General features: G+C 42.2%; 2 protein-coding genes across 2 annotated transcripts in view; both read right to left on the reverse strand.

The window, feature by feature from the left end:
* Nucleotides 1-1,553: 1,553 nt before the first annotated feature.
* Nucleotides 1,554-32,358, reverse strand: tbx4 (T-box transcription factor 4). Its single transcript, XM_086260593.1, has 9 exons — nucleotides 32,200-32,358; nucleotides 28,414-28,559; nucleotides 28,160-28,254; nucleotides 18,584-18,703; nucleotides 17,069-17,216; nucleotides 9,097-9,249; nucleotides 4,250-4,338; nucleotides 3,877-4,112; nucleotides 1,554-3,788 (listed from the first exon to the last, which is right to left on the reverse strand). The coding sequence occupies exons 2-9, from the start codon at nucleotides 28,555-28,557 to the stop codon at nucleotides 3,133-3,135; spliced, it is 1,641 nt and encodes a 546-aa protein (XP_086116719.1). The 5' UTR covers nucleotides 28,558-28,559; nucleotides 32,200-32,358; the 3' UTR covers nucleotides 1,554-3,132.
* Nucleotides 32,359-63,425: 31,067 nt separating this feature from the next.
* Nucleotides 63,426-72,089, reverse strand: part of tbx2b (T-box transcription factor 2b) — a 9,158-nt gene continuing 494 nt past the window's right edge. The window contains exons 1-8 of the mRNA XM_086260598.1: nucleotides 71,689-72,089; nucleotides 70,623-71,443; nucleotides 69,520-69,787; nucleotides 67,875-68,021; nucleotides 66,621-66,697; nucleotides 66,214-66,383; nucleotides 64,727-65,310; nucleotides 63,426-64,305 (exon numbers count right to left, since the gene is read on the reverse strand). The exon at nucleotides 71,689-72,089 is cut by the window's right edge and continues 494 nt beyond it. Of these exons, the coding sequence (XP_086116724.1) occupies nucleotides 63,856-64,305; nucleotides 64,727-65,310; nucleotides 66,214-66,383; nucleotides 66,621-66,697; nucleotides 67,875-68,021; nucleotides 69,520-69,787; nucleotides 70,623-70,981 (2,055 nt within the window). The 5' untranslated portion in view covers nucleotides 70,982-71,443; nucleotides 71,689-72,089 and the 3' untranslated portion in view covers nucleotides 63,426-63,855. The remainder of the gene's footprint in view (nucleotides 64,306-64,726; nucleotides 65,311-66,213; nucleotides 66,384-66,620; nucleotides 66,698-67,874; nucleotides 68,022-69,519; nucleotides 69,788-70,622; nucleotides 71,444-71,688) is intronic.

Raw genomic sequence — 72,089 nt, forward strand, 5'->3', positions numbered from 1 at the left:
GCACTATTAAAGCCTCTACTAAAAAACTATTAAGTGGAGTCACTGATCTTTGGTGTGACCCTCCATCGCTTTGTTGTTTTTGTTAAATGTAATTGACTTTAAGGGTTTGTAGGCCGAGATACAGTCATTAACTATTGCTTCTGCTCAATGTTATAGAAGCTCAAGTCGGTCAAGACTAGAATTGTTTTGTCTACTTACTTCAATGGGAAAAACTGTATAAGTGAAAATAATAGGGCCAGAAATTATATTTCACCAATACTTGTGAAAATAACAGATGAATAAGCATCAATTACAACTGAAAATCTGAAGCTGTGCTGCAAACAGATAAAGCAAAGTGCATACATAATCTATAGTAGTCACAATTAGTAAAAACACTGGTACGGCCCTCTGGGATCACCCTGGCTGAATGAAGTTTGCTCTGAGAGCTACAGGAATGTCGGATTACTATTATCAGACAACTTACAGCTCAACATTTCAAGATAGCTGGCTGATGATTTGTTGATTGGAGTGTGAGCGCTCTATGATGAGAACATCCTTCATGTGAACTACATCAGCAGCTGAGAAAGAGATCGAGAAAGAGGTGCTGACAAGAACCAGGACCTGGCCATCAGCATAACTCATGATCTAACGAGAGCTGCATGTGAGGCAAAGCAGTGCCCTCCACGCTGATACACGCATCCTGCTGTCTCTACATTCCTTTCAACAGATTGACTTTTGATTGCAGGACACTTTGACATTTACTGATTATTACCCAAGTGGACACTTGTACTATAAGTACATATTTTGGTTTCGGTTAGACAATGCCGCAAGTGTCAAGTAGTGGTCTTTATGTTTTATAAATCAGTGGCGTTCAGTGTCAAACCAGTGAGAATTTTCTGGCCCAAAAGGTATAAAAACACTTTTGAGGTTCTTAAAATGAAATCAAGCTGAAGCTGCTCAAAAGCCTTTTAGCAACAAGCTTGTGTACAGAGGAGGGTTTCACTTAAACACCAAGCTTGACATGTTATACCGCAGCCATAGAGTATAGTGCATATTGTGAAAGGGTTTTTTGCAACATCAAAATCTCTAAACTGCAACCAAGATTATCAAACTACTTTGATTTAATGTCTCTTTAAAAATCTCAATGATGTTGAGCAGAATGAGTATTTAAAAGTTTTCAAATCTTTGCTATTTTTCTTTGAGCTCTGCATGTTTGCATGTGAGGAGTGAAAAAGGCCAATAACAGTAAAACTTGGACACTCTGCATCAGTCAAACCACAACCAACACAATGAATTATGCCCAACGCCAACATTTTTCAAATGTCAAATATTTGCTCAGTGAAATTTTGATTGACTCATCGTCATAGACCATAAACTGTCGTTAGGCAGCAAAATCATCTGGAATGCTATTTATGGGACTTGGCATTATTTATCATCAGCTTTTAATAGCTTTAAATATAAATTCTGAACATTTTTCCTCATAATAATAAGGAAATTGTAATGAAATGTCATTTAGTGTCTTTAAGTAATTATGTCAGACAGTTAGATTCATGAAAATGTTTATTTATCACATGTGCAAAAATGTCCAAATATTCAAAAATGTTATATTGAATTTACATGAAATAAAAGGACAATGTACAAACCTATATCATTTCGTACAAAGAAGCTTTCGTTGGCAATACAAGTTCCGATTTTTACTGAATGCAGTTCTACTGAGGACGTCCTGTTCCTTGTCCGCTCAGGCTGTTTTATGTTGTGCAGGGATTTTTTTCCTAGTAAGTAATCTGGGAGTCGGACTGGCGAGGCGCTGTCTTTTCTAGTACTCGTGCTGGCTTAACAACAGCTCTTTAAGCTCCCATCTGGTTCCTCCTGAGCACTCTTTGCTGTTCAGTGTGATTTCGAGTCTTCACTTTGGAGCCAAACGTTGACGACCCACCACAGTGCCGTGGCTGAATCTTATACTCGCAACATTTTTTCTTAAGTGCCAGTATCACACGACAAACAAGCTGTAGAAACGTACATATTAACAATTGCCATCATGGTGGATTGTGGTACAGCTTTCACTTCATTTATGTATGTACAACAACATGGGGAAAGATTGTCTTGCTAGCTTTCTAATGCCAGTGCACATGAGTTTATGACGTGAACTTGGATTTATCTTCCTTATATTTTGATCAGTCTTATTTTACACTGGGTTTAATGCATTCTTGCTCTGCAGATAAAAGTGTAACAACTCTATTTTTGGCACATGTGCATAATTAAAACTCAAAACTAAAGAATAAAATTGCCCATTGTCATTTTTTTTGGTGAGCCAATCCCATGTACACCAATCTGCTGCTATAAGAAATACCGATCGACTCATCGTCACCCAACATGGAATGGACTGTTTGTCAAAATGAGAACAAAGTGCATGTTGGTGTAGTTCAAGTGTTCAACACACTGAAATCTCCACGATGAAGCAAAAAGCCAGAGGTGTACTCGAGATGACAGCACAGCTTTGACTCGATCGAGGTCACACACTTGAAGTTGTGCTACAATATGTACTTCTGTCTATCTAGCATTTGATTGGCTCGTGGTATACACAAAGACATACCACAGAAGTCATTAAAAAGACAGATTTGGGACATGACCAGATTGTTTCTGGGGTCTTTTTATGCATTTTATTGACATTAATTTTAAAAAAGCAATTACCAGCGACCGTTCTTTATTTTGGGACTGAAAAGCACTCGTGTCTCTCAGACTAAACAGGGCAGCTGTTAACTTCTGTTTATTTAATTTTCTTTGTCCTCCTGCTAAGTGTTTTTCTGCTAATGCTACCTTGATAGGACAAGACACTGACAACCGTAACACTTTTTGTACCCGTAGCGATGCCTCTGACATACCTCAAGTGTCATTGAAACCAATGATTTGCATTTGAGTGTGACCGAACCGCCCCACTCCACCTGATCACTGGCTTATAGCACATCTGACTAAGTAAAGAGCAGGTCTGTCACTGTTTGCCACCTACAGCATTGGATGGAATATTGATTCAGTATGAACACGTGGGTGTAAAGCAACATGACTGTAGTTCATTAGCATTGCTTGGCACTGACACCCCACAGTGGGATTCTGGAAACCTTCATATGAGAAAACTGATGTCTCCAGTGACTGACATTAGCTGTCAGTCCAGTTACTCCCTGTGCTACTCAGCCCAACTTGGTACTGATAAGCCTGCTCCCGGATGGATATTGTACCCTGTGCTGAATAGCTGGAGAAATCTCGGTGAGGTAGGAGTGGCGATCCTGGTTTCCTGTGGTACAGAGGTGGATGACCTGAACTATCTCTGGATCCCGGGAAAGATGGAGAGCTTGATGAAGAAGAGGTTGAAGGTGGTATCACAGGCAGACCTCGCTGGACTGCGGCCGAGTTGTAGACGCCCAAGTCAGCTTGTGGTCGTGACACCACCGATGATGCCGGGTGTGGCACCACAGGCGCGACCGTGGCTGAGTTGGTAAAGTGAGCAGTAAAAGGCTGGTAGGGTACGCCTTCCATGCCGTAGCGAGGGTACGGCTGCACTGTAGCCCACATATTACAATTAATTGAAGGAGAGTTGGTTAGGTCATCTGCGTCTGCCGCCCCGGATCCAGACTCTGTTTCCATACCGCCATACATACACGCCTCTCTAGAAGTGATTGCCTCAGTGCGATATGGATGAGAGAGTAAGGGTGATTCGTAAGAAGGAGGCGACCGAAAGTAATGCTCATCTGAGACTGCAGTTGATGTCTCCAGGTATGACCGTTTACATCCGAGCTCCAAGTGTCGCCCGTTATCTGCAACGTTGTTACAAAGAAAACTGCAGTTAATGGCAATTGCAGCCAATGGCGTCTGTGATGTTGCACACTTATCAGCAGAACATACCTCTGTGTTTGAAGCAGTGATAAAGAAGATTGGGATCTCTGCTTTGTGGGAAGTGAGTAGAAATGGGATCTTGGGAGTCTGGGTTAGACAAAGGAACCCCAGTATCATACTGGTAAGAGGACAGTACTTGAGGATGCCCCGCGAGAACTCCTGCTCCAAGTTTCCCCGCTAGGTGACTGTGCGTTGAAATGAGCCTTTGGCGAACCATGTTCTTTGAAATCACGGGATACTCTTTCCTGTAGGTGAGTAGAAGTGATAGAGTAGAAGTATATTTAGTTTGCCGTGTATACATACCCTCACTGACAGTTATAGTGTCCTAAATGGATTTATGAGATCAGCTTTACTTTCCTGGTTCCTTTTTCTGTAAACATACCCTTGAAGTCTTGAGACACGCAGATCTCCTTCTTCACTGCCTCGGAATCCTTTAGCAAATGGATTGTTTTCTATTTTCAGCTGAGTGATCTAGGAAAATGAGACCTTAATAAAGCTGTTATTCTGAAAAAGTCCCTGCTGATACTGGGCAAGAGCTTTTATAGTTACATTTCCATTTCATCAGTCTATAACTGTGAGCTCTGACCAAAACGGTCTGACTCTACCCTTTAAAAGCAAAAAGACTTCACATTATGTCTTCATACTTTAATTAGAATTAATTAATTGATAAAATGATTAATAATTCTAATCAATTTGTCTTAAAAACTCCCTGGAAAGCAAAATGCTGAAGCAAGAGTAGTGACAGGCAGGGCTGGACTGGCCATCGGGCATTTGCCCGGTGGGCCGCTCGTGATTTTTCATTTTTATGGGCCGATGGGGTTTTATTTCTTTTCTTTTTTTAACAGTATAAATGAATGGTGGTGGATTGGCCAGTTGGTCATGATCGACTCTGGGCTGGACAATTACAGCCGAGGAGGTCAAAGGAAAACAAAGGAACGCGATTTGTCCCGTACTACTTCAGCTAGAAAGTTGATCGGCTGATCGGCTTTTTTCTCTGCGCCGGAAAGAGGAAACCAGCACAGGTCACGCTAAACAACAGCAGCACGTTTAAGCTTGATCAGCTGTTGTTAGAATTTATTTAATATTAATTTCTAGCAACAGCTGATGTTTGCTGGAGCCACAGCTGTAAAAGCTGCTGGTCATGATGTCGGTTTGTATATCTGGTGAGAGGGAAACATGAAGATGAAACCAGGAGATGTCCTTACTGAATCATCAGAGCTGTGATGGAGAAACAGGTTTACCTTTTAGGTGACATGAATGAGTTGAAGGGAAGTTATGAACTGTTTCTGAGAGACAAATAACACCAGGATCCTTTTCTAAGTAGCTGACAGCTGGTAACTGTGCAGGGGCGGGTCTAGCAAAGTGTTGCCAGGGGGCCATGTAGGGCATTAACAGGGAGAGGGGGGCACAAAGACATACTTTTCTTTCTTATTCTCATTTAAAATATCTCGCTTTTATTAAATAATCATCTGAATCTTACAACCAAAGTTTTCATCTGATGTAAAATGTATAGAAATCAATTATTGTGTTCAGTAAATATTAAGTCTAATATACCCTAGTAAGTTATAGTATTCTTCCCTTTGGGAAGGTACCATCTGTGCAGTTTGCAATTCTGTTGAAGAAAGATGTTGAATCTATTTAATTACTGTAGAAAAATAATAGATTTCTGTGCATTTGTTTGATACGTGCATTAAGGCAAGGCAAGGCAAATTTATTTGTATAGCACAATTCAACAACAAGGTGATTCAAAGTGCTTTACAGAGACATTAGAAACAAAAGAAAATAAAAAGCATGATTTAAAATTGATTAAAACAAGCAAACAAACAAACTAACTAAACACACACATTTCACACCTGTTCGCGCGATCTGAACCCTTATCGTAAGGGGAGCTACCAGTCCTTCTGTGGACGAGCTACTTTCTATTTTAAATTCCCTGAATTTAAAATACTCTCTAGACCCAGTCTAGACCCAGCTGGGGAGCTACCCAGAGCTCTAAACCCACTTAACAAACAAACAAACAAACAAAACAGTATATAAAATCAAAACAGATAAAATCAAAACAGATAAAATCAGTAGTTAAATGTAAGTTTTGAAATTTAAGCTTAAAAGTGTGGATTTGGTGCTTTATTCAAATGCAGCTGAGAACAGGTGAGTCTTCAACCTGGATTTAAATAAACTGAGTGTTTCAGCTGATCTGAGGCTTTCTGGGAGTTTGTTCCAGATATAAGGAGCATAAAAGCTGAATGCAGCTTCTCCGTGTCTGGTTCTGACTCTGGGAACTGATAAAAGACCGGATCCAGATGACCTGAGGGATCTGGAAGGTTCATACTGGGTCAGGAGGTCACTGATGTATTTTGGTCCTAAACCATTCAGAGCTTTATAGGCCAGCATCAGAACTTTAAAGTCTATCCTCTGACGGACAGGCAGCCAGTGTAAAGACCTCAGAGCTGGACTGATGTGGTCCACTTTTTTGGTCTTAGTGAGGACTCGAGCAGCAGAGTTCTGAATGAGCTGTAGTTGTCTGACTGATTTTTTAGGTAGACCTGTAAAGATGCTGTTACAGTAATCAAGCCTACTAAAGATGAATGCATGGACTAGTTTTTCCAGGTCCTGTTGAGACATCAGATCTTTTATCCTTGATATATTCTTGAGGTGATAGTAAGCTGACTTTGTTATTGTCTTAATGTGTTTTTCTAAGTTTAGGTCTGCATCCATCACTACACCCACATTTCTCGCCTGGTTTGTGGTTTTTAGATGTATAGATTGAAGTTCTCTGGTGACCTGTAATCGTTTTTCTTTGGCGCCAAAGACTATTACCTCAGTTTGTTTTTGTTTAGTTGGAGAAAATTGTGGCACAACCAGTCATTAATTTCCTCAATGCATTTACCAAGAGCCTGTACAGGGCCTCGGTCTCCTGGTGACATTGTGATATATATTTGTGTGTCATCTGCATAGCTGTGGTAGTTTATTTTGTTGTTCTTTATAATTAAAATCGGTTTTGTCAATTAAGCATCTTGAGGCAGAGGGTGGGGGAGTGGTTCCCTACTTTTCTTTCTTTTCTTTTTTTGCTGGGAGTATTAGTGAGGTATATGTAATTATAAATTAGGTTGTTTTTTATTTTTGCTAAGTACTGTTTAGAATACCAGAATAGGGAGGATGGTGTAGGTTTAAGTTTATTATAAAGGCTTTATGGCTTTTCCTATAATACCTGGTGGGCCGGTCACTAGTCAAAATGCCCGGGCTGATTTTTTGTCCCAGGTGACAGGGACTAGACAGAGATAACATATTTCTCCCATATTGGCTTCTCTTCACTGGCTAAATTCTTCTCATCACGTATAAGGTCTTGAATGATCAGGTCTCATCTTATCTAAAAACCTCATAGTATCTTATAACTATAATAGTCAGAGCACTCTCAGACTGCTGATTTACTCGTGGTTGCTGGTGCATTTAGAATGTAGAATAGGAGGCAGGTAGGTGTGTTCACACCTTGCTCCATACTCTACACCCCTCTGGTACTGTAGCTGTAAACAAACATTGCTTAGCACAGCAACTATCTGGCATTTTGGCTAAATTAAACTCAAAGAAGTTCAGGGGAAAGCTGGATGGCAGTGCTGTTTTGCCCTCCAGGTGGGTGTGTCCCCACAGATAGGTCTAGGCCGTTGGGAGTCCCCCCCCCCCAGTCTGATTTTACAGACGACTCACTGTCACCAAAAGAGTTTTAAAAATATGATCTTCTCAAACTATAAAGAAAAGGAAAATATTTAAATTAAGTGTCTTTATTTAAAAAAAAAATCATGATGTGATATTATAGTATATAGTATACAAGAAATTTGTTCACTATTTTTATTACAAATTATATCAGTAAGGAAGCTGACTAAATATTAACTGATAATTTGTGGCAAAGGGGTGGGATTAAATAAGTGTGTACAGAACGGCAGCTACATTGAAATGTATTGATTTTTTTGTATAGTATTTTATTTCTCTCTTATTTCCTTTCTAAATGTATATTGTTTACATGTCTGAACTAAAAATGACCAAAAATGACCAAAGTGCTTAAAGGAGGTTGATAATTGTCGGGGTTATCTCTGTAGTGTTGTTGTTCTTTGCCTTCCAACATAAAGTGCCTTGAGGCAATGTCTGTGGTGATTTGGTGTTATCTAAATACAGCTGATAAATGGAAAATTCAGTCACTATTCCTGTCAAGGTTATTCCTAGTGCTTCTGCAGTACTTCCATACTTCCTTCCTCTTGAAAATCACTTCCCGGGAATCCTGTTCTGACCACTTGCACCAATGTACAGTGAACATGTGCTACAGTTAAGGCTGGTGGTCCTGCTGATGTACTGCATTGAGACTCTTGATGTTTGCTCTTAGGGTTTTAGAAAGAGAACAGCAGTGAAGACCTTCAACATGAAAGTCAGCTCAGTTTGTCACAGAAGTCGTTTGGTGTGTTAACCAATTTTATCTCTTTAGTCCCTGCCCTTTGTACACACCGCCCGTCGCTACTACCGATTGGATGGTTTAGTGAGGTCCTCGGATCGGCCCCGCCGGGGTCGGTCACGGCCCTGGCGGAGCGCCGAGAAGACGATCAAACTTGACTATCTAGAGGAAGTAAAAGTCGTAACTTGAATCATATCTGTTATTAACCTCTGTCTCTCTTCCACAGCATGTCTTTATCCTGTCTTCCTTCTCTCACCCCAACCGGTCGCAGCAGATGGCCCCGCCCCTCCCTGAGCCTGGTTCTGCCGGAGGTTTCTTCCTGTTAAAAGGGAGTTTTTCCTTCCCACTGTCGCCAAAGTGCTTGCTCATAGGGGGTCATATGATTGTTGGGTTTTTCTCTGTATCTATGAAGCGCCTTGAGGCGACTTTTGTTGTGATTTGGCGCTATATAAATAAAATTGAATTGAATTGAATTGAATCTCCACAGAGAAACTGGAAGTTGCCTGAACAAGATTTGGGGAGTGATCAAAAATAGGAGGAAGCATGAAAACAGCTTTAATTATTTATTATTGGTATTACCTTTATTTAACCAGGAAGTCCCACTGAGATAGACATAGAAACTAAAAACATGAAGTTGCGTGGTTATGGTTGTTTTTTGTTTGATTTTTGCTTTATGTGGTCAGGGTTATGGTGCTTTTCTTCACATTTAGATAAAACACTTAATACCCTTTGAGCACTTAAGACTATTCTAAACCAAATGCTAATTATTATAGCATACATCCGAGACATACCTTGTGGTTTTGATAAGAGGTTACGGAGATGAAGGCTGTCTCGTGAAAGACATGGGTGCAGTAAGCAGTGTTCTTTGATCCAAAGGCATTGTTCTCATCAGCTTTGACTATGTGTAGCCTGGGCTGGTACTTGTGCATGGAGTTCAAGATGATCTAGCAAGAAAAAGAAGGCATTTATTTTCAAAATTACTGAGCATACCTGATGTGAATGGTGACTAGAGGACACACACATCAATCAGCTACAGTACAGCATTAAAACCACAGACTCCACATCATACCACAGAAACGTCTCAAAACAGTTCAACACAACTAAGCCAGTGACCCAGCTTTCAAACTTCCTAGATGATCCAGTCGAGCATTTGTGAAGTATGGACAACAAACTGGATTCATGGAGATCCCACTCTGCAACTCACAAGACAAAACGATGCAATATCCCTGTGCACAGTGCTTTTGGAGGGCTAAAGGATGAATCCATGTAGATCAACTCAGCTTGTTTGGAAAGGCTGAACTTAAAGAATGAATCAACATAAAAATGTTTTTAGTCTGTGATAACCAGGCTTTAAAATCAGCCATGTAGAATCTTCAGTTAATGAGCAATTAAAGGTGATAAATGCAAATTAATGCATATTACTCTTGAACAATTAATAATTTCCAGTGACAGCATGACAGCTTCCACTGCCCACCCTCAACACATCAACTTGTCCTTATCCCTGTGTGCGTAAAATAAAGTGGTGTTTGCTGTATTTCATCATCTTGCTAGCGCTGCATAAGAGAAAGAAGCAGAAGTTATTTCATTTTAAAAGCAGAAACTTATAAAAGAGGGCAGTAATTTCAAATAATTATCAGCAAATATACAAAGCGTTCCTCTGCAGTTTGTCACAAATATGGCTGTTAGCTAATGTGTGGTTGCTATATTTCCCAGAAAGATAAAAAATGTTACTGTCATAATAAGAGATGGAGAAAGAAATACCAAAGAGAGGACAGGAGGAAGCTTAGAGAGTAACGTTTAAATCTTAAATATAATTTCCTTATTAATTTTAGAGTTTATAAATCAGATGTTTTGCTTAATTATGTTTTGGTGAAACAAAATGAAAAACAAACACACTGATTTGTGTTGCTGAAAATAAGAAAACATAACACTGTACCCGGGGTTTAGTTAAAGTTTAGTGGAGGCTAAAACGGTGGGTTTGCAGTACTGTGGGGAAAATCTGCAGTAATGCAGTATGTTGAAGTGATACAGAGCAGGTTGTGGTATTCATGGTCGATGATTAGATTCTGAATTCTTCCTTTTATATTAGCTTCATAGTGTCAGAGGTTGAAAATCTGAGGTAATCCAGAGCAGCAGCACATGTCAACTGATTTTGGAGCTCAGAAAAAGTTATTATGTGACTTGTTTTTGAGCAATGGAAAATAATAAAATTGATAATAGATATCATTTATGATTAACCACATTTTTTAAGTTCAGTGAAGTTTAGTTTCACTGGCCACAATCAGGCTCGATTACTGCCAGACCTGTTAAACCAGTAGATAGACGAGTCTGACAAAGCGAAGGAGGCTTGTGCCTCAATCTAAGGGAACAGCTGAGAAGACAAGGTCACTGACATCTGTCAGCCTGAACAGAGTCACAGAGTCATTTCCAAGGCTTTGGGATTCCAGCAAATCACAGTGAGAATCATTTCTCCACACATGGAGAAAACTGGAAGTGCTGGTGAACCTTCCCATGAGTGGCTGGCCTGCCATGGGCACATCTAAAGAACTGCAAGCCTCACTCGCCTCAGTTATGGTCAGAGTTTATGATTCAACAGTAAGAAAGAGACTGGACAGAAAGGGTGTCCATGGTAGAGTTCAAAGGAGAAAACCACTGCTGACCAAAAAGAACATCAAAGCTCATCTCACATCTGCCAAAAAACATCTTGATGATCCCCGAAAATATTCTGTGGACTTAAATCCATTTGAGATACTTTGGTATAATCTTAAACACACTGTTCATGCTTGAAACGCTACAAGTGTAGTTGAATTAAAACAATTCTGCAAAGCAGAACCACACATTCATCTGAAAGACTCATTGCAGTTCTTGCTGCCAAGGGTGGCACAACCAGTTATTAGGTTTTTCAAAATGGGCCAGGAAGGTTTGACTAACTCGTTTCCCTTTATACATTAAATCATCACAACTGCATTTTGTATTTGCTCAGCTCCCCCTATTAAAAAACGTTTGATGATTTGAAACATTTAAATGTGACAAATATGCAAAAAAGTAAGAAATCGAGCAGGGGAAAATACTTTATCACTGCACTGGAAGATTACCAATAATCTTAGTGTTATGGTAAATGAACTGGAATGTATGCAGCGCCTTTCTAATCAAGTTAATCTAGTTTTAACAACAGGTAGAACTTATCTCACAGCATGAACACTGACACCAAATAATCATAATTACTGTTTTTGCTGCAGATGGTCTCCGTGCCACTGACACTGTGTGTCTGTGTGTGTGTGGGGGGGTGCTGTGTTCACTAAAAAATATGAAATCATTTTGAATTAGACGGCTGGAAAAGTAAGTGCTGTAGGGACATTTTGCAAATAAACAGTTTACCTGTGACACGACTGGCTATAAAAATGGGAAGCAGTTCGTCGCCATCTCCAAAAAACGTCAAATTGTGGAACAATTTTGTAACAATTTCTGTTTTTAGCGTAAGATATAGTTCCATTCAGACACTGTCCTTTTCAGAAGAGGCTTTGCATATTTCAGCAAGACAATTCTAAACTGCATACTCCATCTATTACAACAGAAATAGATGAAAACAATTGGATCAACCCAAAATGAAAAATATCACAGAGGAAATCAGAGACTGTTGAGCAGTCACAATCCTCTCTCCTCTTTTCCCAGATGATTTTTTGGACTCTTGTTCAGAGGTTATGCTACACAGTTGTAAATATTGCCCTGTTACTTGCATTAAAATGACCTTATTTCTTTCTTAAAATGGTAATTTTTTTCATTTTGGACATTTATTATGTTTTTGTGCAAATCAATGCAACTCTCACTTATGTCTTCCTGTAAATATGAAACAATGAATTCCAGACTGTGTGATGTCAGTGTGTAGCAGTTTTAAAACAGACCTTTTTAAAATGTTAACAACCTTTCTGGCTGAATGCCCTGCAGGCCAACGTCTCCCATGTGCACACTATGCTCGTTAAAGTACCAAACATTTCCCTCTGAATCTCATCTTAAACTGAACCCTTTAGTTGTAACATGATTAACGCGTTGAGTGAGATCTTGATGTTTCATTTCCATCACAGGTGAGTGTTGCTATGTGCCAGTATATAGCAGGTGGCATGTGTGTAGTGTTTACATTGTTAGGTATCTGCAGGTCAGCTCAATAGCATCACTCTTCTCCCAGTGCTGTGCCCAGTGAAGCGTTAGCAACAGTAGGGCAGGGTCAGCGCTAGTCCAGCTCTGTCAGGGCTGATAATCGTCAAGCTATGCACCTCGACTCCCTCCTTCTTTTGCCAGACACTCTCCTGAGGAGTCTTCACCTCCAGGGAACTCCCAAAGAGAATCAAAGGTTGAAGAGGGCATGGGGAGCTAGGCACAGGTTCAACAGTGACCAGCCCCTCGCTCACTTGCTTCTGTTGCTGAGGCAGGGTGGAGACAGAGATAAAGCTATTGGCTGGTTCAATGGAGGCTCTCTGTTGACCTTTGTCTGCTCTGCTGTCTGGCTGCTGTTTGGGGGTGATACTGGAGACTCTTGGGTGACTGAAAGCACCGATCAGGGAAGCCCTCTTAGATCAGTGAAGAGTTAAAGAAATTGCTTTCATCTCAGCTGATTAAAAATGGGGATTACTGACTTTGATTGAGATGAGTCCTGAAAAGGCAGTGAGTTATTTTCTGTAGTAAAGTAAATGATTTCATTGGCCATATTACAGCCAGTGAAATCATTTTAAAATGTTTCTTTCCATTATTACAACAATGGGTCGGATGGTGTTTGGTGAGATCTGGATTCCTACGAAACTCAGAGTTAACCCTTAAATATATCATTTACTATTATTGTTAACACATCTATATATTTTTAAATGAACTGTTGAAAAGCACTTGGGCTAGTTATAGATGCACCACAGTTTTGTTGTTGTTGAGGTTTTAAAGGTGCATAAGTGACAGATTAATGTCTGTACACATAACACAATGATAAACGGACTTGTCCTTTTATAATACTTTCCTACACATATACATATTTTTCTTCATGAGTGTTTTCTATCCAACATTTACACACGTTCATACTCTGATGGATACACTGAAGAGCAACTTATTCATTTCTTAAAAGCATCTTTTGGCTAACAGCAGCTAATCCTGAGTAGCTAGCGTCTGTTTGCTGGCAAGAACGAGCAGATAGTTTCTTCTGGTGATGTAGAACAGGTTGCATTGCCAAAAGCGAATAGCAGTTGAATTAACGTCTGTAACTGACTGTGATGTCACCAAGTATTTAGTTTTTTAGGCATGAATTACAAAAAGAGAAGCTGTGACCTGTGTTGACACCTGACTCGTGATGAATTATAACTGGTTAAAGCACTTTGACTGAATCAGAAGCAAAGTGGGGCCAGAGCCACTGAGTTAGCAGCTTTTTCCTTTGTGCTATTTTTATTTTAAGTTAAGGAATATTTCCGTTTTACCTTAAATGCTTCTCTGTGCACACATGCTCCTGCAAAAGGTGGAAGATGTACAAAATCAAGCCCATCCCTGTTTTAAAAACATTCTAGGACCTCTTTAGCCTTTTCCACAGGTCACTGGAGCACAGGTGCTACATCTTCAGTGTGATACCTTATTTCTAAACTCTGGTTCCAGCCCTGGATAAAACACAACATAAAATATTGAGAATATCAAACATTTAGATGCTGTTTTTGACCACTAAATAGACTCTAATTACATTATTATATTATCTCATGAATTTCCAATGTGAGAATTTTTCTATCACAATTCATTTACTACTACTAAACTTATTGATGCCACACTAAACAGCCTATGAACAGTGAGAGCTATGGTCAAAAGTATTATTTTCACATTATACAAAGAGCATAATCAGGAGTTCTGTCGCTCTACTTCAAGAGGCACTGTTTCACTGCACACCTCCTGGTCTGCGCGTCATTTGGGCCCTGCCTGGCCTCTAACTTGCTGTCCTCATTACTCGCCCTTATCACTAGCAAGGCACTCAACTCAATCTGACAGCAGGCCCCGCCACTGATCTGAGAGGTTATGAACCTAATGAGCCCGCACATTGATGGGATGGCTTCAGACAAGCTATCCCAGGATCCCCCTGGGGAGTGCTGCCACAGTCACACTCTTCACCTCCCTCTGCAGTTCTCTCTCTTACACACTTCATCTCTTCATTCCATCTTTCCATCATGAATCAGCCTGTGAAAAACAGCACGATGATATTGCTGCTCACATATCTATCAGTCCGATATTCAGTTCAATTCAGCTTTATTTACACAGCGCCAAATCACAACAACAGTCGCCTCAAGGTGCTTTATACTGTAAGGCAGACCCTACAATAATACATACAGAGAAAACCCCAACAATTATATGGCCCCTATGAGCAAGGACTTTGGCGACAGTGGGAAGGAAGAACTCCCTTTTAACAGGAAGAAACCTCAGCATAAACACAAACATTTTCTAAACATAACCAGGTTTTGGTGCATAAATCTCACCGAGATCTGGGCTTGACATCAGCCCACGTTTGTTAAAATCCAGCTTTCAGCTGCTTATCCAGGTCCAGGTTGCCATTGTTGGAATTTAAGCAATGATGCTCAGGCCTCCCTCTCCCCTACACCTCCCCAACAGCTCTTCTGGCAGGGCACCAAGGTGCTCATTGGCTCAGTGATATTATCTCTCCAGAGTGCCCTGGGCCTAACCCTGGACTTCCTCCCATATCAACAATCCTGAAACACCCAGGAGCCATACAGGATGTTGACCCCGTTTGACATGGAGGAATATTAGCAACAGAACCACATCATCAGCAAAATACAGAGAGGGGATTCTGAGACCACTTAAACTGACACGCCATAGTTGCACCTATAGTTTATAATAGCTATCCAAATAATGTTTACAGATACATTAAATAGAGGTAGAATGAATAATGAGAGGCAGAGCCTTCAGTTTTCAGGCCCCTCTTCTGTGGAACCAGCTTCCAGCTTGGATTCGGGAAACAGACACTATCTCTACTTTTAAGATTAGGCTTCAAACTTTCCTTTTTGCTGAAGCATATAGTTAGGGCTGGACCAGGTGACCCTGAATCCTCCCTTAGTTATGCTGCAATAGGTGTAGGCTGCCGGAGGCTTCACATGGCGCACTGCGCGTTTGTCCTTCTCGCACCTCTTTTCACTCACCATATATTTATACACGAGTACTTCCACAGTGTGTCTTTTGTCGCGGCAGATGGCCCCGCCCCGCCCCTCCCTGAGCCTGGTTCTGCCGGAGGTTTCTTCCTGTTAAAAGGGAGTTTTTCCTTCCCACTTTCACCAAAGTGCTTGCCCATCGGGGGTTGTTTGACTGTTGGGGATTTACTTTGAATTATAAAGCCTCTTGAGGCAGCTGTTGTTGTGGTTTAGCACTAGGGATGCACCGATACTGATACTGGTATCGGGTATCGGTGCATCCCTATTTAGCACTATATAAATATAGCTGAATTTAATTAATAGAATAGAATAGAATAGAATTCAACTTTATTGTCATTGCACATGCACAGGTACAGGGCAACGAAATGCAGTTTGCATCCATCCAGAAGTGCTTTAGTGATATAGATATATTACAATATATATTAGCAATAATATAGATATGTGAGTATATTACAGAAATGGGTCTATTATGGTATGTTATAATGTACACGGTATGAAGTATGTTGTGAATATTCTATAACTATAAGTATGTACAGGCTGTAGTGATTAAATTAAATAGTACTCATTAATAATTTTTTAGTATAATCAGTTACAACTTTACAATAAAGTTCATAAATTTGTTTGGAAACAATTGTTTATTATCTTTTATCATTAGCATGTTTCATTATAACTTCATGTTTAGTTAACAGTAAAGCACTGTTGACTAAATTGTAACTGACAGTCAGTGATTTAAGCACAGTGGTCATTTTAAAGTATGAATCTTTCTCTCGTGTAGTGTGTTTCACCCTGTTGGCACCGACACTTTGGATTACTGAGCTGGCTCTGTGACTGGCTGTGAAATTGACACATCTGAAGCTGTGGCAGAGACGAGGCCATTGAACAAACAGGTAATGGAGCACCTGCTTTTACAGGATGATGATCTTTCGTACCACATGCAGTAACGCTCAGCAGTCGAACACATCTGTCTAGGAGAGAATCATCTCTTATGTTAACAGTTTAGTTCAACTCTGCACCGTCACAGACTTTATTGCACTGCACTGCTGGTTTCACTTCCTTTAATAAATCCTGTTGTTTTCTGGAGTTTTAAATATTTTATGTTCGTATTAATTTTGTTTTTATTACTTAAAAATTTGTTCAAATTCATACGTGTTTTAATGTATTGTATTTATTTGATCATTTTTAAAGATATGAAGATATATGCCTTTCTACTTATTTGACCTATTTTATAAATGCTGTAATGAAGGAGTTTCTCAACTTTGGGATAAATAAGTATATCTTAGCTTTTAGCTTAGCTTATATTCGGTTCTAGGGTTGCTATGTTAGCAAGCCTGTTTTTTATTTTTTGTAACTTATATTGGAAGTATTGAGCCATCCATCAATGTTATCTTATTCTTTTATCCATTTTTAACCTATTGTGAATATTAGTCACCAAGTGTTTTCTAAAGATGGATGGACACAGCATCTCATTCCAAACATGAGATTAACATTTAATTCACATCGCAGTGTTAGACAGCAAGCATCACAAAGCGCTACAGCCTCTAAAATCACTAAATGCTTATTTAAATAACTAACATCCTCCATAGCTACTCACATGCCCAAAAGGGTCCAGGTGGTTGTTTGTTAGCTTCAGCTTCTGAAATGACACCAGCTGCCGCATCCAGTGAGCTCCAGTGGCAGGGGAATCAGGGTGCACATAGAGCCTGCCTGGCATCGCCGGCTCAGCCTTCCCAGCCACCATCCTAAAAACAGATTACAAATGGAACAAAGTGCATAGTTGCTTTCAAGAGCCAGGGCTGTTTTTCAGGGACTATGCCAGGTTCTTTAAGTTTAACATTGGACATACAAGGCTCTCCACCCTCACAGCATTACGTCCTTTATACTGAAAAGCAGTGATCCCTGCTAAAACTTCATTCCTAATTATACTGCTGCAAGGTGTTACTGAGAAACACCAGAACCCACCAACTGCATGCCGTGCCACAAGATCAGAAACAAATGGCTGTAAAACAACTCTGCTTGAAGGTCTGCTTGAATTCTTTTTTTAAGCTTTTCCTGGCAAAACTATTTTGTCTGTCCTCAGTATGAAGGCAGGGCAGCTATTTTGTTGTGCTAACGCATGGAGGACTATAATGTCATCAACTCCAGACACAAAATCAGCTGGAGCAACAGTCAAACTTGGGTAGTTTTTCTCTTTCTTTTTAAATGTTTTGTAATTGCCCCGCAGTAAGGAGGTGCTGCTGGCGAGGAGCCACAGTAACAGTTACCTGCTTAGGTCACTCTAAAGGTTCTGCTCTTTTAGAATATTTGAAACAAACCAGCAGCAGTTCCTCTTTACGTTTCTTCTTTTCTGGGTTAAATAAGGAATTAGAAGAATTGTAGTGGATGCATTTTTGTGAATGGACAGACTCCTGAGGAGTGCTTCTTCTGGAGGGGTACTATTTACGGGGGCGACCGTGGCTCAGGGGGTTGGGAATCGCATCTGTAACCGGAAGGTCGCCGGTTCGATCCCCGGGCTCTCTGTCCTGGTCGTTGTGTCCCTGGACAAGACACTTTACCCTACTTGCCTACTGGTGATGGCCAGAGGGGCCGATGGCGCGATATGGCAGCCTCGCTTCTGTCAGTCTGCCCCAGGGCAGCTGTGGCTACAACTGTAGCTTGCTTCCACCAGTGTATGAATGTGAGAGTGAATGAATAGTGGCATTGTAAAGCGCTTTGGGTGCCTTGAAAAGCGCTATATAAATCCAATCCATTATTATTATTATTATTATTTATATACAGATTATTACTCTGGTACTCCTCTGTTTAATGAAGAAAGCCAAGCTCAGATAATAGAATGTATTCCACATTATTTGTAATTTTTTAAAAGGAAATGTAGTAGTATAATGATGACAGTAACAAAGTAGGGATATTAATCCCAAACACACACACACACACATACACACACACACACACACACACACACACACACAGTGAGATGAACTGAGGCCGATCAAACGCTGCTCGTGAAGCGACATGGTTGTTTGCTAAGTAACTGTAATGTGATTACTTAACACACACATGCATATACACACTCACACACACACCTCTTCTTGTGTCCTTTGAAACTCACCACTTGTTGTCACAGAATTTGTAGCGGTGGTCGTCAGCTGGGACAACGTCAATAAGTAGGATGTATTTGGTTTTGGGATTCATCCCAGTCATTTTGACCTTGTAGCTAGGAAACATCCTCCTGTTGAAAAACACAAAGCAAAACTGTTGGACACACACTCTATGTTTCTGCAACAACATGAAATATTCCCAGAAAAGCTGATCTCAGCTACTGCCACACAAATTAGTTCTTAATTGGCCTCAATATGGACAGAGATGTCCACCCTCAGCTTTAAAATGAATGAGCTTAAGCCCTGTCTGCACAGTGCGGTAAACATATCACGTCTGTGATTAGGAGTTCTTTCAAAGGACACAAGTTTGGACGATTATGTTATCTGTACATGATGTCACACTCCAGAGAAGGCAACAAATTTCAGTGGTAGCGCTCTGCACTGGTTTTCTTCATAAGAAAGGATCTTGTAGGCCATTAAAAAAAATTTCAGCTTGTAGGAAGAGACCAGTATTGGCGCTGGTGCAGTTGAAGATCTGATTTGCTCCATGGCAGCAGGAGCTGGCAGAGCCAGGACCCACAGAGATCACAGGATTCGACAGACAGACAGAAAGTTGCCATCTTGGACATTTGAAATAAACCCTACCTGAATGTTACGTTAATGAAACCTTCCTGTCAGCAGAAAACTACATCAAACGCATTACAAATCCAGCATTTATTTAACAAACCTCTGCTTAAGATAGTCCTGTCTGTGAAAGAAAAAGAAAAATCTCACATTTCTTGGCCTGGTAACAATTTGTGAGATGTCACTGAAAGCATGGGAACATGCTTGATCTTTTAAATGTCTCAAATATGTTAATATAGCAGCCAAGGCTATAAAGCACATGAGGGGAGCTACCTTTTGTGACCTCTTCTGGGAAACCAAAAACTTTTTCATCCCATCTGTGCCAAAGGAAATTTTGCAAAAGCCTCTGCAGTCTCTTATAAAGCCTTAAGTGGTTTTTAATGGCACCCCGGATTGGACAGAAGATTAGACAGCTGGCTTGTCACTGGCAATGGTCAAAAAGGCCTGGAGTTTATCTGCTGGTGTTGCCCATGGTGACATAGTCAAACACTGTAATGGACAACCTCACGTGTTGTTCTGGGAGGACTGCAAGGCATCAAAACCCCTGTCTGCGTACTGGCTGCTCCAAATGGTGCAAATGCCCATCTTCAAAAGTTCATAGTGCTGATCGTGTTACTGTAAATACTCCATCAAGTAAGATGAAGGGGGCGGCGGGGGATTGAGAGCAGGTAATTTAAATCTCTTTCCCAGGCTTCAAATCCAATCAGTAGGAGGGATCAGTCCTGCTATCATCTTCACTGAAAGACGGGTTAATCTTAGAAGAACATTCAAAACAGACCTCTGCTCATCTCTGACTCCGCTCGCAACACACAGTCGGAGCAGTTGGAGGCCTGTGTCAACACATGTGGCCCTCGGATTTGTATAATATGACCATAACTATCTCACGGCTCACTCTGCTGGGGGATCTTTATCCAATCTTGAGCAAGTAAATGTAATGAATAGCTGAGTGACATCACACTCTGTGTTTACATTGGTTCCCTACAAGCATCGCTTTCACTATGCAATTGTGTCCTGTGAGCAGGTACTAAATTATCCAGGAAAATTAGGCTCAACTGAATAACCAAATAATAATCCCCCACATAAGAAGCGAGCTACCGGTAGCTTTCCCCCAGGGAGCTGACATGACATCTAGTGGGAGAACCAGATTCACTGGAAGGAAAAGAGAGAACAATGAATATAAAACCATTGTTTGGCAAGGTATGTATATGTTCACCTCTTTAATGAGTTTCCTCATTGTTCAGATTGTTCAGAGTTGAGCTTTAGGGTTGTATATATACATAAATATATTACCTGGGGGCACTGGGACTTGAATATTTAATAACCTACTTCACTTAAAGGACATATGGATTTGTAGTTGAGAAATTTAAAAAAAAATACATTTTTAATAAGAATTAAAATGTGAATAATTACAGAATAAATTAACAGCAGTATGTGGTTAAAAACATATAGCAGTAAAAAGTGGCAGACTTAAATGAACTGGGAAGTTTGTATATATGTGAAATCAGCAAAATCACAATCAACGAGTGAAAGATCGCAAATTCAATTTACTAGCTAGGGTGGGAACCCAACAGCAACACTAATGCTAATCGCACTAATATAAATATTAAACAGAAATAGGTGGTTACCCAACGGCTGTTTTCATGGAAAGGAGACACAAATGACACTGTAAATATTTTTAATTAATAAATGCCTGTTTTGGTGGAAAGAAAGTAGATAATATTTTTTTAACAAGTCACTTCAAAGTATTTTAGGGGATGTTGTAATTATTTGATATTATTAAGGGAGCAGTCTGTATTATAAAATATCTTTACCTCCTAAATAGTACAAGTTGTTTGTCCTTTCCTTTAAAATTGTTTACTCCCTTGTTCTACTGTAGCAACATCATTAAGTACCATTAGGGAACTACTTTAGATAATTAAGTCCTATTTTCATTAAAGTGTGGACAGTACATATTGTGATATAGGTTATTGACTTATTATAAAGTGCGACCTGTGTTTGCTGCTGGTGTACAAGTAACGTATGGCAAGATGAGGTGATTCATTATACCGTACTTACTGCAGTATCAGTATTTTGTCCCGCCCCTATTTTAAGTCTAATGTATTAAAACGCTGAATTAAATCGACCCAGGATAACTGCTTTTCAAAGACAACATGAAGGGATACGTATACATTCAGCAGCGTGACTAAGTGAGTGAACTTAAGGGGGGGCATGAGAAATGGAAGTCAGTGAGTGTGTGTATGATATCAGTGTCAGGGTGTGTGTGTTTCTATGTCCAGCCAGCTGTTTCTCTTAACAATCCCACATGTTTAGGCCCTCCAATGATCCATTCCTTCTCTGGGAATCTGCAGTACTACAGCGAGATCAAAAGAAGTGTTGAGGGTAAGGGGGGGTGGGATGAGGATGATGAAGCGCTACAGCCTAGTAGACTAAGGCCTGTTGTGGGCGCCGGGTTCCTCTTATCAAACTGCTCCTACTCACTTGACGGGCTGTGTACAAAGAGGCAGAGTGAGGCAAGAGCTGCGGTGGGTGCTTTGAAGAAGGAGGATTACACCTGGACAATGACACTCAAAATAACAAGTCTTCTAGATTCAGCTAGGACTGAGCTAGTTTCATCTCGGAGTGTTTGGGAAATATGGGATCCTTATGGTTCATCTGCATCTGTCCTGACTCCCCTCTCATCTCTGCACTGCAATATATATATATATATATATATATATATATATATATATATACACACATATATATATATATATATATATATATATATATATATATATATATATATATATATATATATATATATGACAAAACTGGAGAAATTAAAAGTGTCCATAGTTTAAATACACATAACACTCACATTTTATTGTGAATGTTTTTTTCTTCATAATTCTGCATATTTATGGAGCCATATGATCTTTATTGGTTCTATTCCCATTTTAAAGGCTTTATTTGTGATTTAGGTCAGTTTAATTAAAACTGTCAGTTGTTATTGATTCCTGATTTTCACCAGTTCTTAATAAAGTCTAAAAATGATCTTAAGAAAACAAACAAATACAATAACAACAACAAAAACGTCTAATTTGAAGTCACAAGCAGACTCTCCTGGTTAGAGGGAGTACACAGGTGCATATGTTTACATTCATTCAACTTGATTCACGATTGGCTTTCCTTAAACTTTACATTTAGTTGGGTTAGGATATTAGCCAACGACAACTAGAAGTTGAGTAACGCCAATTTTTACTGAGGAATGCCAACGTTATGTTATTTGGCGACTACAACACCTCCAACAGATATATGGATATTACTTTTATTTTTATTCTACAAAAGAACAAGAGTTCAAACTGCATCCAGGGCAAAAATCACATTATGCTGCTAACAGAAGTTCTGCTCTTTGCTAGCACCTGCACAGATAGCACAGGTAGCATGCTAACACTAAGCTAGCCGAGAACCCAGAGCTGAGTGTATGCAGACCACGGCTCAGCAGCCAGAGCCTGAACTTCAACCAGTAACAAAAGTGGTAATGAGTAGTTCAGCTTAAAGCCTCCCTTTGTACTGGTTCATGTGTCTGAAGTAATAACAGTGGCGATCACTTTGAATTCTCTGTGGGCTGCTTTTCATTTTAGCTGTGTGTCGTCTCTTCATACGGATCAACTAAAAGAAAGATTGGACGTTGCCTTCATTAGGACAGGGACTTGTGTTGGTGTGTGCAACTGTCAGAGGTGGGTAGTAACTAATTAGCAGAGTTGGGCAAGTTTCATTTTGAAAAGTAATTAATTATAGTTACTAATTACTTCTTCAGAAAAGTAACTGAGTTAGTAACTGAGTTACAAGATACTAAAAGTAATTAATTACTTGAAAAGTAACTATTGCGTTACTTAAAAAAAAGTGTTTAACCCTCTGGGGTCCAGGTCATAATTGGCCATTTTTAACTACTTCTGATGTTTCCTCCACATTTCACCTTTACAAACTATTTACTTTGTCTTGTTTGGTATCATTGTTTTCAGCACAACCTCACGTGTCTGAATTTACAGTTATGTTTTCATTTTGACAAACTGTATTAACACAACTGATCTAAAATCAGACAAAAAACATAAAATCCGAGTAGAAAAAGTTATATTTTTACTGTAACAACCACAGACATGTTTATTGAACCATATTTCATAACTTTAGATGCAAATATAAATTGTCAATTTGAAAATCATATGGACAAGTTTTGCAAACAAAGTTATTTGCAGCCATTTACCTTTGACCGTTTTTTTTTTTTAAATAACCATTTCAAACTGTTTGCGGAACAATCAGCTGTTCTTCAATAAGATGTCACAAATTATTTGTGCCACTCCAAAAAATAATTTCTGTCCACTATAAAGGAGAACATCACAGCCTGATACCTGCAGGTCTGACAGCAGCAGGTGTATCACTCCTGTTTCTACCTGGAGACAGCAGTCGCCTCATTGTTCTGACACACAACACAAAACTATCCACAACACTACACACTAACTACACAAGACAACACATTAATTACACACTCCATACATGCTAAATGTTACAAATTTCTCACATCTCAAAACTCGCTCTCTCTCTCTCTCTTTTTCTGCTCTCTCTCTCTCTCTCTCTCTCTCTCTCTCCGTCACCCCTAAAACTTCCCCCTCTTCCTAAACAACCAAATGTCATGTTGTCATATCATTTTTTGATTGGTCGACATGGTGCATTTTTCCACCAACACGAAAGGGCTGTTTTTTGTTTGTTTTGGGGGTTATAAGCAGTAGCGGTTTTTGATACGGGCGACACGGGCGGTTGCCCGGGGCGGCATCGTGGTGGGGGGCGGATTCACGGGCATCGGCAAAAATAAATAAATAAATAAATTGCTCGTACTCATGCTGCCAGCCAGCGCATATTGGGAGCGCATAGGCACCGATCGGTTTTCTATCGCCCATTTGCTGGGAGTAAGGGCGCCCTCCGTTTGCGAGGTGCGCCTGCTGCTTGCGGCACAGGGAGGAGAGGGCGGGGCGGCGGGGGATTCTCTGGCTGGCTGGAGCAGCGTCTAATAACCAACTTGCAAAATAAAACAATTTAAAAAAAACCCAACAAACACAAAAACACCAGACATCATGATACAGACTTATAATTTGCACCGATGTTTTTTCGAAATTCTGTACGTGAAAAGTGAGCGCGAGAGCCCTCGGTGCGCCTGCGCGCTGCTGAAGTCAAAGTAAACTTTATTGTCATCTCCGCTACTTACAGCCCAGCATATAGAGAGACGAGACGACGAGGCTCCAGCTACAGCAGTGCAAGTAAACAAAAAACAAATATAAGAAGAGTAAGAAAATAAATATACACTTTAGGACCAGGGGTAAAGGATCAATAACAATTTAAAATTTATAATTTGATGATTTAAAGTCTCACACACAACCCGTCGAAAGGGGAGGGGCCAGCTGCTTCCAGATAGAGCACATTTCATTCATAATGTTGTAAATCCAAGCCCATTATGGATTCATGATTTGAATCCTGGGTTGTGTGAAATCCCAGAAATACACCTTAGACAAAGTGAATCTTGAACTAAGGTGTAGGTGTGTTAGATCATGTTGTGGTGATCCTCGGGTTGGGGGATGATTGTTCATACTGGAGTGCAAAATTCAAACCAGTGGAAGATGGACAAGAAAAGTTCAAAGCCATCAGGTGCTCAGTTTAGAAAAAAAGAGAAAAAACAAGCAGAAACGAGCAAAAGATGCAGGTAAGCAGATGTGTGATTGGATAATGGCAGCTCATCCTGAAACTATCAGAATCAGAAAACTTTATTAATCTCTAAGGAAATTATGTGCGTTACAGTTGCTCCAAGAAGAAATGGTAAAAATAGCAACAGTAACAGACTAAACTCCAAACAATACATTATGTTACAGATTTTAATATTAATTAGTCATTGTCAGTTGTTGATTTGTCCTGTTCTCATTGTATGAGGAATAATGATGGCTGTTTGGTAGCTGTTTGCATGCAGTGCACACTCTCTCTCTCTTCATGTGTGTGTGTGTTTCTCTGGTGAAATTCAGTATAGTGTTCGCACCAAACAGGCTAGGACCGCCACTGGTCATAAGCAGAGAGTGCTTGCTAGAGCTGTCCTTAGACAGTAAAAACGCCGAGTATATCTTGTTTATCATGACTCTGGTTTTACGTGGCCTATCAACACAATTTAAAAACTGGCACCTTGTTGCTTTGTCTTTAAGTGGTCATGTGATTGGCTTACCACGACTACTTTACTCTTCCTCAGTCGAACAGCAGCACTCATGCCATTGTTTTGCCCCTGAGCTCCAGGTGTTGTGCTAGAAAGTGATTACCGTCCGCGGGAGCGCGCAGCTGCTTAAAGCTGTAGTCCAGATTACTTACAGCTACTTCCTGCAACTGATATAAGATGCGTTAAGCTGACCACGGCTTCAACCGTCTGTTTGTTGAAAAATAGTAACGCGACCACATCGTATTTTCTTGTTAGTAACTGTAACGGCGTTGTAACGATAGAAATAGTAATTAGTTAGATTACTCGTTACTGAAAAAAGTAATGCCGTTAGTAACGCCGTTACTTGTAGCACCGTTATTCCCATCACTGATAATTACATTTACTCAGTTACATTTACTTGAATAATATTATGTATGTATGTATGTATGTAAGTATCTCTACTCGAGAAAAAATTCTGGCTACAGTACTCAGTGTGAGTAACTTCAGTGAATGAGTAATAAACACGTTTCATTCAAAAATCCATGAGACAGACACTGCAAGTACTTTGCCCTATTCTGACATATATTTATATTACCTTCTCTAAATATTAGTTTAATAATGATTTGGAAAAATGTTTCTTCTGCTTAGATTCATTATTTTGTAATCATGTTTTTTTATATGTCGTTTATTTTCAAATACCAAAATTTGCGACTGCAGTCTAAGAGTCATGTGATTAACCAGTGAGACAGTATTTCAGGTCATTTTTTGTGCAGTGCACTAAATATGAACAAAATACACAAGAACAAACCTGCAGTTGGTATATAACTGCTGTCCAACCAATCAATCTGCACAGCTTTTGGATGGATTTCCGTTCAGTTTAGCTCTACAGAAATGCACGTCCCCGTGTGGCAGCCATCACATCACTCAGACTTTAATGACCTTAGTTTATCCAGTAGTTTGGTTTGCGACTAATTGCCTCCATAGCTCTTTCAGACTTGGATGAACTATTTATTTAGTGCAAATGAATATTAGAATTGTAACATTGCTTTCTAAGATGGTTGACTTTACTTGCTATGAATCATTTTTTTAGCATCATCATTAGGAGCTTACAGCCATGCTAGCTTCTTTTTGAAGCTGCACTCACCCTGAAGAATAAGACAGACTGGTGTGTGAACCTCAGACGCATTCACGATGATGCATTCTTTCCTTACAACATAATTCCAAGAATTAATCTCTGTATATTTGTTGTGTGTTGTGTTGGGGACAATAAAGTTACCATTGACCTGTAACCTGCCTCTTTTCGTCTTTCATTTCTTTTCTTTTTATTTATCTACATGTATTTATGACCTCAATGAATGTAATAAATACGTCTGTTGAGAAATTTCTCCAAATTAGTGGGCAAATGCTCACTGCTGTGACTCTCTGTGATACACTTTGAGATAATAAAAAATTAGAAAGATAAAGCAGGGATTGTGTCTGCAGTAATGCCTGGTTCCCACTCTTGGGTGCTTTTTATTGTCTGTTCAAACGACACATTAAATACAATGTTCTACTGCCAAATGCTTTTTGCTGCAGTATGATTAAAATACCTTCTACCGTGATGAGACAGTGAGCACTACATGCACTGCTCATGACGTGCTTAAATAATTCAGTCTGGTGTCGATATCATTTTCATTTTCAGATCTGTTGCTTGTCAGCGATGAAGCCAATTTTCAGCGCGCCCGCTGCAGACTGACTGCAGGTAAACTCCGATAGGTCTTCCAGCACAGCTGCACAGCTACACGACTGTACAACTCTTCAAAGGGCTTTAAGGATTCAGAGCCTACTTTATCAGCTGGACAAGGAAAAGCCCATCTCCTACGGTTATACAGCATTAAGGAAAAAATGTGGTGACCTTTTACATTTTTCGCTGAGGAAAAAAACATCCCGTGAGGAATGAGAGGCGGAGGTCAGTTTGAGAGTGTATTCATTCTCTGGTTAATGTCCAACAGCCTCACTATCTAATCCTCAGGTCGCATTAAATCCAACCAGCCGAGCAGTCATTTGTGTTTTCAATTATGCAGTCGCCGCGGCAGGAACTTTCTGTCTCTTCCTGAAAGACAAAATCATAACTGCCGTACGTTACTACGAGCTGTCTAAACAGATGATCCCAGAAAGATGTGATACTCATCTTGCATAATGAATCCATCACTAGAAAATCACTTTGCCTGCAATTTTCCAGAAAGCTATGCATGTTTTCACTCTGAAGACTATCGCTACGTTTCAATGTTCTATGAATAACAAGGAGCTCGACCGTTTCCAGGTTACTGTTGACGGGGAGATTCAAATCAGGTGAAAAACTTTTTCAGGTAATCTTTGTGTTTCATAAACTCCACCACAAATCCTGCAATGCAGTAATGCAGTACGTTAATGTAACAACAGCAGAAAATACATTTACTGTAGAGATTTAGGCAGATGTTTAATATGTCTTCTTTGACTCCACGTCTGAACAAACTGTTTATTCCAGTGCTTATACCTGACAGCAGACACTGGCTGGTTCACGTGTTCCAATATCCAAACAAAAATGCAGTAATACAAGGGACTGAAAAAACCATGAGAAATTGTACATTTTCTTAGATTACATTTTGAATGTAGCTCTTTTGAAGTATTTTTACACTAGAGTATTTACTCTTCTGTAAAATGGAAAAAATACTGCAAACATGAACTCAAACATTTCTTTTAATTTTTTTATGGTTCATCAGAAACATGCCTCACTCACCTCCCCGCTTTAGTAATGATCATCTCTGTACCGGCCTCGTGGAACTTCTTCCACAGCTCCCTCTCGTGAAGGACGACCTTAATGTTCTCAATGTTCTGAAGGAAGAGTCACAGTTACAATCAAAACTACTCAGACCATCCAAGAAAATGCAAAATAGTTGCATATAAACACCAAAGGGAGCAATTTATAAATCAGCCTAAAGCGTACTATTTCACAGTCCATCCAGAAGATGCAAGATTGCCCTCCGTGCGTACCTGGTCGGGCTCGGTGGAGCTGGGAACGGTGGGAGCTGTGGACAGGCCCAGTCGCGACTGGTCTGGAAGCAGATCCGTCTCCCCGCCGGTCTGGAGCCGGCTCACATGTTCGTCCGTCACAGTTGAAGCTTTCTCCTGAAGCATCGCTGCAGGATTAGAAGAATACCCAGCTGTCAGATTTATCAGTGAGCAGCAGTGAAAGCAGAGGGGAACTGTCACTGTGGGTCAGACCTGGCACAGGACATTTTCCAGATGTAATGTAGCCTCATGTCATATACAGTTATAAAGTATACTCCTATATATATTCTATTACTGTGAGACAGCATTGGCCTTAAATCAGTGGTGCCAAGAACTTTATTAAGCTATGGTCATTTTTTGCTATGTAATGATTAATGTGGAAGCAAAACTTTATTTCAAAGTTTTTGTTTTTCATTAAATGTTTTAAACACTAGTTTTTATTAACTTAAAAAATGATCTGAAATAAAACAACTCTCCCTTTTATTCAACAACAATTCTATCTTTTTGCCACACCTTTGTGTGTTTTTTACACAAATGTAACAGATTGCACGTCAGTGTGAGTGCAGATCACATGTTGTGCGACTGTGAGCCTGCACAGCTGCAGGCCATCATCTTACATATTTAGGTTTTTGAATTTAAATATGAATTTCTAAGATTTAATTGGAGTGTGTAAAACTTCCCCCTTCTCCAAAATAAAAACGTCCAGCTAAGCTTTTGTAGTATGAAGTCAGGTTTCCATTACAGACCGCACACTTTTTGCCAATGAAAGATTTTCTATTTGAATGACATTTTTAGACCCAATTGAAGCATTTTTGAAAAAGTGAATGCTATATATATGCAGCCTTTATTTTTGTAGTTGAAATCTTTGGTTTGGGCTGGGTGTGCAGGTACCACTGGCTGCTGTTGTTGATAAATTCTACGGAGGAAACCTGAGCCAAGTACTGGTTTAATACTGGGCATACAAACAGAGAGACAAAAATGTTGAAAATACAGTGATAATATTCAAGTGGCACAACAGAGGAATGAGGTTTCAATATTTCTCTTCTCTCCTCACACGCTGTTTGCTTTTAAGTCGATATCAACAATGCATCAGCACAATTTTCCGTTTGAAGTTCACGCCAGTAATGAGGCAAACATTTTTCTGTTAACTGAGGGTCACAAAACTCTCTGTGCTACTGAGCTACTCTGTACTGCTCCATTTCATCCATTAATCTAGAGAATGCCAGCACCTGAGGACCATCTCATGTGAACCTCGGCCCGTAGAGACTTAAACATGTTTAGCTCCGTGACAGCCAAGCTCAGACTTTATTAAAGATTTGTGCACGAGACTCCACAAAAGGGTCAAAGTCTCAGCAGTAAATTAGGCTGACACACTGTACAGTGAACATCGCTGCAGCTGAGAGTGCAGCTCTGAAAGGCTGAAATCTTCATTTCGATTTGAAACACAGAACTGTTAACAGAAAAAAAATCAAGTCAAAGTAATACATCGTTAACATGGGAGACTCGTCCTTGTCATTATTATTTTGTCCTCACATGTACAGAGTCACTGCGGCTGTTTCTGCTTCTGTTCCTGCCTCAAACCTCGATGCAGCTCTCTGTGTGCTTCGTACTGCAAGTTTACAACTATTACTTCTGCTCCAAATGCTTTTGTTTAACTCCACAAAGTTAGACAAAGTCTAACTACAGTTTAGTTTTCAGGTCATTTCTAATGGTTGGAAATGCTTCTGTACTTCTGTAAGGCAAAAGCTGCTCGGAGTATGCTAGTGTGAAACCTGTTGCTGCGGTCTCCTAGCCTCAGGGCTGCACGCTGTGGACGTGAGCCTGTAAACATAGAGAAACCACTCTCTTAGCCATGAAACTGGAGAGGTGGCATCCAGTGTAAACGGACGGAGACCTTTGTGAAAGCTAATAAAGATAAGATCTGACGAAGAAACAGCTACAAGCTTTTTTTCTTTTCTCTTTTTTGTACAGTGTGAATCTAGGCCTTTCACTGGTTCTGTTTAACTGATGAGCACAAGCCAACAGCGCATGCATGAGCCTGTTTCTGCCTCACACACGACATCCAATCTGAGGACTATTCCGGACATATTTCTGTCCGTTATAACATTTCGATAGACTGTAAATAAATACATGAAAACAAATCCATGGCACCAAATATGTTTTCAGCATCTAAAGGTTTTATTTAAACATGTAAATCCTGAAGGGAGTCTGGTTTGTTCCTGCTGCTTACAGGGAGAAATGATCATCTAAATGAATCTGCTTGGAAAATATTATAGTGCACTGAAAGACAAAGAAGTAATGGCTATGCAGCAAAGCAAGCAAGAAACAGGGGAAACAAACTGCACACGAATACAGATGAGCTGCTCATTTAACTGCAAAGCTTCACTTTTACTTGTCTTGCAAGCAGGAAAACTGTTCGGCCGAAGGCCTCACAGAAGAAAGTCGTGAAACTTGGCAGCCATCTTAAAGCACCAATCATTTTGAACCTTTGCATTTTGAAATGAAAATATCATGCAGAAAATCACAGGTCAAATCTCATTTTTAATAAAACAATTAAAGGTTCTGCCACAAAATAAGGTTTTCAATGTTCCCCTGTGGGAAACACTGCAACAACCGTCTATGCTGGTGTGGCGTTCTCTGACACATTTAACTTAGATGTCTCCTGTTTATGATGCCACGCTACAGCCAGCATCCGTGGGCCTGTTGTTCACATATTTTCCAGAGGTCTGCAGAAAGACTGCAGAGTTTGAAGTAGCAAATACCAAAAGCCTAAGACGCTAAAAACAGTGCGTGTGTGTGGAGATGTGCTAACTGTGTGAGGCAGATGTAACACATTTCAATCTGCCGCCATTTTGTGTCAACAGCTCTGAACCATGAAGGCCCGGCATCAGTGCTCAACACGTCCTCAACAACAAACAACGTTAGCTGATGAGGACATAAAGAAAACACCTTCCACTGCTTCTAATCCGCTGACAGCATTTAAACCTCAATGCAAACAAACAAAAACTCCTCAAAATAAAATGAGCAAATACTGATGCATGGAAACAATAAAGCAATTGTCTGGCTTTTAATCTACGTCATTTTTTAGTGTAAAATGCAATGATCACAGCAGCTTGCATATTTACATACATACATAAAGCTGGGCTTCCAGCCCTGTTCCCAATAATATTTTAAAACAATCAAAAAACTGAACACGAAAAGCTTTCAAACCATCCTCCATTCAACACAAATATTATAAAATATATGAAGTGAACCATGCATTTTGAAATATTTTAAATAGCAGTATCATTAACTAATTACTTTTAAGCTGGTGTGTGAAAACTTCCAAGCACAGGCCAGTGTTTGTAAAGAAAATGTGAAAGTCAGCTTTCTTAATAATGTTAAAGTAATAATAATAATAATAATAATAATAATAATAATAATAATAATAATAATAATAATAACAGCCAGTCAAAAAAGTCAGCATGCACATGTTCTGAAATAAATAAATATCAATAAAAACAAGTAAATAAAGATAGAAATAAAAAGCTAGACTTGCTCATCCCAGCTCTCATTCAGTCTGGCTGTCTCTCTGTCTCTCTCTCTGACTGTCAGTTTCAGCGCTTCCTTGTCAGATTTCTCTGTGGACTGAGTACAGTGGGTTAATTACAGTGGGTTGATTCCCCCACAGAGTATTACACTCTGGATGACACAGCATTGCTCTCCCCTCTTGAAACAAACAGCACTATTTACAAGTCGGTCGGCAGCGCGGACGCTTCTCTACTGTACCTCACGCAGTCAGCTATCATCTGCTTAAATCCATCTCCGCGCACAGCAGCTCGGTCCTCGGCCTGCAAACAGCAGGGTTCCTCCCCTTCCCACCGCGGCTGCACGTGCTTTTAGAAGATAACTGCTCGTCTCGAGCGCTGTGCTGACGGCTGCAGCAGCGGCGGCTGTCCGCTGGGAAGTGCCGGTCGGTTCGGCTGCCTTAGTGCCTTTCAGCTTCTCTATCGACAAGCCGCGTTCTGCGCCTGTGCAGTGCGCACTTGGAGCTCTGAGGGGGGATCTCAGTGGGTTATTTTCTTGGAATCACACACACACACACACACACACACACACACACACACACACACACACACACACTGCAACAAGAGCTTTCCTACATTGCTACACGCAGTAGCTCAGTCCCCCTCGGTGTGTGAAAGCAGCAGGGAGAAAGTGATTCGTTGCCCACTGCTCCTCTCACCGGGTCAGCCTTACAGCTGTGGTGTAGAAACGGTGCCCTCCTCTGAGCCTTGGTATCTTGGTAGCATTCCCAACACCACCAGACTATAATGTGCATTATTATTATTATTGCGTTTTCATTTGAATGCATGTCTGGTAATTATCTGGTAATTGCTGTATCAACCCTCGTCATTGCCTCGGGTCACCAGGCCGGACTGAACCTATGCTGACTAAAGTGAGGCTTTAATGTAAAACCAAGTACAACCAGTGAACAAGACAATATTCATAAAATATTGTAGAAGATAACCCCAGCCTTCACTCGCCTCCACGGGGCTTGGTGGTGACCCTGACTCCCCGTCCACGATAACCCACCTCATGAACCAGGGTAGCCCCCAAAACACTGTTCCCCACCCGACATGAAGCCACGAAATTATTCAAAATACATTCTAACAACTTGTGCGTGTAACCACCAGTATAGAGCTTTGTAACATACAATGGAATCTCACACTGAAAACAGCGAGCTGTGTGCTACAGTAGCACATAGGCCGCGGTGGATTTCTATTAACAGCCTCACAGCGGTTTAATAGAGCGCTCGCATTACTTGTGCCACTGCAGACATTGTGATTAATATGTCACTTGCAAATATGCACTGGCCCAAACCAGCGATTACCTATTAGGAATCCTGGATTATTCATAACATTTAATTATTTATTTTGATCAGCATGTATATAATAAACGCTGAATGAATCGAGACCACAAGCAGATCATGCCTACTCAAATAACTGAGAAGACATTTTGAAAGAAAATAAAACCCTCGTAAATTCTACGTTTAACAAGGTTAAATACATGGATTAAATTAAATTAAAAAATAAAAACTTTACGCATTAAATGGGTTTAAATGACTCTTCCATCTCCATAAAGACCCGAATGTAAAACCACTTGAGAATAATGTTTAGGAAAATGAGGTAGTGTTGAAAGTGTGTGTGTGTGTGCGGTAATAACCCAGCAGCAGCAGCAGCAGGCATCCTTCTGCACACTGCCACATGCAGCAGGGCTGACGCGGAGGCCGCGCTGGGTCTGCAGGTGAAATATACGCTGTGGCTTCGCGTTAAATGAAGCGTGAATCTGCAGCGCGTCTATAAATCAGATGCCAGCGTGACTTATATGTCTGCTTGGTGACACGAGCGCATGAACGGCCCCGGTTGTCACTCAGCTGTGTGTGTGTTTGCAGCTCTGCTCCGCTGCCTTTCCAAGCAGGCTGATAGCGCTGCTGACAGACTTTCTCCAACTCCTGAAGAGCGGAGAGTGAGCTGCTTTATTCTCCAACCCCAAACTATTAACTCGACACACATTCTCGCCCTGCCTCACTCACTATAAACACCACCGTTTATGCTCAATTTAACCCAAATAAATACATTTATCTGTCTTTTATTTTTTACCTTGTACCTTGAGTTTGCTGGCTCATTAAACTATCAGAAGTAAAAGAAACGCGCAAGAAGTGTTTGTCTGTCTCCACCACAGAAACTGCAAAAGCCTTCATTACGATGTAGCCGCGTTTATCTCCGCATACGCCCTTATTGTGTCACAGCCAATTAGCCAATCAGTTCAATTAACCAGAAAGCAATTAGACTAAAGCCTGAACCCTTTCAAACCACATAAATGTGCGTGTTGTACTCTCAGGAGAAGTGTGAACCTCGTGTAGCGCGGCTCGATCAATATCAGAGAGTTTGGAAATTCACAAGACTTTAAATATTTAAGTGCGTGAAAAACTTGCGTGAAAGTGTTTAAGTGTTTTCACAAGTAACTTAAAAAATGTGTTCGAATACTAAAATAACTGCATTTGTACTTTTTGACGGGCTTTAGTTTGACACAGACGCAGCACACTGAACTGTAAAAAGTAATTCCAATAACAGATCATAATACACAAAAAAACTGCTTATTTTGTTATTTGGCGAGCTTCTTACCTCCCGTCCTCCTCTCTGCGCTGCCTGACCTTTGTACTCCTTCAGCCTGCTCTCCAGTCTTCAGTCCTCCCTGTGCCACACGTGCAGCACCTCTGCATCTGCTGCAATCAAAGAACTTCAGTTTTTTCTTCTTTAATAGATGTATATAGCGGCAGATTAGAGCTGGCCTTCTTGGAAGGGAATTAAACCTCCACGGACTCCCACTGTCACGTGATTGGAGCAGAAGGAGGTTTCGGCTGTAGCCAGTCTGACACCAGCGTTGGACTGGGAAATATGACTTCCAATTGGTGATCAGTGATGGGAGGCAAACGCCACCATTCGATTCATGTTCTGTGAATTATTTTACAACATTATTTCGCTCCTTTTGCGCTACTTGTTACTAAGCAACACAACTAACATCCATTCTACAGACCCCCAGCCAAACGAACTGCATGCAGGTATATTTATGTGCTAATTATCGTCCACAAACCATTAATCTTTAAATCAGGTGACTGTGAATGTGTCAAATTTATTTCCTTTGTTGATAACAAAAATTCAAATACATTTGCTGAAGTTTAAAAACCGATTTAATAACGCTACATTTTCTTGAAAGTGTCACATCACTAAAAGCAAAGGAAATGTTCTTGATGTAGAGCTAAAAAATTTAACATAATAATAATAATTATAATAATAATAACAATAATAATAATAATAACAATAATAATAATAATAATAATGTGTATGCATAAATATGTGAAATTTGTAATTTTTGGAACAAGGTGTGAGAGTGTATCAGTATAATATTATTAAGCTTATTATCAGATCTGAACTGTTAGACACAAATGAAATGTTTTTTTCAACACAAAATCTTCTGAACTGTCTGCGGCCCTTCTTGTAATTCTGTGTTAAATATTTCATGTCTCCATTCAGTCTTATGTCATCCATAGTTACAGTTTTTCTCAAATGCTAAAACACATGTCACAAACGTTACCACCAGGTCCCCCAATGTCCAAACACAACACCCTTCTCTAAAGCTACATAAACACAACCACACCTTCCCACTGCAAAACTCAAACTCCCACACCAAGAGAGCAGCTCGAAGCTGTCAAAACTGTAAACACTATACACAGCATTACACACTACAGCAAAACAATTGAAAACACAATGCTCAATTTGTGAGAAGGTTCTTTGTTTCATAACTGCCAATGCATATTTTAGAAACTATACAGTAACGGATCGTCGTAGATCTCTGCAGAGGATTAGGCATTTAGATTTGTGAGTTTCATATGAGTAGTATAAATCTATAGAAAATCCTGCATGTACGTACACTACTGTAACACAACTCAATGCAAAAACAGAATCTATTGCACACAACAGTAATCTTGAAAACATGAACAGGGTGTGAAGTTTTTTTATTTACGTTATTCACACCACACACACACCACAATCACTGTGCGGCATCATGTCGCTGAGCTGTTGCTCGCATCTCGTCCGTAATGATGGTGCGAGGTTGTCTTGCTCTCCCTCCTGGACCTTCTCCTCTCCCATGTTGGCCTTCTCCTCTTCCTCGTTGGTCGCTCCTCTTCCTCCTCTCATTTGAACTCCTCTTCCTCATTGGCCTGCTCCTCTTCTTCCAGGGCCAGCTCTTCTCCCTCCTCTGCATCAAATTCCTCTTCCCCTGACTCTGCCTTCATCCATTGTGTTTGTTTGGAACCTTCAGCATACTGTGCACTCTGAACTTGCTTTTACATGTGGGTACAGCATTAGCAACAAGTGTCTTCAATTTTGAGTCATTGTGTGTAGTGACTGACGCCAGGTGTGTTCCCTGTGTTCAAAGATTGGTGACTGTGGCAAGCATTTTGCATCACATGGGCTTTCATTTGAGGATATGAGCAGAGTTGTTTTGCAACATGTGTTTTAGCAAGGAAAAATGTGTTTAGATTTATGAGTACAGAGGGTTGTGTTTTGTGAATTGTGTCTTCATGTGACATGTGTTTATGGTACTGGAATATGGTGGCTACATTTAGTAAATGTGTTTAGACTACTGGTCATTTGGGTTACAGGATTGGCTTTTGTGTTTTAACATTTGAGAAAAACTGTAAAAACCAGTCATGCTGCTGCTTTGGGGATCTGGGATGAGACTATTTTCAGACCAAGTCCACCACATCATACAGAAACTCCAAAAATATCAGTTAAGCTGTTTACCTTGTCTACTTGATAATGTTCATTCTCAAAATGATGCAGTGCTTCAGTTAATCTGAGGCATAGCTACTGATGAAGTGTGTGTGTGTGTGTGTGTGTGTGTGTGTGTGTGTGTGTGTGGGTTGTGTAGTTAGTGCACATCACCAAATTCTGTTTCCTTCTTTTTTTTCTAGTCAAAATGGCGGAAGCCGAGTCTGCTGTAGATGGATACAGTGTGTCAGCCCCCTCCCCATTCTCTGCCATAGCTTCATTTCTAATCACTCATTGGTCACTTTTACTTCTCCCGGCCAATGTTGAGGCTTAAGTGGCTGCAGTGCGTCACAGACGAGGTGGAGATTTCTGTTTCAGTTCCCCTCCTCAGGCCTCCGCTGTATTATTGTTCGTGGCTGACCTCCAGTATGTTGCACAAGAAAACTTTAGCACATATTTGGATGGAGGTATTGTGAACATTATCTTGTTGAGTATTCCGATGGAATATTTTCACTGCCTAAGGATGTTAAAGGTGGTGTTGCTCTAATGTGATACACAATAATGAATTCTACTGTCCTCTGTGTTTTGTCTGTAAGAAACCATGAACAATGATTATTTAGAATAAGTTACTGATAGATAATTACTGGCCCTTTTTTTTATCCCAGAGCTTGAATCTTCAGTCTTACAATCTCATTAGCATCATTCCCAGTCTGCTGATGCTTTCAGCTGCTTTGCTCTGGAAAATAACACCAGACGACAAAGTTAGGGATAGGCACAAGATAATGGAGCACTGACCCACCGAAGAGTAATATACTTGTTGTCAAGATTTGGCAGAGATTAAAGCCCAGTAGGCTGTTGTAGCCTCACTTAGTGGTCAAGCTGCAAACAAAAATAATTGGCAGTGTTTAGTGTCACCACTCAGAAGATGTGGTGCTGATGGAAAAAGTTAGACCAGGTAACCCAGGATATTTGGGTTCAATACGAGTGTTTTACTGAAGTCTAGTTTAGATCTAAGCACTGCATCAAAAAAAGAAAAAAGAAAAGTAAAGCTTTGCACTGATTTGAACTTTGTTTTTTAAAGATTGAGTTTTTGATTTCACTTTGTAGCAGCTAAACAGTTTGGCTGCTTTACAGTGATTACTCAGGAGGATGGGATCATTGTCAGCACTCAATTTTCAACTTTCCAGTTGGTTAGTACAAATGCCAGATATGCTACAGAATACTCGGTCATGTAAAAAACAGGCGTGTTTATTCCAAATTATTTTATTTAAAAATTCTGTAACATGATGTTTAAGTGGTTTCATAGCAATCTAAATTTACACACTCTGTAATGTTTAATCAACATTTCTAAGTCAGCCTGAAGCCTTTTCATTTTGGACACTTAACAAACTTTGGCAGGAACAAACTTCCTGCTGTCAAATTATTGCAATGAAAATGTACATTTTCTCTTATGTGATAGTGAAACAATATAAAGCATATATACTGTATTTACTGCAGATATTTATGAGCGTTGCCGCTGTATTTTAGATGAGGACTGCCCGAGCAGCAGGCAACAGTTTCATTGTAAATAAAATAGTTTCAAAGGTTTATGCCTGAAGCTACACCTGGTTGGTTGGTTTCAGTGGAAAACAGCAGAGACACATCTCCGTGTTCCTGTTGCACTATAGTTCTTTTATAGCAGCACAGATCTCACTATTTCTAGCACTTTTTATATGAATCAGTGAGATTATGGTTAGTCGCACTAATAATAAAGCAGTTTTTTCCACCAACATGTTTATTAGACTTTTTGGCTTGGGTAGATCAGTGACTGTACTATCAGTTAGAATACATTCTAGAAAACCTCCAAAATTAAACTCTACTTAGAATTTTTTCCCTCATCTTATGGACTTTAGTCCAGACACCAAATAACTCTCATATGTATAATGTATGTTGAAAAATACCTGAAATACTGGCAAAGCTTTCCTGCAGTCCTATTCTGAGTCTAAAACATGATTCAGCAGGAAAAAGCTTCAAGTTCTAGGAAACATTTCCTTCTATAAAGATATGGTTGCTTTTAAAATCTTAGCTTCACACGATATACTGTAGTGTTGTTTTGAATGTCACAGAGTACATCTTCATTATACGCAGGGATTAAGCTCTGTGGTTGGATAACATCAAACTCTAAATCCTCTGTGGCCAATTAATAGAAGTGCAGTGGTTTGGGTTTCTGCAAAGGCATTTAAATGTAGTCTCTAACTCTGGTTTGACACTTTGGGAAGTTAGCCGGGTGTTTCCTGTGGCAAATTTTCTACATGTGGGCATCTATGCCTCAAGTGGCAGAAATGTGACTGTTCCCTTATAGTGCAGAGAATAACTGATTTCCCTGAAGTCTCTTTAATTTTTTGACAGTTGACAGAGACTTAAAGATGGTGTTTTCTTTTATTTAGACCCCCACAGTGCCCAAATTCCCGAGCACTAAATCCACTGACACAGACTCAAAGAATGTTTGAAGCTATCCATCCTCAGTGTTGGCTCTGCTTACACAGACTGCGGCCTCAGAGCAGTTACTCCACAACTACAACTCAGAGCAAACAGTAAGGCGTGGAGCCACCTAGCTCCATCACACATAAGGGAAAACTAAGTAACAACCTAAACCCGTATCCTCCTGCTTGCTATCATTAGCAAGTGTGAACTGATGGAGGTGCAACACAGGTCACAACACAGCACTTGAATAATACAAACTGGTGCCCTGTCTAGCAGGGTTACAGGTTCTTTAAAACTGTTCCTGTTTATTTGGCCTCTTTCTTTCTGCTCCATCTCACAAGCTCTGGCGTCTCACTAGTTCCCCAGTGCTTGTATTTAAACAGTGTCATGCCTTTTGTTTTTCTGAAGTAAGCCCCTGGACTCTTTGAAGTGTGCGCCATGTTTGCACTGAGTGCGTTTAATTTGGAGCCCAGCTTGATGATATTAGTGTCAGGGTCAATTGCTGATTTCAGTTGGACTTTAGAGACTGCCTGGCTGGCGGTATGTAGGCATCATGTGCTGCTCAGTTCAAGATCTGGTCAAAGCCATAGTCTTAGTAACATTCACGTACACACTGCAGCTCCTTCAGCTTCTCTGATCCCCGAACATGTGACAGGCCAGACATGGGACCTGGTTATCCTGCTGACTTCACAGACCTAAACCCAGCACAGTGGAAGCAGTCGGTCAGACCTCCCATGACGGAACCTCCGAAATCCTTCGCCGACTTCTTCCTCCTCATCGATTCATCAACGCACCAGGCCCCAGAGTCCGTGTTCTAGTTGTGCCTCGGTGAAATGGCCTTGCCATGTGCACAGAACGTGGAAGTGATACATTTGGACTTTCCCTTCTGCCTTTTATGTGGCTCGCGAAAAGCAGATGTGGGTCAGAGATGGCTGGCTCTTATTTGACTCTTGCTTATTAAACCAATGATTTTGTTCAGGAGGAAATGGAACTTCAAGTGAATGAATTCATAAACCTGGGACTTTAAAGGGCTGCAACTTCTGACCAACAGGTGTTGGGAGAAGAGCCAAAAATGCAAGAGTACAGTAATCTTTATCCAACACAACTCATGCTTTTATGTCTTTTTCTACAAGTTTTTTCTTTTGTTTGTTTTTTTCTCTTTGAGATACTCAAGTTCTGATGTTCCTCAAACTCCCCCTGTTGCTGCACAGTTGTCACTGTAACAGTTGGAGCTAAAAGCAGAACAGCAGTGTTTGCCTGTGACAAACTAATAACATGCAGACATCTGTGACAAGGACATTCTTTTACATTGTTTGCTTAAAGGGTGATTAAAGTTAAGTGGGACTGAAGGATTTTAAGGACTACTTTTTGTCCCCATCCTCACTGCTGCAGTCTGCCAGCTTTACTTTGTTACAGGCGGTAATAACTGGGCAGCCAATTTGTGACGCTGCATTTCACTATATCTCTGTTTTTATTGGGTGTGACTGACTTGTTAGCAGTCATCTCAAAGGGTTTCAAAAGACTTGTGCTTAGTTCATTTTCTAATAAAAAAGAGAAAACTGTGTGAGTATTGGATTTGAAACAGAAGCACTGATGTCATGTGTTTACATGACTGCGCGTGATCATATCTAAGATTGTTATGTGCATTCACCGATGCGACTCAGTCCAAAATACGATTACAACACCTCACATTTATTTATCAGTACGGAGATCATAGAGGCCATTAATATGGACGCAGGACTTTTTAAAACAGTTCAGGCAGCTCTCTTCTATTAACATGACGGTCACTCCATGTGTTTGAGCTGGCAGATCTTTACAAATGATGCTTCCTCCAAAGGTTTTGTTTCTCATCTTGAGATCAGCCAAATGTGTAAAGCACTACAGTTTGGAGCCCTGTGCAATATTACTGTACTATATTCTAAAAAGTCAAGATAGGCACCCTGCATTTTCAGGTCCGCCTTAGATTCAACACTGAATGGAGCTTTTGCACTTGAGACAGCCACTCGGGGAATGGGAATATTCACAGATGTGAATAAGTAATTCAGTAAAGAATTGTAAGACTGGTTCATATCAGATACATTCATGCAATGTGTTATAAGCACTCACTGGAGCCTTTCATTCACAAATATAGCAAACATGAACTCTTTCAAGACAGTAAACAGTGACTGGTTCTTTACTAATCCAAAGAGTTTTCTCTATTTATAGCCAAATTCAAATTCAAATTCAAATTTTATTTGTCACGTACACAGTCATACACAGTACGATATGTAGTGAAATGCTTGGACAACTGCTCGTGACCTAAAGAAAACAAAAAAGGAAAAGGCTATGAATAAGATAGGAAATAAATATGAAAAATTAAAAAGGGTAAATTTAACTAGGAAGGAATAAAATATAAATTAAGGTTAAAAATGAAATAACTGTACAACACAAATTAGAATGAAGGGTAAATTTAACTGGGAAGAATAAGATAAAATATATAAATTAAAGTTGAAAATAAAATAACTGTACAACAAAATACACAATACACAATATAGAAATATATAAGAATGTATGAAGAAATCTAAATATAAATAAATATATACACAATAACAGCAGCTGTACAAGTATTAACCGGAAATGAAGAATATAGTGACCAGTGTTGTGCAAAACCAAAGTCCAGAAAGTCCAGTGTGTGTGTAAGAACCATATGTGTGGGTCAGTATTGTGTGGTGGTGTGATTGAGAGACCGTATCGCCTGCGGGAAGAAGCTCCTCCTCAGTCTCTCTGTGTTGGTCTTCAGGGAGCGGAATCGCTTTCCTGACCTCAGCAGAGAGAACAGTCTGTTGTTGGGATGGCTGAGGTCCTTCACGATCTTCCTGGCCTTGGTCCAGCACCGCCTGCTGTAGATTGAGTGCAGGTCAGCCATCACATTAACTAATGCCATGTCATAGTTTTCTTGTCCTAAAAACCTTCAGTCACAATTAACTTCTATCACCCTTAAGCATTCTAGGACCAAAGTGAATGATTTTCATTGGTGAACCATAGACTGATTACTAAAATAAGAGTTATAATCATTTTGATTAAATATCTGGTCATTATTACATTTTAACAGTAGGCTGTACGAACTGAACTGATTATTAGATGACCCGCTCTTCTGGTGGTTCGATCTCTGGGTCTTTCAATCTGCACGTTGAAGGACAAGATACTCAACCCTGTGTTGTCCCAGATTTATCCATCGGCGTCTAAGCCTATGGTTGTTTAGGCGTTAAAGAAGCACTTGTATGAATGCCTGTGTAGGTTGTCAGTCATAAGGGGCTTGGAAAGAAAGCGAATGGACTTCTTTCACTACTAGTTCTAAAACCAAATGTTGGAGAGTCCCAGGTATTCAAACCCTAGAGGGAGTTGTTCCTTAACCTTCCTGCCTTCTTGGGACCTTTTTGTGCCACTGCTATGTGTTAAATGGCTGCCATTTCCACTGTGTTCAGTGGAATATAACCAAACTTGCCACAGGATAGTTATTACCTGTCAATGTTAATATTCCAGTGTGAATTCCTTAAATCAGCCTAAAATGGCTGAGCAGCAGAAATCCCCACACCCATCACCCTGGGGACCATTTTCTGCCCATTGACTTCCATTATAAACGCTATTTTTCAACCCCAAATTATCATCATATGATTTTATTTTTTCTTCTTTTCTTGGATGTCAATGAAGACTCAGGGCCTTGAAGTTTTAATTTTTAAATTGCAAAAAAAATGCAAAAAAAATAATGGCAGGTCAAAATGTATGTTGGTGCCAATCTTTGGTCCATCTAAAGGCCTACTTATAATGACAATCACATATTACTTCAACTGGTTTTTTGTGGAAATATTTAGTTTCGTTTTTTGGTTTTTGGGGCTTATAACACAGGGCGCTCATGTAATAACACTGGGATTTGAAGGGTTAAAACAACGAAAATATAATTAAAACAGTATGTGACCAAGTGGTCGGCGGGGTTATGAACAAAATAAATAAACTTGACAACGCCACCTAGGGGAATTACACCCCCAGGAAATATATTTAAGAAAAATAAATAAAAGGAATAAAAGAAGACCGCACAGATTCAAGGATGCACACTGAGGCAGGTTGGCTTCCAATATTAAAACAGTTTTATTTATAGAAATAAATAAAATATTATAAATAATATTTTATAAATAAAATATTAAAAGTCAAGATGTAGCGTCATTATTGACAGTGTCCTACAGTAAAAATAAACAATCGTGGAACTTGGACTTACCAGCAGCCCTGGAACCAAAAGAAAATCACACCAAAAGAATCACTGCAGACCACCCAGTGCTGTACAAAAGAAAGTGTGAAAACGACCCACCACCTGAGGTCCCGGGGCCACTGGCTCGTCCTCCTTCACTGAAATAAAACACAGAAAAGTATGTTAAAAGAATAAAAGGACACTGAGCGTCAGGCTCGCTACAAATCATAAAAAGACTAAAACACACTTTAATAACTTTAATAAAAGAAATCACACACACACACACACACACACACACGGGAAAGGCTTATTCCCCATGGGTCAAACTACCACTCGTGCTGGTAATAATTATTCTCAGGCGTAGGCCGGTCTGGCTCCCCACCGGCTGAGACCGGCCACCCAGGCGATTTAGAGTCCCAGCACGACACTCGGGCAGAGAATCACTTCAGCCCGATCACAGAAGTGTGGGTACGAGCAACAGTCCAGGGTAAAATAGAACACCAGGCGAACCCAAAAAAAGGTAAGCCTACTTAATAAAAACAAGATAAGACAAAACAAGACAAGACAGCAGACTCCACCAAGGAGGAGTTCACAACAGCAGCTGAGAAGGCAGTCCACTCTTCCAATTTAGGTTGGACAATTTACCATGGAGAGGTGAGTACAGCAGTGAACCCCCAGGACCGGAGGCACTATACTCTCATTGGTGGAGATACCACGAACACCTCTCTCCGCAATGGCAGAATTAAACAGACTGCTGTAGCTGTCGTATAATCGGCTCTTGCTGATCAGTCCGTCGCAGTACGCCAGCATTTACTGCTGTATCGTACCAGAAGCTCGGGAGGAATTAATCCAACAAGACATCGGCTTAGCTTTATACAGGCTAGCGCCACCCTGCAATCAATGTGCAGGTGGGTTCCCAATTAACCCAATCACCTGATACAAGGAGCGAGTGCAGTGGAAAGAGAGCGAGGGTGGTAGAGCGAGCGAGAGAGAGAGAGAATGAGAGAAGAAAAACAACGGAAGGCGAGTAGCCCATCTGGCTACATCTACCCCCCTTTTTTGTATTGGCGCCCCGACAATAACTCAAGGAACCTAACACCATGGCCTGAATATGGCAAGCTGAGCATTAGCAACTGACGCAGATTCAACAGGACGTGGCAAGTGATAAACATTTGAGTGATGACCAGCTGTTGAACGTGCTGTTCTCCGCAAATGTGGCCCACTCACCTCAGACTGTTCAACAGAGCCTGAGGAAGAACCTGGGGGAGCTGAGGTCGAGGGTGCTACAATCACACTGGGAGTAGACCTGAGCTCCACCGATGGAACTCTAGAGGCATCGGGAAGTGACACCACAGGTGCGACAGGGTGTGAGGGTACCTCAGGGACAAGGAGCCACAACTCGTCGTCACTCAGAGAGGTCTGCTCTGAGTCAGCGGGTACAGGTGGGGGTGGAACCGGTGGACCAGGTGTAGGTGGCCCTAGGCTGACCTGTGTCTTTAACATGTCACGATGGACATGTCGAACCTTCTCCAAGTCTCCCACGGGGGCAATGGTATAAACAGCCCCGTTCTCTTGGGGTGCCCTCAACACCTGATAGACCACAGAGCTCCAAAGGTCCTGGATCTTGTGCCGGCCCCGGGTGCTATGATCTCGAAGATACACCAGCTGACCGACCTTTAAAGGAACAGGGTGGACTCTCTGGTCATGCCGTTCCTTACGGCGGTCAGCGGCCAGCGACAACCGTGCCCGAGCTCCCTCAAAAGCCACCATTAACCTGGCTTGGTGCTCGGCCACCCACTCCTGTACCTCTCCAGGCACTGGGTCCTGAACGCGGCCTAGAAGGAAATCAATAGGCAGCCTAGGATCCCTGCCAAACATCAAGAGAAACGGTGACTCTCCGGTGCCCTGATGTGGCGTGCTATTATAGCAAAAGAGCACATGCGGTAAGCATGCAGCCCAGTCGCGTTTCTGAGATGATGGCAGAGTCCGGAGGAGGTTATGGAGGGTTCGGTTAAACCGTTCGCACTGCCCATTACCCGCTGGGTGGTAAGGGGTTGTACGGGACTTGGCTACCCGATACAATTCGCATAACTGTTGCATCACCAAACTCTCAAAATTTCTACCCTGGTCAGAGTGGAGGCGGCTTGGAACGCCAAACTTAAAAAACCACTCTGTTAACAGGGCCTGGGCCACAGTAGAGGCCCGCTGGTCCCAGGTAGGGACTGCAACAGTGTATTTGCTAAAAACGTCAGTCATAACCAAGACGTTTTCAACTCCACTACGGGAAGGTTCCAACACCGTGAAGTCTATGGCCAGGATTTCATTTGGCCTAGACGCCAACAGGTGACCCATATAACTATGAGGCCCCAACCCTGAGTCCTTTGCGACCTGACAGCGTTCACAACGCTGAACCCATTGCTTGATGTCAGAGGACATCCCGGGCCAATAGCAACGCTGCCTGACCAGTTCAGTGGTGCGCTCAATACCTTGGTGCCCATGGTCCTGGTGCAGCTGCCTCAAGGTCTCAGGCTTCAGAGCCTCTGGGAGAACAAGTTGGAGGGCTTCCTCACCTCCACCTGGACGCAAAATACGGCGATAAAGGATGCCATCCTTCTCCACCAGACGATCCCACTGACGCAGCAGAACCATGACTGGTTTGGGGAGCTGATTCCTTTCCTCCGAAGAGGGCAGGGTGTGCCTCCTCCAGTGTACCAAGAAATCCTTGAGGAGGGGGTCAGCCTCCTGCAAAGCACGAATATCCTCCAGGGAGTGAGATGGAAAGGCCCCAATCTCCAACTGAGTAACGGAGGGCAAAACGGCTGGACACTGAGCCTGCCGAAGTGAAGTCGGGACACAAGTCCCAGGCAACACACCCTCGGCCAAGCTGGAGCTCGTCTCATACTGTCGAGAGAGAGCATCAGCATTCCTATTACTGCGGCCTGAGCGATACTTGATCTCAAAATCGAATGCCGCCAGCTGGGAGGCCCACCTCTGCTCGGTGGCACCCAGCTTAGCTGAAGAGAGGTAACTGAGTGGATTGTTATCGGTGTAAACCACACACTTCTGCCCCAGCAGGTACTCCCGGAACTTCTCGGCCATGGCCCACTTGAGTGCAAGAAACTCCAGCTTCATGGAGCTGTAATTGTCCATATTGCGCTCATGTGGCCGAAGACCTCGACTAGCATAAGCCACTGGCCTAACGACACCTTCTACATCTTGGGAGAGAACTGCACCTAAACCACTGTGGCTGGCGTCAATCTCCAAGATAAATGGGCGCGTAAAGTCAGCATATGCTAGCACAGGTGCAGACACAAGCTTTGCTTTCAGGGCCTCAAAGCTCTCCTCACACTGAGGGGTCCAAATAGCACTCAAACTCTGTCCCGAGCCCTTCTTTGTCTTTGTGCCAGCCGATTTAGCCACCACTTGATGAAGGGGAGCCGCCAATGCGGCAAACCCCTCCACAAAGCGCCGGTAATAGCTGGCGAAACCCAAAAAGGATCGCAACTCTGACACGGAACGAGGACACTGCCATTTGGCTACTGCGTCAACCTTGGCTGGATCGGTCGAGACACCCTCACAGGAGATTACATGGCCCAAGTAGTTAACCTTCTGCTGGAAAAAGGCACACTTTTCTAACTTAGCCTTGAGCCCCTGTTGCTGCAGCCTTGCCATCACCATCTCTAGCCGTTGCAGGTGCTGAGAGACAGGCGAGGAGAACACAATGATGTCGTCTAGGTACAGCAGTAATGACTGGCACTGCTGATCCCCGAACATCCTCTGCATTAGGCGCTGAAAGGTACCAGGAGCATTGCATGGCATACGATTCCACTCGAACAGGCCAAACGGCGTGCAAAAAGCGGTCTTGGGCTTATCCTGCTCAGAAACTGGCACCTGGTTGTACCCGCTGGCCAGGTCGATGGTAGAAAACCAGCGTGCGCCAGCTAGGGCATCCAGACTTTCCTCGATGCGAGGTAAGGGGAAGGCGTCCTTCCTTGTTTTGCTATTCAGCAAACGATAGTCAACGCACAGCCGGAGGCTTCCATCCTTCTTGCGGACCAACACGATGGGAGAGGCATAAGGGCTGCTACTTTCCCTAATTACCTGGGCCTCCAGTAGCTGGTTGATATGAGCCCTGACAGCCTCATAATCAGAAGGAGGAATTCGCCTGTACCTCTGCCGGACAGGTGCGTCATCGAGTAGCGGTATGTCGTGCGAAATGAGGTTTGTGCAGCCCAAGTCTCCCTCATAAGTGGAGAAAACAGAGCGGTACTTCCGCAAAAGTAACCGTACTTCGTGTTGCTCTGACTCAGCGAGAGCAGACAGGTCAATCGTATCCACCATCTCTTGAGCAGGGCTGCTGGTTTTATGGGAGGAAACGGTAACGGGAAAAGAGTGTTCCTCGCTAACACCGGCAGGGAGGCTAACAACAGTAGCTTTGCTTATCACTCCCAAACGGGTCCGCGGGTGGAGAACAGCTTCCGCTGTCCCTACATTGGTGACTGGGATGTAGGCAACGCCCTTATCCACCTGAACCAAACATGGAGAGGCCAGCAACCCAACTGGCAACCCGGACTCAGAAGGTTCAAAAAGCACAGCCTGACCTGACAACTGCTGAGAACAAGTAGTGGCCACCAGCTGCATAACACCACCAGGTATCCGCACGGCCCACGGGCCCTGTACCTTAACGGTACCGACAGGGTCCTCTGGGGCTTGGGCTGCAGACTGGTGACACTGATGTAAGGCCTCCAAAACTGGTCTCGGTGCCTGTGACACAGAAGGAGAATTAAACAAGGAGCCACCGAAAGCCCCAAACAGTTCTTGATAACAGCGGCGGATTACGTTCATTCCTAAGATGCCAGGGACAGAGGGCGTAGCCCCAGGAGGGTCCTTCACTATAAGGATTCCACAAGAGGGCATTTCCTTGCCACACAGGAGTACACTGAGCTCCAAATAGCCAATGTAAGGGATGGCAAGCCCATTGGCAGCCCGAAGCTGTAGCCAATGACATGACTGAAGGCGTTCTTGTCCCCAAGGGGCAAAATGTGCCAAAAAGAAACTTTCTGTGATGGTGGAAACCATGGACCCAGTATCCACCAAACAAGGGACAGTTACCCCACTAATAAGCACATCCATCTTTGGACACGATGAAATTAGCCTGCCAATCCTATCTTTCTGTGAGCCAGTGAACTCCCCACCTGAACTGTGACTCTGCAGCACAGATGGCGTTAGTTTTCCGACTGGGTAGCGGGAAGATGATTGCCAACTGCGGCATAAGGAGGGCCTGAATCAGAACCTGCTCTAGGGCGGCGTGAAGCCCGCTCCCCAGTGCACTCCCTAGCAAAGTGTCCTGGCTGCTGACACCGGCGACAAATCACCGAGCCAGCCCGTGAAGGCCGAACACTTCTTCGGGGGTTCTGTAAAGAAGCCACTGTCTCAGTGAGCCGATTTAACTGCTCTTGTTGGCGCTTTAGGAGTTCCTTTAGCTCACGCCACTCGGACTCGGGTGTACCAACAGGAGCGAACCTAGGGCTAGTGTGCACTCCACACTGAAAACCATATGCCGATGGTTGAGAATAGCCACGGTCGCGAACACCGCCTGAAAACCCTTCTCTTTCCCATCTAATTGCTTCCCCGCGCACCTCTAACAAGGTGGCAGTGGGCACACGGCGAACGTATTGTTTAAGCTCTCTGCGGAGACCACTATCAACAACATGTTCTACAAATTGGTCTCGGAGCAGCACCTCTGCGTTACGCATACCATCAGGTGCACTTTGTTTTACTTGCTCCATCAGAGCCATTAGCGCTAAGGAAAACTCCTGCAAAGTCTCTTCCTCCCGTTGTCTCCTCGAAAAGAAAGCCTGCTGCAGAGTGACATAGCACTGCGCATTGCCATACAGTTCCTTTAAAATGGTCAACACCCGAGCAGGATCCCCTCGCTCTAAATTAGGGCGAAATTTGATCTCCTCCCTTGCTTCTCCCTCTAAATGGTCAAAAATAAAGAAAGCTTGATCAGCAACAGACAGGTGCCGGGCACGCATGCATGCTTGAACCTCTTCGACCCATTCAGCTATATTGATGCCTGTTCTACCATTGAACATGGGACATTTACGGTCCCTAGGCACCACCACCAGACGCTCTGTAACGGCGGCCTGGCTACCAACATTTGGTATGCAACCAGCTGGTACGAAAGAGGACGACGCGGCCCCGCCACCAGACTCGAGCACAGCGCCCCCATCCCGGCGCAATTGCTCATTATCTGCCCTTAACTGCGCTACCAAGTCTCTAAGTTGCTGCAATTCTTCCTCCATAATAAATTTTGACCCAAAAAAAAGAGAAAATTAAATCAGCAAGGTGCTAAAATCCTATTACTCTTCCTTCTACCTGGATACTGCTGTCTTGTCTATAATCACACTCTAAAACAAATAGAGCCTTCAAACAGGTGAACTAGACTCGTTGCAAAAAAATAAAACAATTTACAAAACCAAACATCTACCTCAAACGTGCATCCTGTCGACAACGCCAAGTATGTGACCAAGTGGTCGGCGGGGTTATGAACAAAATAAATAAACTTGACAACGCCACCTAGGGGAATTACACCCCCAGGAAATATATTTAAGAAAAATAAATAAAAGGAATAAAAGAAGACCGCACAGATTCAAGGATGCACACTGAGGCAGGTTGGCTTCCAATATTAAAACAGTTTTATTTATAGAAATAAATAAAATATTATAAATAATATTTTATAAATAAAATATTAAAAGTCAAGATGTAGCGTCATTATTGACAGTGTCCTACAGTAAAAATAAACAATCGTGGAACTTGGACTTACCAGCAGCCCTGGAACCAAAAGAAAATCACACCAAAAGAATCACTGCAGACCACCCAGTGCTGTACAAAAGAAAGTGTGAAAACGACCCACCACCTGAGGTCCCGGGGCCACTGGCTCGTCCTCCTTCACTGAAATAAAACACAGAAAAGTATGTTAAAAGAATAAAAGGACACTGAGCGTCAGGCTCGCTACAAATCATAAAAAGACTAAAACACACTTTAATAACTTTAATAAAAGAAATCACACACACACACACACACACACACACGGGAAAGGCTTATTCCCCACGGGTCAAACTACCACTCGTGCTGGTAATAATTATTCTCAGGCGTAGGCCGGTCTGGCTCCCCACCGGCTGAGACCGGCCACCCAGGCGATTTAGAGTCCCAGCACGACACTCGGGCAGAGAATCACTTCAGCCCGATCACAGAAGTGTGGGTACGAGCAACAGTCCAGGGTAAAATAGAACACCAGGCGAACCCAAAAAAAGGTAAGCCTACTTAATAAAAACAAGATAAGACAAAACAAGACAAGACAGCAGACTCCACCAAGGAGGAGTTCACAACAGCAGCTGAGAAGGCAGTCCACTCTTCCAATTTAGGTTGGACAATTTACCATGGAGAGGTGAGTACAGCAGTGAACCCCCAGGACCGGAGGCACTATACTCTCATTGGTGGAGATACCACGAACACCTCTCTCCGCAATGGCAGAATTAAACAGACTGCTGTAGCTGTCGTATAATCGGCTCTTGCTGATCAGTCCGTCGCAGTACGCCAGCATTTACTGCTGTATCGTACCAGAAGCTCGGGAGGAATTAATCCAACAAGACATCGGCTTAGCTTTATACAGGCTAGCGCCACCCTGCAATCAATGTGCAGGTGGGTTCCCAATTAACCCAATCACCTGATACAAGGAGCGAGTGCAGTGGAAAGAGAGCGAGGGTGGTAGAGCGAGCGAGAGAGAGAGAGAATGAGAGAAGAAAAACAACGGAAGGCGAGTAGCCCATCTGGCTACATTTACATGAATATTTCAGGGAGAAGTAGTTTTACAAGGTTGGCTAATTTAAAGTGGAATAAAATATGGATATATGGTCTTTTTATGGCGTGGCTGAGAATGGTCCCTAGGGTGATGGGTGTGAGTTTTTTAAAGGATGGCAGGAGGGTTAAGAAGGTTGTTGACCCACTATTGGTCATGTGCCTCATCACATGAGCCAAAGTGTGCATGGGTCAATATCAGCAGAAATTTTGGTTGGGGCGATCGTGGCTCAAGAGTTGGGAGTTCGTCTTGTAATCAGAAGGTTGCAGGTTCGAGCCCCGGCTTGGACAGTCTCGGTCGTTGTGTCCTTGGGCAAGACACTTCACCCGTTGCCTACTGGTGGTGGTCAGAGGGCCCGGTGGCGCCAGTGTCCGGCAGCCTCGCCTCTGTCAGTGCGGCCCAGGGTGGCTGTGGCTACAATGTAGCTGCCATCACCAGTGTGTGAATGTGTGTGTGGATGACTGAATGTGTAAAGCGCTTTGGGGTCCTTAGGGACTAGTAAAGCGCTATACAAATACAGGCCATTTACCATTGTCACCCAGTCATGTGACCTATTGAGATCTCCTGACACAAGATGTTAGCGGGTTTTGAGGTTCCTGGAAGGGATCTCAAAATTGAATTGTAGGTGGCAGAAAGTCAGTGTTGTAAGCCACCATGTTGTTCAACTTGTTGGGTTTGAAGTGCACTGGGATGTTTCTCTGATAAAGCTGCTACATAGGGATTGACGGTGTTGTTCCGTTTGTCACTCTGCTCCTCCCTAGTTGGTGTTTGACCTTCTTTCCTGTGCATCTTTGCTGATTTGATGAAGGCCCATTTGGGATAACCACATGTTTTAAGAGCTTTGTTTACATGTGTGTGATCCTTTTGTTTCCCCTCTTGCTTAGAAGAAACCATTTTTACTGGGTGTTGCGGGGTCTTGATTACTTCCAGAGGGCGGTGGGAGTCGGTACTGGTCTGTTGTGGACGTCCGGTAAACTTTAGTTTTGAAGTTTCCATTCTCCTCTGTGTGTACAGCACAATGCAGAAGTGGCATTGGCAAATTGTACCTTTATGTTTTGGTCCACTGGGTTGATGTGAACAGTGAAGTCTCATAATTCTTTTGACCAAGGTGTAATGGGGTGTGTTCCTCACAAGGGGAGCTAGGCTGGTGGTGAGGTGCCTCGAAGTGTTGTAGGTGGAGAGATGAGTTTATACTGCTAATAATGGGTCTGAGTGGAATAGATCCATATATACAGGGTATAACATCCCCTCTGTACACATGTCAATGGCTTTTTCATGTTGTTGTAGGGAAGTGATGACTTTCTTTTTGTAGTTGCTTGTGGGGTCTCATCTTAAGGCTTTGTAGGTATTGTTGTCACTGAGGAGTGTAGTAATCTTGGTGTGGTAATCAGTTGAGTATAGAACAACAGTGCACCTTCCCTTATTGCCTGGTAATATGGTGATGTTTTGGTCTTTGCTTAGGGATGTGACAGTGTTCTTTTTTTCTTGTACTGTGCAGTTAGACAGAGGAATTTTGCACTGGAGAGGGTAGCTGAGACCTTCATCCTGATTTGCTATGCTTCAGGTTGTGTTCCTTATCCCTGTTTCTGTGGTTGTGATAAGATCCACTATAGTCAGCTATTGTGGATAAATCACAAAATCAAGTCCTTTGGCGAGCACATTCTTTTCTGGTTCGGTGAGGCTCCTTTGTAATAAGTTTTTCACCCGCTTATCCTGGCTATCTTCGTATTGTGTCACCTGTGCCTTGTCCACAAACTCAGAAACTTCTTCTAAAATGGGGACGGTAGGACAGTTGCTCACTGGTCAGTTGATTGAAAGGTTGGTGGTTCGATCCCTGGCTTCTCCCGTCTGTATGTCAAATATCTTTGAGTAAGACACTAACCCCACGTTGCTCTCCAAATGCACTGGAGTATGAATGTGTGTGAATGGCAGATAGAAAATAGTTAAGCATATGCATAAAAAAGTGCTTGGGTGAATGAGGCACGTTACGTAAAGTGCTCTGGGTGTAAGATTCAGTCCATTTACCATCACTTTGGCTGAAGCCTTTTATGTTGCACATAATCATTTCATCTATTGTTAAAGGTGTGTAGCAAGTGTCATGGTAAACTGGTTCTATATAGTACTTTGTTACTTTGTCAGAGCACTTTATACAATATAGCCTCATTTAACTGGGGTGGCTGTAGCTCAGGAGGTAGAGCAGGTCAACTACTGATCGGAAGGTTGGTGGTTCGATCCCTGGCTCCTCCAGTCATGCATGTCAAGTATCCTTGGGCAAACTACTACCCCAAGTTACTCTCCGATGCATCCATCGGAGTGTGAATGTCATTAGAAAAGCACTCAGTTTAGAGAAAGTTCTTGTGAGATTGGGTGAATGTGTTGTATAGAGTGCTTTGAGTACACTGGGGGAGTAGAAAAGCGCTATATAAGAACCAGTCCATTTAACCATTCACACATGCACTTTTTTATGCCTTAGTGCCTTTTTATCCAACATTTACGCTCTGATGAACACATCCTGTATCTTACCCTTTTGGCATGCAGACTGGAGCACCCAGGAATCAAACCACAAGACTTCCAGTGAGTAAATGACCTACATACTGAGCTACAAAAGAAATCATTCAAAACAAGTGTTGAATCACAAATGCAGGTAAATAGAGAACACAGACCCCTCCCTGCCACATATCCCCATCACCCAACTTAGACTGGCCTAGTCTACTCTCACTTAGGGGTATGGAGGAGGTGTTCCCCACAGAGAGCCCTCTTCACCTGCGCCCCCAGGTGCTGTACCTCCATATTTTCCAAGTAGGCAGCAGCATATGCAGCGTGTATATGCTACCACATCAGGTTACACTCTCTGACCTGACCTGACCTGACCTGACCTGACCTGACCTGACCTGACCTGACCTGACCTGACCTGACCTGACTTGGAAACAACCAGACAACCCAACACTGAACAGAGGATGACAGAGGACTTAAATACACAAGGGTAATGAGGGAAGTGGAAACACCTGGGGAAACACAGCTGACACAAATGAACATGACACAACAGGGGATGCAAAACTAAACACACTGAACATGGAAACAAGACTTACAAAATAAAACAGGAAGCATAGTGGAACGTAGACATGACAACACAAACTTGACAGTTACAACAGAACACAGGGAGAGACTATCGCACTGGCATAAGTGAAAGTAAAAACACTGAAGACAAGACAGACTCTGAATCTCCGTCTCTCTTCCACAGCATGTCTTTATCCTGTCTTCTTTCTCTCACCCCACCCAATCACAGCAGATGGCCCCGCCCCTCCCTGAGCCTGGTTCTGCCGGAGGTTTCTTCCTGTTAAAAGGGAGTTTTTCCTTCCCACTGTCACCAAAGTGCTTGCTCATAGGGGGTCTTATGATTGTTGGGTTTTTCTCTGTATGTACTATTGTAGGGTCTACCTTACAATATAAAGCACCTCGAGGTGACTGTTGCTGTGATTTGGTGCTATATAAAAAAAATTTTGAATTGAATTCAAGACTCATAATGAAAAAAAAACTAGAATAAAACTAGAATAAAACTCAACTACTGCCTAACTAAATAATGACACCAAGAACTTAATATTATCACCATCTAACATAAGGAAATCAAAAACACAAAATAAACTCAAAACGCTGGGTCACAGACCCAACCCCTGAAAAAGGTGGTATCCTGTCACGGTGCAATGCTGGAATTCACCAAGTTTCTGTGAGTGACCCATTCTTTCACAAATGTTTGTGAAAGCAGTCTGCGTGCCTACATGTACATAGAAGTGACTGAAACTCCTGAAATCAATGATTTGGATAGGCGAGTGAATGCTTTTGGAAAAATAGTAAAATAAAACACCGGGAAGTGGAGAAATGTTCAGTGCATCATGGGAAGTCGCTCAGCAGCCAGAGCCTATAATAGAATAAATGGAGGATATATTAAGGGCTCCTGATCCAGTCCCGGCTATAGGTTTTTTTTAAAAGGGAAAAGTTTGAAAGAGCAGCAAGGTGGCACAGTGGTTAGCACTGCTGCCTCACAGCAAGAAGGTCTTGAGTTTGACTCCACCGTGTGGCCAGTGCCTTTCTGTGTGGAGTTTGCATGGGTTCACTGTGGGTACTCCAGCTTCCTCCCGCAGCACAAAGTCCATACCTATCATCGGTGCAACTTTGTGCTCAACATTGGGGGGGATTACCCTCTTTAATCCCATTTATACATACAAGTCTTATGTAGAACAACAAATGTTTCTGTAAAAAATGTATAACTAAATAAATCTGGGTAAATTCCCAGATGATTAAACATGCAACTATTTTGCAGGTAATACCTGAAATGAGTAAAGAAAATCAACAGCCTATTTATGCAAGATATAATATTATTGGGGGGAGGGGGGTGTTATATTGGTTGGGTCTGTGGGGGGTCATAACCCCCCTAACCCCCCTGAAAATTACACCCCTGATACCTATTGTCCATAGGCATGACTGTGAGTGGCTGTCTGTCTGCCCTGCAATTAATCTTTCAGGGAACCTTTAGAGCAACCTTAAATTAATAACTTACCACCCTAGAAGTAATAAATGCATGAGCTAATTCTTCAGCATTACTCTGAGTTAAGATGTTTCTAATTCTAGCATACTGTACAGATGAAAGAAAGCAGCTTACATATTTGTTTATGCACATGTTGAAGGACATATCCTGGTCAAAAATGACTCCGGGATCCATCACAGTTCTGCTGGAGGCCAAAAGTATGAGATTGGACACCACTCATGAAATGTGATTTTTATTGCCAAAATACAACAACCTCAGGTCTTTAACATGCCTGTAGTTTAACGAATTGTTGAACTAACTGAACCCTGTGAAACACGTGAAGAAGATTCCAAATTTAAATGCACAAGTTATGCTTCACTACTTTAGAGTACATAGTTACTGTTCTGGAGTGATAATATAAATCAGTTCTTGTCCAGAAATTTGTCTTGCTAATACCTCCAGGAAGGATGACCTGATAAAATTTTAACTATTACTGCCCATGGCAGGACCATCTGTGTCCTTTGTGAAAATGTATACCGCTGTCAAGACCTACCACCCTCCCAACGTGAGGAACTTCGGGCTGCATTAAAGAAGCATTGCACCCACACAGGCTGATCCATTGGTATGCATTTACCAGCTAGCAAAGGTGTAAAACAAGCTTTGTATTGTAGTATTCAGCAGATAACCAGCGCAGCTTTAAGTTTAAGCAAGTAAGCCAGATTAGGAGCTCAAGCTGGTGACTCTATTGAAAGCGTTCAGTAACATTAAACCAACTGCATTCTTCATCAGTCTAACTCCATTAATGCAGCTTTAATTGAACAAGAGTTTTACACTGAAATAACAGGTTTTTTCTTCTGTACCAGAAAACGATTCTCTGCCTTAGTTAACACTAAAATAACCCAGAATGAGGCCAGTGTTTTACCTATAAGAGCTATTATAAGTTGACATTCTTAACTAAGCAATTTTCTTCCAACATACTGATTTAAACCTGGTCAGTCTTTAACTAGACTGGTAAAAGTAACATAATTCACTAAAATCTCTTAATTCCTAAATCAGCCTGTTTATAGCTGGGTAGCAGTTAGTAATAAACAACACTTAGAAGTAATGTACACGGTCCTTGTTTCTAAAGAAGAAGCTGCATCAGTCAAACTCCAGTTTGAGTACACTGTGTGTCTGTGGAGCAACTCAAAGTTTATCCAGTCTGGCGTGGGTGTATTTTACATATGTCTGTGCTTGGACAAGCGCTGAGGGGATTGTATGTTTTTAGAAGAACTGGCGGGTTTAGTCTCAGCATTGTGACTTGGCCCAGGCGTCCGTTCATCATGACATAGACGGTTAGTCTTTGCTAATCTCTTGCGTTCATCTCTGTGTCAGCCCAGTGTGTGGAGGCCAGGCCTTTTAGTGCCATCAGAGCAAATGATTTCTCCTGGGTCAGATGTACAGATTCTGCACAGTTCCTCTTGCTGTCCTCTTTAAACATATCCTCGAGAACTTGGCCATGATCAAAAGCCTGTTTTTGCAACGACCTGGTTGTCCGACACGCTCATACCGTGTTCGTAATTGAGGCTTGAAGTGCAGACGGTGCAGATTTTGGCTGCTGTTTGATCTAGGACAGTAAAAGGTGCCTGTTTCATTGCAAACCTCCACTGTTTCCCTCAGCTGTAATGAGTGACAAAGATGGGGGTTGCCCGGTCTGGCCTTTCCAGCCACTTCATTAGCTACACCACAGTATTTGGCTTGCTCTGATTTATCTCTTTTCCATCCGACATCTTACAGTCTGTAATTTGTCTCCAGAGCAGCAGGTCGTAAGAGCATGAACTACGATGCATAGTGTGTGCGCAGACTTTGTGCATCTTATAATTTTCCTAAATCAGGCTGTGATGTATACTTGGAAACCACCAAGGATGTGTAAATTATGCAGCTCTCTTGTAGGTGCCATGTAGTACTCTTAATAAAAGCAAACACATTTGCGGTTAAATTTAAATATATAAATCTGTCCATTTGCCTCTGCTTAGCATCAATTTCTCAGATTTCTTTAAAAGAAATCTGAGAAATTGTTTCCCTTTTCAACCTTTTGTAAACATTTTGCTGCTCAGTACTAAAAAGTCTTTCCTGGAATTCGACAGACCTGGCAGAGCTTTGATGTACACTACGCCTAAGATCAAACAAATCTGCTTTCACACAACCCTTAACTGTGTGAGCGGTGCTGCACTTCACTGCTGAACAGGCCCGCCATGCTCTTTATTTAGGCTCTTATTTGTTCTGTGAAAATGACACATACAAATAACTTACGTACAGTTTTTTGAACTGATTATCTTGGAATCTGCAGTTGTTTAAAAACGGGACACAGTCCCAGGTATTATTATTCTGAGTATTGGTCAATGCTCACAACACACACACACACACACACACACACACACACACACACACACACACACACACACACACACACACACACACACACACACACACACAGTATTCACAGACATTTGGCCAAATGATACTATTTCTCTTTTTAAAAACTGCATGTCCTTATTTAATATTGCTCCTTTGTAGAAGACATTTATAACCCAAATCCTCTGATGTATTATTAGTTTTTGAAATGTCCTTCCCGATTTCTTTTAAGAAAGCAGTGATACTTCTAAAGTAAGTAAGTGTGCCACCTAGTGGTTGTTGCGTTTGGAAGCAGCGCTTTTAGAGGAGTGGCAGTCTCCTGCTGGTTTTCAATGCAAAATCATATGACTTCATAAATATATTTGTACTGACTTTTAGTAGCACGTTAAAAAATGCTAAGACTGATGTAGAATGGCTGAAAATGACATTAAGAGAAAAGTATGAACTATAATAGAATGACTGTTAACTTAACTAGGAGAGTTATTACGGTGGATAATATGAAAGAATTCAATCTAATTCAGTTTCAGCTCAGTTTTATTCATATCAAATCACCACAGCAGTTGCCTCAAAACACTCTGTAGTGTAAGGTAAAGATAGTGTAACGTGTGAGTCTAATCAATGTAGGCCCAGAGCAAATACACTGATTAAATACATCATTTTTAAATAAAGCAGCAAAAAACAAACAAAAAGAAGCATTTAGATCATTTGTAGAGGAAAGTGATTGTGATAAAATCCAAACTTGTCTGTTTTATAGATTCCATGCATGTTACTCTGTTTTAAATACTTTGCTTCACTGTAAATTTGTATTATCATTATTTGTATTATTTATTATTGTACTAATACTGTCACAGTCTAAATAAAGTCCAAATAGACGTCCTTCCCCTTCCTCAGTGTCCAGGAGGGGGCGATGGGCTAACACACTTCAGCTCCAAACTCCCCAAAAAGTAGGATTCTCTCTCTCTCTCACACACACACACACACACACACACACACACACACACACACACACACACACACACACACACACACACACACACACACACACACACACACACACACACACACTTGATGACTTGCTGCATGTACTCCTTTCCTTATTTGAAAGCACTCATGTAACCTGAATATTGATGACTTTTATTAGTTTGCTGTTCCTCTTTCATTCTATAGATCTATGCTCGTTTAGTTTCCAGCTTTGGTGGCCCATCTGATCTGCCTGTACTCTATTAGAGCTGCATTTTATAGGTGTGTTTATTAGGTGTTTTTAATGGATCTTTTGCTCTCATGAAGTTAACTCAAAGCATTCTGCACTTTCTCCCTTCAGCACATGCCACTGGATTTAAACAAAATGAGAACCTTTTCATTTGTATGTTCTGCTTTTGTGCAGGTCTCTATTTTTGTGTGAGGAGTTGGCTCCCTGAAGCCATTCACTGAGGTTGTGGGCTGTGCATTTTTCCCTCTCCCTGCATTGTCCTGAAGGAGAACAGAGGTCTGTGATTGGACTCTTCCTGCTCCACTGTGAACCAGTGCAAAGGCTGCACCTGAGCTAAGCAACCAATAGGCCGCCTGCTCTCTCAGTAGCAGCCTGCAGAGCCACAGGATGACAATACACACTCTGTAGACACCCAGCATACTGTACCAATACCTCCCTCTCTTTCACACATACAAAACATTTAGCCAGCTTGTCAAAACTTAGCTACAGAACATAATGCAAACCTTTTTTCACTTTTTTGCTGTTTAAATGTTTATGCACAGGCCTAAAATTTTCACTTTGTAATATAAAATGCAATTTCATGTGCTTAGTATCGGATCTAATTGGTTTCTAGCGGTTTCACTTGTAAAATAGATCAGCACATTGTTATCCAAGTCAGCTTCTTCAGAGATGAGAAGGTTTCTTGAGGTCATGAGTTCATTTCTTCCCCATTATATTAATGTCATATTTTAATCTCATGAAGCAAGCATAAGATCAGCAGACTTATTTGAGTAGTACCCTTAAAAAGTGGAAAATTGATGTCAGAGTTTGATTTCCAGTGCTGCAGTTCTTTATACACTTAAATTAATTCTAATTTAGCGACAGACAAAGAACACGAGGAAAGATGATAATATGAATTTTCACGTGTTATAAATCAGAAGAACTATTCATGGTGATAATACTACAATTAAAAGTATCACATTCCGGATTGAACCACGTCAAAAGCGATTAAGTATCAGATATGAATAAGTGCCCACATATATGTTTCGTAAACAAGCTTAACCTCTGTGCCGTCATTCAGCTGCATGTAACATGATCATTTTTACAGTTTGTTTTTATTTTGTTTCGTGTCGGGTCGGTGCTACTTTAAAAAAATACACTTTTTTGTTTATTTCAATCAAATCTAATGAAAAGCATTTTTTCCTTTTCAGTGTCACCATTCCTGTCGGATAAAATGTAAGTGAATAACAAAGTGTGCCAGTCGCCTCTGACACGAGCAGAAGCAGTCTGTAATGTTTCACGAAACTGAAAAATCCAATAATCATAAGTTTGGTCTAAACATTTGCTGAACGAGGGTATTTAGCTGCTTTTCGATTGCAGGGCTTGACTGCGAGTGTAGCTGTAAGAAAAGCAAATGTAAAACTGTTAATAAACTACCAGTTTCTCCATGCAGTTACATAAGTAACCTTACACCCGGAGAATATTTGTGTAATCTGGGGCATGCTGACTGATGTGAGACTAGATCCCAGCAGGCTCTGAAATCTCTCCTACAGGCCTGCAGATAAGCAGAGCCTCTGCGCTGCTGTTTAGCTTTCACACAGTCCAAACAGGATAAGTTGCAGTTTGTCTCAAACGAACTGCGCATTTTCTCCTGTTTTCCTCCAAAAGCATAAATAACATCATAGAGCAGCACTGATCATTTAACAAAGTTGTGAATAATCTTGGCCTTTTTACCCCACGCCGTCACCAGTCATTAGTTATGATCCACGGGGCCTCCACAGGAGCCTATTGATCACTCGCTGACTGATTGATTTAGACAAATACTTTTTTCTCCCAGTGTGCGAGGTCGACTCGCTCTCCCTGTTAATTGAAGATAACAGAGTGGCAACAATGGCCCCCGTAACAGAATGAGAGTCCTGTGATTGTCGCTGCAGAAAGAAAAGAAAAATGAAGAAGAAGGGGAGGAGGACGAAGAGGAGGAAGAGGGGAGACTCTCTAATTAGGAAGCGGGGCGGTGTGGAGGCTGTGGCCGGCAGGCAGGCGACAGACGCCGGGTCCCGGACAAAAGGCTGTCTGCTGCCCTAAACTCCCCCTGCTTAACCCTTTAAACCGAGACACACACATGCAGTGACACACATAAACACACACACTGCTGAGGCCTCGGCGCAAGTCACATTTCTACTGAGGATGAGTTCATGAATGTACAGGAACACACACACAAATACGCAGCACTAACGAAATATTGCATTCATTCTAAATACTTTAGGCTCAAACTCCAAACACCATGCATGTTTGGTTTCATAATACAACATTTATTTCCGCAGGTAAAAACACGTTCTGTTTCACACTCGTCGGTCGGACTCTGAGCTGCTCTTTGCTTTAAACAGTTAAAGCTGCTCTCCGGCTGCAGCGGATGTGTGCGAGCGCAGCAGAGAAAGCTCTTCCTATAAATACTTCCATCACTTCAGTGTTTCTAAAAATACACACAATGCTAAAGGAAATGCTGATTGACGGCGACCGAGGACCTGCTCGAAATAGAGCTGTGTGTACAGAAGACAGGTCCAGGAACTAAAACGATGTGACAGACTGCTGCAACAAAACACGAGAAAATAGAACATAAAAATGCAAATATAGAGGGGCAAAGCCTGCTCTTTAATTCGTTTGCTCATGTAAAGTCTGAAACAATAAAGCACGCTGTAATAGTCATAGCTGTAGTCTCAATGCAAAAATTCTGCCAGCAATTTTGACCCACAAATTTCACCATGCAATTTAAATCTGCTTTTAATGACATGCAAACTCGACCCAGACACATTTTCTTATCAAATTTAGTAAACCACACTTTTTCCTCCTGTTCGATATGTGGCCGACAGGGGGCGCTCCTGCCCCGCGCGTACGCGTGTGTGTCTACAAGCAGGCCCTTATTTGTGTGAAACCTTAGCTTAGATGACTTCATTAAAAAGGCTCCAAAAGTGGTGACAGTTGGTAGAGTGAGGTGATAATAATACTAATACTAATAACAATAATAATAATACAACCTTTCGCACAACATTTTTTTATTGAAATTGTGAGACAAACAAAAAAAAAAAAGAAAAAAGAAAGAAAGAAAGAAAAAAACAAAAAGAAAAAAATACCCGGACAACCAGCATAAACAAGATATTTCCAACTTTAAATATATTTATGAATAGATATGAACGATGCGCCCATAGGAGGAATTACTTTGAATGTCTCCTGGCTGAAGTGAAATAACCTGAGGTGTTTTAGAATCCATGTGGAGCTCTCTCTATCTCTGTTCCTCTGTGTTTGTCGGTGGATGCAGACTAAAACATGGCACACGTCTCCTAAAAAAAGTCATCGATGCTTCATACACAGTTTTTTTTTCTTTTTCTTTTTTCAAACCAACAAGCGCTAAATAGCTTTCATGTACAGTATATGTAAAACGGGGCGGAAGGAGGAAGAGGAGGGGGCAGGATAAGTAAGAGGGGGTTCCATTCGAAATATATACACGCTAATATACAGCCTTGAATAAATTAATACCAATTGCATATTCTTGGATCTTAGCTTTATTTACAGATTTTTTTTATTACATAAATAGTTCAGAAAGATTTTTTTTTCTGGCATTAAATGATAAACGGTTCTTTCTTCCTCTCGCAGGCGGGACGTTCACCTTCCATCCCTTTTGAAATAATCAGACTTGCCTGTCGGCGTCGTAAGCCTCGTGTTCAGGCGTGGAGTTTAGAAACCAGGCTCGGATGCTCAAGTGCTTCAGGTTACCCAAACTTTACAGCACACACTTTCCACAGTGCCCCACGCACAGTGCGGAGCTGCAGGCTCTCGGGCAGGTTAGACCGCTATAAGAGGCCGATGGTGGCCTTGCGTGGTCCACCTGTGATATGACATGATGACGTTTAATTCACTACTTGTTTGCTTGTTGTCACTGTGACTCTCTGATAGACGTCCTTGGCCTTAGGTTAAAGGGGTTTTTTGTGATTATTTAATTCTTTATTTTCCTCACATTTGAGTTATTTCCTTATTATTCTTTTCTAAATCGTTTTTATTTAATGAGTGTAGAATTGCAGCAGGGATTTTTTTTTTCTGTTTTGTGTTTTTCTTTGTTCTGGTGGGTCTGGCCGTCTTCAAAAGCTAACCCTAAAAACACTGGGATTTCAGGGAGGACTTTGGTGTCTGATGGTGCTGAAGCTTTTCACGCTTTCCAACAGGTCAGCTCTGAAGGAAACTTTCAATACTTGTGAATTGAAAAAGATTAAATATAATTACATAGACTATATTTCTGTCTACCTGCAGCTTTGTTCCAAAAAATAGTCATAATTGGCCTTCATCAACGCCCATCAGTCATGCCTTCATCCCAGTCTCTGTAATGTGCTGTACAGGACATATGCACTTATAGTCCTCTAGTATTCAAGCCAAGTCTTCATCCCAGACAGAGAGTCTTAATCACTTGGGACAGTCTGTATTTGGGGAGGGTTCCCTTTGGCCCTCCAGGCCGCTAACCAGTCTCTGGATGCTCTGCAGCTCGTTCACTGAGTCCTTCACGGAGGTTTTGGGAGACGCGACCCTCCCACTTGAGCCTCCTGTCTTGTGATTGCTGTGGTGCTCCGGTGCTGGGCTGGTTTCCCTACTGCCCGGTTTGGAGGACTCTGAGCCTGGGTTGATGCTTCCCTGCAGGCCGGTGGTGAGCAGGCTCGAGCTTTGAGGCAGAGACACCGGGAGCTGGTAGGGGTTGAAGCGGAGCCGTGGCCTGGATGAGCCGAGGAAGGGGTTCCTGGAGAGCGGACTGGATGTGCTGGTGGCTGGGAGGGCTGAGGCTGAAGCTGCTGCTGCAGCTGCTGCCATGTAGGTGTAAGGATACGGGAAGAGACCCCCAAATGGAGGCATGGGGATGCCCTGAAAGTCGAACAAGGAAAGACACATAGTCAGTGCAAAGATCACTGATGTGGGACGATCATCAAAGAATCTCTTCCATTCACCTACTCACAAAAACATCAGATTCTTCCGTTTTCTCAGACTGTTTAAAACTGATTTAAAAAGCACTGAAGCAGTAATATATTATTCCTGGGTTTTGTTTATTTATGTATTTTTACAAATAGATGATTCTACATTTCAAAAGGTGAATTTGATGAGTGTACTGTTGTTTTAATCATCAACAAACCTAAATTCCGAGCTTGCTGAGTGTAGAGTTTATTTCAACAATCACAGTGTGAAGAAGGCAAAGTAAATCATGTCTATGTCCCTGTCCTGCTGACGTCACATGACTGCTACAGGTGTGGAGAGGGACTAAATCATTTAAGTGGGCGGCTTTCCTTACCTGAGAGGCAAGCATGTGCTGGGACAGATGGAAGGGGAAGGGGTTTGGGGTTCCTCCTGTGCCCTGGGTGGAGAGGCTGCCATTTTCCAAACCACTTGTTCCAGATACAGAGGCCAATAGATGCCCCATGCCCATAGCGGAAAAGGCTCCAGGGGCCATGGCAAACTGCCCAGGGTGAAACAACAGTGGCGATCCGGTGTTCAGAGGGTTAAAGAACTGCTGACTGTGCAGGCCAGACAGAGCCAAGCTTTGTAAATGGCCTGGGCTGAAGTGTGAGGGGCTCTCGGTCTGGACTACAAGAGGGGAGAAGGCATCCTTAGTGGCACTGATGCCTCTAGCCTCCGAGTCCTTTGTTAACACGTCTGTGGTGTCCTTCCTGTGCCTGCTTTCCACTTTGTCCTTCTCGAGGCTCCTTATACTGAATAAAGAGTCATCCTTCTTCTCAGCAACGGCTCTTTCCCTCATGCGCTCCTCACACCTGGAGCTGTAGGGGGACACAGGTTCGGGTCCCGGGCTGTTGGACCCGGTGCAGCGCTCATCTTGATGCTCCAGCTCTTGCTCGCTGTCAGTGCATGTTTTATCATCTAAGATGCAGAAATCAGAAAGCAGGACACATAAGCACCAGTCCTACACTCTAACCCACACACAGCAAATCATGTGGTCACGAGGCTGGTTGGGACGCTCTCTCCAAATCCACCTTGTATGTTCCAGTCTTTGAGAAAATAACATTTAACCAGCATTTTAAATATTGTATTAATTTTGAAAAATATTCCTTGTCAGCCTGTGTGTAATGTTTTAGTGAGCAAAGATTGGAAAAATGAACATGTTTAAATTTTTATCAGAGCCCTTTAAAACTAAATGCTGAGACCTAATGAGACTCATATATAATGGACTATTTCTGAACTTTTATAATCGAGTTATAACATTCAGATGAAAATTTGAATTTCAAATCCCACGGCAGTCCAAAATTAGGCTGATTTTACTGTCTTTATACACAGTTCTTACCAACAAAATTAACAAATTAAATAAAGGCGGGTCAGTGCGTTATCCGAGGCAACCTTTGGTTAACAGGTGAGGAATGCAAACCAAAAACCAACGCAAATCCAACAGTAATATGAGTAACAACCAAACAGTTTGGAGGTCAGAGTCCTGTGGCACCGTTTAAAGACATGTCGCTGTTTTATCTGAACGCACCACAGTCCAAAAACCAAACAAAAACTGAATCGCAAAAATCAAATGCCACAATAAAAATCTAGAACTAATAGTGTAATAATAATAAAATAAATAATGCATGTATGACAATAATGCATCTACTTTGTGTCACTGTTTACTTTGCACTCATTTAATACTTTATCACTTTAAAATATGAAATTATTTCATAACCTAAACGATCATTGCAGCAGCTCGTGATTATTAACGCACCCCGCTGTCATGAAATCCAACAAAGCCCCTGCACCAAAGAAAAAATAAGCGGTAGTATCACTAACCTCGACTTGGCCTGCTGAACCTCAGCGGGCTGGTACCCGCTCCCAGCGGGGAGTGGACCGTGTCCCTGCCGGCAGGAGCTTCACTGGACGAGGCGTCCGAGTCCGCGCCCTCCCTGTCCGCCTTGCACTGGTCCTCGTACATCCGCAGCGAAGGCATGGACAGCTGCTTCCTGCAACAATAATAATAATAATAATAATAATAATAATAATAATAATAATAATAATAATAATAATAATAATAATAATAATAAATGAGTTGTCCTTGCTGAATTTTTAAAAAAGGCCGATACTCAAAGCGCGCAGGCACACACACACACACACACACACACACACACACACACACACACACACACACACACACACACACACACAGAGAGAGAGAGCAGGTGTTATACAGCAGTTTGTACCTTTTCTCTCTCCTTCCGTTTCCCGTGTCTCTGAAACCTTTGGCGAACGGGTTGTTGTCGATCTTCAGCTGTGTTATCTATCCAAGATAGAAGGACAGGAGCCGTTTTATACACAGAGAACCACAGGAAAACACACACACACACATTGTTAGGCCCCAGTGTCTCCACCTGGTCCACATGTATTAAAACAATGCCTTTGGATTAACACACATACAGCGTAGACCTCGGATTTGCATTATTAATTAAAACGTAATGATGGTGCGTTATTCACATAGGCCCCCAGAGAGAAATTCTGCCACGAAACATTCCTCTGTGGGGCCACAGAGGCCTTCGACCCCCAGAAAAATGGCGGAGGATGCTATACTTGAACAGATAACGCTCATATCAATAATTAATACGGCGGTTTGGAACACTGCTGCCTCACAATATGTGGAGGAGGCCTGTGTGGCTCCGTGTATTTGAAGGAGCCACACAGGCCTCGGGGGAGCTTCCGTGCTCCTGGAGGCCCTCCGTGGCCCCAGAATTCAACGCTTCAGGCGCTTCCAGTTTGAGTAGCGAGTCTGAGCATCTGCCCAGTCTAGCTGCAGTGTGACCAACCCTTTAAATGCCTCCTCAATTGTGTCTTTTTGCCATAAACGTTTAGAACATGACCCCCGCCCCTGGACACGAGTCCCAATTAGCTTCAAGAAGGAGGCGAACGAACAGCCAAGGGCTTCAAAATAATGCCATCAATTTTTTTTTTATAAATTCAGGTGGAATGATTAGCTTTGATATGAAAATAAATAAATACATAAATAAATGACTCTAGTGTCACTTTGACAAGACAAAACTTTCAAATATGACGCCAGTCATTTTTAACGCAGCGTCACAACATTCATAACCTCCTTTCGCCAGCGTTTATACGCCTAATTTATTCACTTCTGGACAAGGTAATAGCCCATTTATAGCCCGTGAATAGCCGATAACACACACACACACACACACACACACACACACACACACACACACTCCATTTGAATTCATAGATATGTCGGCTGCAGCCACAAATCCAAGCAAAACAGCAATTAAAAAAATCCAGAGGGACATGGGAGTCCTCTGCAGGGAAATTAGGCGACCTACAAAATCAGATTAAGTCTTCGGGGGTTGGTGGCGGGGGGGGAGGACGCTGATGTAGGACGTTTATTTAGGATGTTTATTATGCAAAGTATAGCAGCCATATTAGAGGCCGTCGGTGGAGTGTGAACGCTGACTCACCTTGTCGTTCTGATATGCTGTCACAGCCACGAACTCGGTCTCGGGGAACACGTACGTCCTGAAGGTGCTGTAGGGAAGCTTCAGGATGTCGTTGGCCCGCACTATGTGGAACCTGGGCTGGTACTTGTGCATGGAGTTCAGGATCGTCTGGACCAACACACACAGAAAGCGAAGCTTTCGAGTGAATATCACGGTATGTTTATGTCTCTCTCTCTCAGATGCTCAACCTCGACACCAGGCAGAATCTGTTGCAGGCGGATCATCCAGCGCATTGTTATTGATGCTGTTATAATTACTGTGTAAGCAGCCTGGTCTGTAATTAGTGCGGGGCAAAGGGAAAAACCTTACCAGGCCACACATGCTGCCATGAGGAATCAGAACCACAGAAAAAACGATTTGATCCAATTCCTAACAGCACAAAGAGCTACAAATTTCACAAGTACACACGCACAGAGCGGCGTGGAGTTACTGCCCGGTGGTCTGTTTTAACGCATCAAAGACATCACACGCAAAACTTAAAATTCCCCCAAAATGGACCGGACACAAAGTGACAGTAAAGATACAGAAAACCAAAAACTTTAGGTGACTGTACGAGGCAATGCAAGCCCGAATCAGCGCTGCACACACCAAGAAATTCTGCTTCTTAGCTATTGCAAATTATTTAGACTGACGCGTCATGTTCCATTTATTTGCAGTAGAAAGCACACAAGGCTGCCATTCAGATACACACTGCAAAATGTGATAATATGCCCCTTTGCAAACTGGTAGCGTTATTATTTATTTAATTTATTTATTTGATTTTAAATGCTTTGTAAAAAGACAAAGTAAAGCCAGTTATTTTGGATAAAACACACTCCACAAATATAGAAATGAAAAAATAAAATACACAATATATGCAACAGCCATATGAGGTTACTAGCTGGAGGGAGCGTTTCGCACTCACTTCATGTTATTTCTTTCTGACCCGATTTGGTAATACACCACTTAATCCTCAGCCTCGCAAACAGTCGGCTTAGACATGCTGGGTTTTTCTTTTCTTTTAAGTTCCCAATACAATCGGGCCTAAAACAAAGGTGTACAGTAGGGAGGTGCAGTGCAAACTACGGTCAGGGGGTAAGGAGGCCTGTAGGTGCTGCAGCTCAGGCAGCTGGGCCTGGCTTTGGATATCAAGGTGGAGAAATTGCAGAGCCGCGATATTCTGCAGAACATCGAAGAGACACAAGTTCCAAGTCAAGTAGCGACAAAGTGACAAAGCTTTGGGTGTAAAGACGCTACATATTATATTCTCCGTTAATTTCATTTTAGAATACTGTAGGAGACGATGATACTCTGAGCAGATTTATGTCAGTGCTCCACGTCTCTCAGCTTTACTGAAGCTACTTGATCATTTTTCTGTGGCAGTTTCATACTAGAAATTCGCTCTGTGCTCTTTTTTTTTCCGGATTTTTTTTCCTGTGATCAAACATTCACTATCACCCATTTCCCCTCACGTCTTCCAAAAAAATAAATAAATAAAGTAAATAAAAAATCCATAAATGTTGAAAATGTCATCTCCAGTATTTCAACACTCAGTGCAGCGTGTAAATATGAAAAATATCCTCCCTGCACAGAAGAAAGAAAGGAAAAAAACTCTATTTGTACTTACAAATCCATGTTTGTCCGAGATGTTGTTGGTCAGCTTGAGTTTATGGAAAGCAACAGGCTTGGCCATCCACTGCTCGCCGGTGGCCGGGCTGTCCGGGTGGATATACATCCTCTTGGGCATCTCGGGGTCGGCCTTGCCCGCCACCATCCAGCGGGAATTGTGGAACTTGTAGCGGCAGTCGTCCGCGGCCACGATGTCCATCAGCAGGATGTATTTGGCTTTTTTATCGAGGCCGTTTATTCGCACTTTGAACGGAGGGAACATCCTCCTGCGGAAAGAAACACACGCCGGGAGTCAACACGCCGCGATACAACCCGAACACAACTGCACATTATCCTGCAACATTTGAGCAAATTTGACAAAAGAGGCGTTGAGGGAAAAACGCGGCGCTCGTACAGGCAGAAATATTGCAATTGTCAGACATTCTTCTCCAAAGCTGCACACTGTTAGGCGACAGCAACACAAAAACACAGTGCGTGTTTCTGTGCGTGTGTGTGTCCAAGCCATCCACTACAAAGCTGAGGAATATATTTATGACCACACCACCTCATGTCCCTGCTTTTTGAAGTGACAGCCTGTTTATAAAACCCAGAAGCTCTGCTGCCTCCACAGAATGCAGTTTAGGAGATAAAACCTGATCAAAGCTCTTACCACATTTCCCCCAAAATATCCCAGATATGTGCTGTGGTCACGGTGGAAGTAGATGACAAATATTTCAAGACAAACGGGAGCTTTATTCAATAACTGGCTCCTCACCCACAAATGTAGATGTGGCATAGTTATTTAAAACGACATTTAAAACTGCTATTTGGGGTATAATTACTGGTAAATGCCGTGTTCTCGCTGTTTTTGTTAAATATAGTTTTTATTTTATTTTATTTAAATAAATGAGCAAACCAACAATCACTGCAAAAATATGTACCGACCGTGCAAGGCCTGATAAAGAGGCTGCCGTTTACTGGCATTTTAGCTGCTCTAAAATTCTCGAGTAATTCTCCGAGCTTACTTGGACTAACCGAAAAGGCTTTAAACTGTATGGAAATAAAAACACGTTCTCCGGATATCCGTGAGCGGATCTATATGCATCGGGCGAGAGTTCTTACCTTCCTGACTTGGTAATAACCATCTCCGTTCCGAGTTTGTGAAACTGGTCCCAAAGATCCTTGGCTTCCAGTGTAACTTTTGGATCGTCGTCCACTTCCTCCTCGGGCTCCAGGCTTTTCATGCTGCGGAGATGAGCCGCCTGATGGTGACTGAGAGCCGGGTGGAGCCCAGCCTCCGCCGCCCCTGCCAGGCCGTGGTCCGTGATCGGCTTAGTGAGAGCACCGGGAGGGAGGCTGAGCGCCGGGAAGAAGGAAGGCTGAGCGGCCGCTAGAAAGGCGGACATGGGGAAATCGGTCGGCCGGTGTGCGTGGAAAGGGTGATAAGCCATTGCAGTCCCTGTGAAAACTGGATCTCTCATCGGTGCATCCACAAAAAGCGAAGTGAAATAACAGATATTTTAATGGTATCTCCCCCCAGCCCAGAGCCAGAAGGTCCGCTCTTCGACAGCACTCAGTAATGTCTGTAAAGCGGCACAGTGAACACACAGCGCGTTATCGGGGTGAAGAAAATAGCCCAGAGTTGCTGCTGATGTGCGTTTCCTTTGGTTCCTGCACCGAGTCCGTCAGCAGAAGTGGCGCTTCAGTAGAAGGCAGAGCCCGGCTGCGCTGTGTGCCTCTCAGAGAAATAAGCAGTTTCTCAGTCATCCCACACTGACTGGAGAGATGTGGCCCCGTTCACTGCAGATCTGTGACTATCTCACATGTCCTTCCTGCCTCCATCCCCAACACTAATGAACCAAGCCCCTTTGATTGCTGATTTTACGCTTTCTGGACCAATTGTGGGCCCCTATAGGCGTGGTTCTGACAGCTCCGGCCAGACTCTAGGAGAGGAGGGGGGACAAGAAGGTGTCGGAAGCATTAGCAGTAAGAAAACATGTCAACAGAATAAAATATTAACCAATGACAGGAAAGATCGGGAAATCCCACCCCCATTTCTAAGCCAAACACCGGGTCAGCCCTTAGCTCTTGGCCGGTGGAGGCATCACCTCTCTCGGCTAGCTTTTTTATAATGTCGCCTGCGGAAAAAAACCCAACCTGTCCACAGACTCGGTGTCTTAATACTCACCTTCATACAGAGGAACAGCCTCACTTCTCCATATTTGCCACAGTGTTTTCGAACATGTCACAGCAGTAAATCTCGCAGCTCATGCTCTGCATTCCGGAGAGATTTCTTCTCAAGAGCTGCTGCTCTCTCGGTCGCTCTATAGTCTCTATAGAGACTTCGTAATTATAGCGTCGGCTGTTTTGACGATTAGGCTGGATTTGCCTCACACTAGTCCAGGCTATGTTAACCGTGTGTATACTGAATCGAGACTCAAACAGGCTCGATTTCCCCGGGCGGGAGCCGCGTATCTGTGCGTGTTCCTGGTGGGGCTGACGGGGAGGCGGCGGCAGAGTAAAGCGGGCTGGAAAAGACCAACTCTGATGCTGCGTGGAGCAAAAACAGAGGAAGCCCGATGAATAATG

This window comes from Aulonocara sp. 'chitande type north' Nkhata Bay, linkage group LG14 (assembly GCF_057382095.1).
Source record: "Aulonocara sp. 'chitande type north' Nkhata Bay isolate Kocher_YH1m ecotype deep benthic linkage group LG14, A_spYH_male_GT1.1, whole genome shotgun sequence".
In the NCBI taxonomy this organism is placed as follows: domain Eukaryota; kingdom Metazoa; phylum Chordata; class Actinopteri; order Cichliformes; family Cichlidae; genus Aulonocara; species Aulonocara sp. 'chitande type north' Nkhata Bay.

Excerpts from the sequence above, each read along its gene's own strand:
- tbx4 (XM_086260593.1), bottom strand. The coding sequence starts at position 28,557 with ATGCTTCAGGAGAAAGCTTCAACTGTGACGGACGAACATGTGAGCCGG. Across the intron at positions 4,113-4,249 it reads CGTGTCTCAAGACTTCAAGG|GAAAGAGTATCCCGTGATTT; the intron begins GTATGTTTACAG and ends ACTCACCTACAG. Across the intron at positions 3,789-3,876 it reads TCACTGCTTCAAACACAGAG|ATAACGGGCGACACTTGGAG; the intron begins GTATGTTCTGCT and ends ACAACGTTGCAG.